Source organism: Gavia stellata, chromosome 8, assembly GCF_030936135.1.
Source record: "Gavia stellata isolate bGavSte3 chromosome 8, bGavSte3.hap2, whole genome shotgun sequence".
Taxonomy (NCBI): Eukaryota; Metazoa; Chordata; class Aves; order Gaviiformes; family Gaviidae; genus Gavia; species Gavia stellata.
In genome coordinates, this window is record NC_082601.1 from 35,376,580 (window position 1) to 35,431,768 (window position 55,189).

At 42.3% G+C, this 55,189-nt stretch overlaps 2 protein-coding genes across 2 annotated transcripts; one reads left to right on the forward strand and one right to left on the reverse strand.

The window, feature by feature from the left end:
• Positions 1–18,338: 18,338 nt before the first annotated feature.
• On the forward strand, positions 18,339–31,207 carry NEMP2 (nuclear envelope integral membrane protein 2). The gene is made up of 9 exons (XM_059820794.1): positions 18,339–18,354; positions 20,942–21,057; positions 22,646–22,874; positions 23,048–23,120; positions 24,140–24,233; positions 24,955–25,069; positions 25,724–25,949; positions 28,189–28,365; positions 30,511–31,207. The coding sequence occupies exons 2-9, from the start codon at positions 20,968–20,970 to the stop codon at positions 30,734–30,736; spliced, it is 1,230 nt and encodes a 409-aa protein (XP_059676777.1). The 5' UTR covers positions 18,339–18,354; positions 20,942–20,967; the 3' UTR covers positions 30,737–31,207.
• Positions 31,208–36,242: 5,035 nt separating this feature from the next.
• On the reverse strand, positions 36,243–54,818 carry MFSD6 (major facilitator superfamily domain containing 6). Its single transcript, XM_059820793.1, has 6 exons — positions 53,241–54,818; positions 47,794–47,891; positions 41,996–42,157; positions 41,309–41,407; positions 38,855–39,135; positions 36,243–36,986 (listed from the first exon to the last, which is right to left on the reverse strand). The coding sequence occupies exons 1-6, from the start codon at positions 54,782–54,784 to the stop codon at positions 36,804–36,806; spliced, it is 2,367 nt and encodes a 788-aa protein (XP_059676776.1). The 5' UTR covers positions 54,785–54,818; the 3' UTR covers positions 36,243–36,803.
• Positions 54,819–55,189: the final 371 nt, after the last annotated feature.

Below are 55,189 nucleotides of genomic sequence, written 5' to 3' on the forward strand. Positions count from 1 at the left end.
TTTAATCTGGCTCTCTCCTCTCGTGCGTAGGCGAGGAGAACATGGTGGTGGGTTAATCCTCCGACGCCTCTCCCTTGCTTGGTGCTCGCCATGCAGCGGACCCACGGTTAGGACACAGGATTAAAACCAAGACCGTGAGGCGGCAACGGGCTGAGGGATCATCCCAAGGAAAGGGTTTTCAACAAACAAGGAGACACGGCACCCCAAATTTCCTGAAGACAAGGCAAGTCAGGGTCAGCAACAGAGGCCTCCATTATGTGGAGGTGGAGACATGAGCAGCAGCCAGTAATTAAAAAAATTGTAACGTGGCAATAGAAATACATGACTGCAAACGGCGGTGCGTGCTCGCAGTTGAGACCAGGACGGTCCTGCCTATGCAGGTGGCCAGCAGTGTCCTCCAAAAACCACCCCCGAGAGCAATATCCCAAACTGCTCACAGGAGAGCCCCGCGCGTGCTCGCTCTGCAGCTTGGCACAAGCCTCTCGCCACAAGCATTTAAAGCCAGAGGGCAAAATCTTGACCTCGCGGAGATCAAGGAGTTATTCATCCACCACTTATTTTGCCGTGGTTGAGCAGACATCTGAATCCATGCTGAAGTCCTTTAAAAAAGTAAGCTGGCTTTCAAATGTGCCGTGCGCTTGCATCTCCTGAGCTCCCAGTGCCTTTATACGGACCCGAGTGCCTAAATGTTAGACGCATTAATTTAAATACTCGATGCCTCGGTTTATCCACGTCTCAGTGACGGCTGAGGGTTATTTACATCATAGCATTTTGGGAAGCCAAGTGCTTGCAAAGAAGCCCGAAGCCTACAGGTGAAAGCGTGCAGGCGTGGGGAGCGATGATCATCCTCCGGGCCCTTTTTCCAAGTAAGGAGAAGGCTTCTGTGCCTTCCAGCTCCTCTCTTGGCAATGATCTGCGTGTAGGCAGTGGTCATAATCAGGAAGTGCCTCCTCCAATTTACAGCTGGTGGTACCACCTGTGCCTCTCCAATTCCAGCCAAAACAACCACCTCCTCAAACCCACTTGTAAGGAAGGGCAGAGGATCCAGCAATGACAACTCAGAGGGAAAAGCAAGACTCGGGTTTAAGTGCTGACATTTTCCCTAGACATACACTGCTGTTTATCAGTAGAGTATTTTCTTTCCTCTTGTAAAAACAATCGCGGTGTCTGCTGAGAGAAGACAACCCTGCCATACCTAGCTGAAGGGTGCACGCACCACAAGTGAGCAACTGATTAGTGATAGGGCAGACATGGGACAACAAGAAAAGGTTCAGACGTTCAAATTTGCTGGGCCAACGAGGGACCAGCCTACATGCCTGGGTGGCAGCTGGAATGGGAGAAAGCGGAGTCGTTACTCATCACTTCAAGTCTGTCAAGAATTTTCTTTCTGGAAGGAAAACAGCATGTTAGTAACTGCTGGCGAGGCAGGGAACATTTCTGTACAGCTGAGATACAGCTGTGTATATGGCAGTATGTATACACACACACCCCTTATTGGTATTATCCTTTTGTCCCCTGCACTGGTTTTCGATTGCCAGGTCCTCCCTGGACTTTCACTTCATCGTGGTTGAAGCCACCTCCCTACTTGGGGAGCATCTCAAGAACCAACTCTGGATAAGCAGTCACTGCTTTAATCTACTCCAGACCTTGAACAGAGCTCTTACTTTGGGAACTAGAATCCTGAGGTGATTTTAAATTACAGAAATTGGTAAGAATTACATCTCTCATCAGCCAAAACTAATACCAGAAAGGGAAGTCTTGCTGTTCCCATTGGTGCAACCAACAACAGGGCTTCCCTGACTTCCACAGGTGAGATAGTCTGGACAAAAAGAACAGAGGCCCCCACCTTATCAGCTGGCATTCATTCTGGGTGACTTAATTTTTCCGGATATATGTCCCTTGTGTGGCACATACTGAGTTCCTGCTCAGGTCCTACTCACAAAGCTTAGGTTGGCTTCTCTGGAGCATGCAGGACTGAGAGGCATTGATTTTCAGATTTACTAAATGCCTGCATTTCCAGTTAATCGGGAGCTGTGGGTGCCAAAACCTCAAGAGAGTCACTTACCCTCATTGCAAATATCATTTCAGCCTTTCTAATGCCACTGGAAAAGTAACAACCTTTTGAGAAGACTTAAGTGCACTCTAAAAGCTGTATACAGAAAAAACAACAGGATCAGAATGAAAGCCAACAGTTTCTGATATCAGATAAAACACTTCCTTTCATCAGCATTTTCCCCTTTTCATTAGCTATTTCTTTTCACCCACTTTCCATAGCCTCAAAAAGTTATTTTTGAATGACCTGTTTGCTGCAGCTTTCCTGAAGTGGCCCAACCATCTTTGAGAAAGTACCTTGCTGTTGCCTGGTCCTATAATTACTTGCATCTGAACCTAAAGTGGGCAGGTTCTCATCTTCCATTTAGATTTTTTTTTTTAATGGACGATGAAAGCAGAAACATTTCAGCCATACAGCTCCAAAAAGCTTTTGATCTGCAGCTTTCCCAGTCCAGTGCCATGGTGACAAGCCAGCACAGGGAAAATCCACTGCGCAATAACCAAGAAAGATGCACTTTGCATTTCAGAGAGAGTGCTCTTCACGTGGCAAAACATCTGTTCAAAAGTATAAAGCGGGCATCTTGCTGTCTTCTAAGACAGTCCTGCCACAATGCCTACAAGTCACTTTCCTTAGGAAAGAGGGATTTTATTTTTTCTGCTAAAGTCTGTATCTGTTCATCAAACTGATCCCCACCATCTGTACCTGCTGAATCCACACAGCATACTCCCATCTCCTAAAACTGGGGTTGTCTTGTCAATGGGATCCAGCACAAGGGGATTCTGACAGACAGACGAGAGCAAAGCCTGCAGCTTGCTTTCCTCTGTGCAAGTTTGACATCAGTGAGAAAGGTCACGTACAGGTATTGAACACAACTAAAACACATGCAGAACCTCTTCCAAGGGGCTTGCTAAGAAACACAGCAGAAAAGACGTGGTCACCTTTGAGTATATGGGGATAGCTGCACCCCAATAATCGCTGTACAGGCCTTTTTGTTTTCAAAATTAGCTGCCAGCTTTTCAAAGACAGAACAATATCAGATCCTCTTAAGACGCTGATCCATCTTAAGGTGATGATTACTAGCAGGGCTGAGAGCTTCATCTCTTACCTAACATTTCCTGTCATGAAACCCTGTTTTGAGATGCTTTGGTCTTACTAAACTTCAATCATCTTTATTAAAATTTTCCATGCCAGGTATTTACCTCAAGTTGATTTTTTTTAAATCAATACGTCTTTGTACCTGTTTTCAGAAATCTTACATCAGCATCCTCACTATACAAGACATTAAAATTGCTCACTAGACCCACTACCTGCAGGAGCAGGGGTAAGTAGGTAGGACAGCTAGAGGTGTTACGTGATCAGATGTTTTTGAAAGCAGATGAAATTTTTGTGGGAATGAGCAATTTTGCTCATTCTATAAGCCTTTTCTACATTGAGACTTATTTTTAACATTGGCAAGACCTAGCTCATTAAGTTATCATACACGAAAGATATTTTACAATAAATTAGTATGGCAGTTCATTACAATGTGTGGAATTTTGCAACCATCTCAAAGCAGGACACATTAAATTTTACATGGAAGGATGTTTCAAGGGTGTTATTGCTAAAGGGAGGATCAGATCCTACACAGCGGTGGGGAATAAGGAAGAAGCTGAATGGCCAAAGGTTGCTGCCGACCGTCTCCCCTTACATTGCACAGCGAAGCGGGTTAGGCTCTAGATCAACCGCTACAAGACGCGAGAAGGGGACTCCGTCAGCCAAGCTTGGTGAGCCCTGCTTTCTCCCCACCACGTCAACTGAGGACCAGGGTTTGGGGTTGCCTGCTGTCCATTGTATGACTGGTGGCAATGATCTAGCTCCGAGGGATGTCGCCGAAAACATTGTGTGCAATTCTAACTTCGTGACTTACAGCGATTTGGGTTTCTTTTCTCTTTTTCCCATTGTCTTTTCTCCAGCAGGAACTGGTTAGAGAGAGGATGAAGTGACTGTGGGAAAGAAAAAAATGTGTGAAAACAGGAACCTGAAAAAAGTAGCAGCGAGAAGTCACTGGAAATCTCTTTAATAGTGAGAACATTTCAGGTATGTTGAGAAGCAGAACTATTCTTCTCTGTGCCGCAAGCAAAGTTGCTGAACTACACTGTTTTCCCCTCAGCTAAAAGCCAGTTTAGTCATATAGATTTCAACCATGTAGGCAATGAAAAATAATTGTTTCCCCGCAATTTTTTCACAAAATACTGGCAAAAATGGCACATGTTTTCCCTATTATTTGAATTTGCCTTTATTTGTGCCAAAAGTAATTTCTGACCTCCAATACATGCTCCAAAAACAGTGACTGAGTAGAAAGTGGGACTTTCCCTCTGATTAAATGTTCTTATGGTTTATGGTCACATAAGACCCCCTGCCTTGTGCTTTCCTTCAATTCCTTCTCGGTCTTTAGAAGTTCCTGGACAACAAGGAACACAACATCTGGGAAATCTGACCACAGCGTTTCAGGGAAAAGAAACTAAAAGGAGAAGGACTTCAACAATTACAGTGGCATAAGAAAGAAATATGGGGAAAAAAAAAAGTTGAAAGGCAGCCTAGCACTTACCCACAGATCCCAGCAGTAGTTCCAGGCGGGATTTATTCTAGTGATGAAAATACCGCAAGGATACAGGTGCCCTAACATTGCAGAAGTAGCAGCACTGGTAGAGCCAAGTATACGGACACGCTGTCACCCCTTACCTGCCTGCCCAGAGCGATCCGGGCACGGAGCAGGTTCTGTGGGATCACAAATGAGCAATTTTGTTAGCCGAAGACTTGGGAGCAGATGAAAGCTTGGGCCACCATCCCCCAACATACCTGCCAGAGAAGTTGAGCTGGTACAGGGTGGGGAAATTAACTGTGCTAGATAAAGGAGTGGTATTAAAATCTCCGTTTGCCTGGAGCGGTAAAGAAACCAAGAGAAGGAATAGCGACTCTCCAAGGGATACAGCTGCATGCCACTCCTTTTTGAGGGTGAGCTGCCGTACTTCGCTCTTACCTGTTGAATTCACGCCCAGGGAATTAGAAGCTAGAGGAAAACTAGGGGGCTTTATTTATGTATTTTCACCAACCCATTGTGCGGCATTCTTTATCTGTGATTTAATAGCTCATTTACCATTCGTAACTTCGGTGATTTCAACCAGAGGGAAAAATGTGATAGGATTTTGCATGACTCATGAGCCTTGTGAAATACTTAAAAATGGCTCATCTTTCAGGCTTTTTAACCAGATTGAAGCAGAGTAAAAACATGAATTCTGTAAAATGGCCCGGACACTGAGCTTCTGTAAAGTCTACTTTGTGTTTTTAATGATGATTTTCCTCTGAAGATACAAACTGTTCTGGAAAATGTGGCAAATATCTAACTGATTAAGCCCACAAAGGTGTGTTCCTACATTCTTGGGTACATTCTTACATACCTGCACAGAGCTTCAGGCTTTTTTCTTTTTTTTTTTTTAATTTTTTTTTTTTTTTTTTAAATCAAGGCCAATTTTTCAATCAGCAATGTAGATCTGCAGATCTAGGTTTAGTAAGCCAACGAGAAATATTACCTGAAGATTGCATACACAGTTACTCTGCTCTCAGCTGAGCCCCACTCTCAGTTTCTGGGGCCAGACTCTCAGGTGGCGTGAATCCGCACAGGGCCACCAGAAATCTGATTGCCAGAGATCCCTCACCTTTATTTTTAGTGAGCAATCGCCATATGGATTTTGCCTTCTACTTAGCTTCCATCTCCTTGTGTCCCGCTCCCTTACCTCATTAGCACTTATGATAGAAAGGCAGGTAATTGCCAGGACCTCCTCAATGAGGGGCAGACTAAGCACAGCTGCAAGCTCCTCACGCCTTTCTACACACATTTTTGCAGCGCAGATATCCTATCTCTTGCAACAGCGATGCTCTGCGCATCACAGGCACTGAGCCCATCTTCTGTTCGCTTCCCAAGACGTTAGAGCCCACTACGCCCTCTCGAGTTGTGTGTCCTCTTCTTTGATCTTTCCATCCATCCCTCTGGTCACAGGAACACCAGTTTTGAGCTTTCTAGTTTTCAAACGCCTGCATTGTTCACTGCATAGCCAACCTCAGCCAAGGGCTCGGCAGCTTCCCCTTGGACAGAGAGGCATTGTAAGGAGGGGACGGACTAAAGAGGCAGCAAGAGAGAGCAGAGGCATGTCCCTGGAGATCGTCCTTCACTGCGACTTTGAGAAAGAAAACCTGCGACCAACACGCAGAGTAATGGGTTGCAGGCTCAAATGGTGGCATCTGACCTTTCCCACGGCGGGGAGAATTGTGCTGCTGTTCCAAGTAACTCCTCTACAAGACTTACTAACAACAATTAGTAATAATAGTAATAATAATGGGTTACAGAACAAATTTTGGTTTCTGACTATCATTCAGCTGGGAATGAAACATATCACAACTGTCTCTTTTAGAAGTGCTGGGAAAACGTGTCATAGTTAAGAATGAAAGTATTAGGCAGATGTGACATTTAATATCTGAACTGCCATCAGGCAGTAAATTGCATTGTTGAATTGCATTGTTACCCAAGTTAATAAGAAAAAAAGGAAAAATTTGAGAGTGAGCACTAGGGGCCAGCTTCACCTCTGGGGCAGCACTGTTTGCCGGAGCCCCCGACATCTGACGGCAGTTCCCGTACCACGGCATCCCTTTCGGCAGCAGCCCCGCCGCTGGGAAGGTGAGTGGGCTTCATGCGGGGTTCCTGTACAACTGCATCAAACACGCTGCAAGTTTCTAGGCCAAACTATACAGGTTGACAAACCAAACAGCAACTAAGAAACTTTCCAAACCAAATGAAAGTCATCTCTTGCTTTTTTTTCCCCTAGACTCTTGTTTCTGAAATGTCTCGCTGTGCTTGCTTCAACCTTTCAGCGCTGAAAAGGCGGCAGCACAGAAGTAGCAAGCTGCAGATGGATGGACTTAGTTCTGGCAGGGTTGGATGGAGCAGGAAGGAAGTTAACAGGGAAAAAGTTTCACGTTTCAGTAGACAGGGACAAGCATTTCCCTATAATAAGGCAAGAGGATTTGACAGAATTTCTTGTGTTTTAAGCTTTGCATGCCTTTCTTAATAAAAGACTAAGCTCCCTTTCTCCTTCCAACAGGGTGCATCGTGCCTTAGATAAAATCCTTTTGAAGAAAAACGTACACACAGAGTATAATCTGACATTATTCCAGTGCTACAGGGAACATCTTGAACATAATTGCACCACATGGAAGTTGACTTGCTATGAGAAAAACACACAAAAAAGCTTTCACAACAAATCTGTAAACACATTTATGCTCCCAATAGCCATAGTAAATCCAATTAAACAGCCAGGATTTGTGCTACAAACTGTCACTAAAGGAGTTAATGCAGTTTCTGTGGCAGGGAATATACCAGCTTTAAGCAAGAAATCACAGTTCCAAGCTGCCTGAGGTTCACAATTTTGTAGGCAAGCCTCACTTGAGAGGACTGGCAGCCAAACCAAGACTCTTCAGGCCCAGCTCACTCCTCTCCCATGCACGGTGGTACGGCATTGCCTCGCCCTCACTCTGCCTCGTCCTGGCATCCCCTTCCCTCTGCCCCAGCTACCTCCTTCGAGATGCTCTAATGCCTCTTCCAGCAGTGCTGGTAGTGGGACTAAGGACATCAGAACGAGGTTTGCCTGGCTTTGTTACAAGCATCGTTTCGTTTCAGGTACGACGCTGACACTTGCAATAACAAAAAGTACCAAAAGTCAAACAGGGTCCTGCAGATCCGCATGCCGTGCCCCACACGATACCAGTAATCCCAATCTCAGGATGCGACACCACACAGAACCAGTTGTAAAAGCACAGGTCTTAAGTGTGAAATAACTCATTAGCCAAGGTGTTCAACTTCCCCATGGCTGTTAAAAAAAATGTAGTTAGTGCTAATAAGCACACTTCTAAAGCCAGTTTAGCAGAAGGCCTTGTTCTGGTCTGATGTTCTGCTCCCAATACACCGAAAGCATACAGCTACCACACAAGAAGAATTATCTCAGCCTGGAACTGAAGATTTTCTTTCCTGCAGATGCCAGTAGAGAACACAGGAGGAATGCTGCCTTTGCACTGGAAAGAGCACGGTGTATTGCAGCATCAGGGAGCAAGAAACTCTGTCCGGAGAACACCCGCTTCTGAGGAGCACCAAGCAATGCACGGTGAGGTTTGCGCTGGCTACCTGTTAGCCATGCTGAAAACTAATACTACTAAATCAATAACAGCACAGTGTCTATAATACCATCGCTCTGCCTCAAAATCACCAAAACAATTTAAATCTCATCAGTATTTCCCACGAGGGAGGAAATTCTATCTATGAGTGCCGAGAGCAAAAGCGGCAGCAGCTGGTGCAGATGCCCGGTGAAAGCTGGTCCCAGCTGCAGCACAACAGCCGAAACCCTGAGTGGTGGGGGGCATCTCGGCACCGGGCTCCGGTTCTGAGCATCCTAACTGCACGTTAGCCATGCAGGTAAGACTTCAAAACTCAACAGTTAGTTATCCTTCAAATAAAGGGAGTGCAGTTCCACCCTTCTGCTAGAAGACGCTGAGGAACACTCCAGCATTGCTCCTGTGCAGTCTCCCTGTTGCTATTTGCCCCCAACTGCTAGTTTTTATGCATACAACAGGTAACCCCTTCACAACCTTCTGATTTCTGCTATTCTTCAAAGGTTTGAAGCCTCCATTTTCAGTGGATGTAGCAATGGTCTCTCTCAAGGCTGCGGTGCTGTGACTCACAGCAAAAGAAACTAATATAACACCCGTCTTGAATGCACAGCTAGGAAGTAAAACCAACGATGGGAAATGTTTACAGAGCAATATATGCCCACATAACATTGGCCAACAATTTTGAGCACTGCAAGTTTTGGTCACTTAGAGATGTTTTCGAAGTGTCTAATTCTCAGTAAATGGCAGTACCATATCTTTCTCCAAAATTAACATTCTTCTAAATGTGTTCCATAGCCACTCAGGATCAGTTCAGAGAACATGAGCATCTCGGGCTGGAAGATGCTGTTGCTGGTGGCGGGCAGGGTGGATGGCAAGGGCAGGAGCAGGGCTGTGCCACAGGCAGCCGTCACCCTCCTGCGGAGTAGGATGTTTCCGAGCCTCTCCCAGCCTGATGCCAGCGGGCACTGCTTTCCCCCCCTGCTCTTTGAACACAACCACAGATGTTTTTATTCCTGTCCTTTCTGCATCCAGGTAGCTGGAAAAGCTGGGATCTTCTCTCCCTACACAAGGGCTACAGAGACATAGATATGAACAAATGAAGAAACGGACAAGTGTCAGCTGCGTGGTTTTAGCCTGCTGAGTGTTTTCCGGGCATCCAAGCTGCAGAAGCCGCACCTGCCTGGCTCAGACATCATTCGAATGTTGGCAGAGCTGCTGGACACCTTGAGCAACAGTGATGAGGCTCAAGTGCTTTATGAGTATTTCCAGGTGTGTCTGAGTTGTCTCTGACCTCCTTAGACTGCAGTCTGTTTGGCTTACAGAGCTGGCAGGATCCCCTGGTGTGTTTGGTACCTGTAACTTCTTTGAAGCAGGGAATGGTGTTTGCTGGCTTACCAGTTCTGCAGCGCGTCTCCACGCTGAGGAGGCTTGCTCGGACCTAGGAGCTGCCAAAGGTCCGAATCAGCTGCCAAATAACACCTGCCTATGGATGCTTTCCTTTGGAAAAACAGTTCTGGGAATTCAGACTTGAGGTTTAATGATGACACAGAAGAAAAGCTGATGCTTCCAGACCATGCTGCTTTTGAGATTAAAAGCTTAAAAAGGTTTTTTTCAGGAGTGAAAGAAAACATCCAAGTCAGCAGCTCACTCTGCAGTTAACTTTAACCCTTTGACATCAAAATGGACAGACAGACGTATAAAACACCCCTTTGCTTTAACACCTGTGTTATACAACTGGAAAGGCTAGAAGAGCGCTGTGCAGTTAAAAAACCTGGCATCTCATGGGAACAGAGTTTTGGCTTTCAACCTGGAGTCACTCTTCTGCCTCCATCTCTTGCGTGTTTTCTGCGGCAAACATATACTTAGTTCAGCAGCCCTAATCCTGAGGTGGGACTGTCCAGGCACCAGTGCCTCAGAGGAGCGTGGTACTGATGCCACTACCTTTAGTGGATTTATAACCAGACCGAACGTGGCTCCGCACATCGAGGAAACAGGAGTACAATACAAGGTTGGTCATGAGTAGACAGTAGGAACCACAGGGACCAGCCCAGCATCTACCCTAGCTTTCAGAAGGCGCTCTCAATCCACGTGTCGCTGCGATAAACGACACAGTACTGTGAAACAGGCTATCTCCAGCATAGATGTTCTTCCCCAGTCTCACCTCGCTGAAAAGAAACTACAGCTCTCACTGACGGTTTGCCCTGCTAACAGCGTCGACAGGGCTCTCCCGGTGTTTTACGATGCGGAGACGTGCCCTACAGTCAGGAGCGGCAGGATTTTTGCACAGGCGGGGCAGCAGCCTCGGCATCAGAGGAGCCCCGCCAACTCCAGCGGAAGCAGAACAGCAGGGCGCAGGCAGCGAGGTGCAATGCTGTAAAGCCCCAGGACAAGTCCCATCGCAAGGGCATTTGGCAAGTACCTCTGTTGCGTTTGGCACCAGATCAGAAAACGAAACCCTGCTAGTACTTTGAAGAGAACGCCTCTCCCCTCGCCTTGCCACCCCGTTTCTTTAAGTTATTCTTTCTTATCTTAGAACAGATGCCAGAGCTGGAAACACTCACTTTGCGAGGAGGATGGATTGGGAAAAGGATTACTTTATGCTTGTTTTGTTCTTCGACTCTCTTGAAGCTTCACTGGCCACTGCCAAAGACAGGAGCCTGGGCTTGTCCAACCTTTCATCTGAGTCAGTATAGCGAGTCTTTACCTCCACTTTCCTGCTGGCATGAAAGGGGGGAAAAAAAAGCATTTGTACTCTACTGCAGTCACCATCACGAAAATCCTGTTGTTGTCAGCGAGAGCTAGTATGAATGCCGGGAAAGGCTGAAATGACTGCAGCGGGGAATATTTGTAAAGACCTATTTGGGGCACATCCTGCATTCCTCAAGTGCTGGCAGGAGTGGCTGTGACTAGCAGGGGCAAAATGACTGTACATCCTGGCTCTCCCTACCTAGACGTTCACACATGCACCAAGTATCTCTTGCTTATCAGTATTTTACAAAAGATAAACCTTGAAGCAAATTACCTTGTTTTAGGGAAAGACACTGGAAAGCTGCCTATGGGTAATGTACAATGTAAATCCATTAATCAAGCAAAGCCACTGGCGTATCTCTACCTAATCATTCAATAGCACTTATTTCCTAGTCTCTCCCATGTTTATATTTAGATAGGAAAAATGCAGCAGTCAAGAAATTCTGAGTTGATAAGGAAAAAAAGTCATTAAGCAGCCTGTCTGGAGACACATAGAAACTTTATAATGAAGGAGGACTGCGATACCAAGCTGGCATACTTCGCTGGTAAGAGGAACTGCCCACCAGTGGATTTCACATGGGTGTGGGGTGAAGGGCTACGGCGGTGCATGGGTAAGCAACGGCCGGCTGCGAAAAGAAAGGGTCAGCAAGCCAGACTGGACAGGCTCCGAGAGAGCAAGGAGAAGTTTTAGGTAGTTTGGAAGTGCTTGGTTATGGGTGTGCTAACAGCCACCAGCCTGAGCTGGACCGGCCAGAGCACGCACATAGAGGAAAACGGGATGCAGCAACACACCCAAAAACTTCCTGGGTCCAACGGCAGCAGAGAGCCGCAGGCCACCTCTCTGTTGTACCCGAGAGCCCTAAGAGGGACTGTCCCTCCCGGGCCGTCACGCCGATAGGGTGGCTTAGGCTGCCCTGTCTTTCTCGCTGGTCACTTGGTTAAACCAGCGACAATAATTTCAAACACGAGCAGGGCTGGCCCTGCCGCGGCTCTCCTTGGCACCGTGCCGGGCAATGCCTGCACCCTGCGGGGGTAAGGCAGGGGGGTCCCTTGAATTCCCCTGTCCTCTATCCCTTTGTTAAGGCAGGCTACCACCTCTCCAAAATTTCTGGGGAGCATTTTCTCGCATGAAGCCTCACAAAAAGGTTTCCATAAAACAACTGGCTATTAACAAATTACTCTACTCAAGCTGAGAGCATCAACATAAAGGACTAGGTTTTGAGCCAGTTTAACCCTGTTACTGGCTTATGGGCAGGCTTGGTTGAGAAGAGGTGCCTACCAAACACACGCCTGGATGATCTAAAGCCCTCAATTTCCCCCGACTGGCGTAATGGCATACCAGCAGCTGCAACTGCGTTCACGCAGAAGTGTGATTACAAAGTAATTGGAAGATATTATCAGAATCTTCTTAATACAAAACAGCATCCCTTGATCTAAAAGAGCTTGACAGGCTCCTCTGACAATACAGAGATTAATCATGAAGGTAGTTGAGCACATCAGGGCTAAAATTTCATTTCAAGAACCATTGAAAAGAGAATAATTCTTTTCACATTCATTTAACACTGCTAGAAATTCATTTTTCCAAGAGTGATTCGTCAAATCCCAGAACAATTACTGGAGGCTACTGTATAAATGTAGTAACAAGCAATAATAGTTAACATGAAGGTAAAGCTGAAAGCACAAGACTGACACACATGCACGTATCCATAAACAAGATATTGTTCCCGAGGCCGCTTCACAAACCTGTACCACCTCCTGTGACTTCCTATAGCAGACACAGGGGCTGACTTTATCCATTACTTCTCTTTCCTTCCCAGGCTCACAACATTAGTCTTTTAAAATCAAATATGGCATGATGTTTTAAAGTTCTCGACAGTGGGCAAGTCCTCTCTTCCTCCACAGGAGGGATGCAGCAAGACAACTGGTCCTGCAAGGTGATGACCTGCCTGTCTCAGTGGTGAGGGCTGCTCAGCTGCCAGCGAAGTCCTGGGTACGTGTCTGAGACTATCAGTCGAGATGTCAGCATTAGTGGTAGGGCTTGGCTTTTGTGATGTGGTTATTTGCCAACTAAAGACCAGGCTGGGATCACCGATCTATTTACCACAGACCATCCATAATCAAAAGAATGTAATAGATTTTGGTAACTACTAAGCTGAGCCACACATAAACTAGTGGCCTAAGAGACAAAAGCGCTCATTTCTGAGCCAGCACGAACAACCACACGCTCTCCACCCACCAGCCTAGTTCACCCTGAACGCCTCTTTTCAGAGGGAGTGTCCTTCCCCCCCACTGGCATAGATACGGGCTCGCTCGCAGCAGCACCCCATCTGCCTCTCCTACAGCCAGCAAAAGCCTCTCATAGCAGAATATATTTTATTCTAGGATTTTATTAGTAAGCAAATAACCAACCGTAAACGTGCTTTTTCTTTTTGCTGTACGAGATGTTATTAGAGTACCGGCTCCTTTCACATCGTTTGCTTCACCGTGGAGCCCCATCACAATTTCGGGACCTTTCCCCACAAATATACCCATGTAAGGTATCAGTGCCTGCACAGCACCGCAGGGCAATCTCACAGCTGCTCTTAGGCTGCAACAATGCTCCTTTAGATAAGTAACAAGATCCCTTATGCTTAGAAGTGGAGGTTAAAAGGCCCTTGAAAAATTAAGTCTATAACATATTAATCAGAGCAAATTTAACATAATAAATAAGAGCTCATGGTAAAAAAAAAATACTGCCTCTCTATTGCGGATTCAAAGCAAAGGAGGAATCCAGTCAGATTTGTATCACTGTTTCCTTGCTATATAAATAGCTGCAATTGGCACACTAAAAATAAACCAGATAAGTATTTAAGGCCCGCGTCTTCTTAACTTACTGTTGTGCTTGCTTACTTAGTGCTTACTGGTGTGTAAATCAGGAATAATATCAACGAGATCTATGAATTTACACTAGAACACTTTGCTGAAGTCAGAGAGGAGGACTGCGTTTCCAGCAATTGCAGACAAGTCCTCCCGTGAACACTTCACCATCAGCTGACTGAGCTTTCCTTCCTCCTGACCTACAGGTCCCTTTGACAGCAATGGGAAAAGGAGCGTAGGGTTAAATGCCAAGAAAGCTGTGTAAATCAGAAGCCATACAAGAAGGAAAAAGCTGCTTTACTCAGAGGGGTTTATCTAAAAACATTCAGACTGTCTCAGACATGCTTGACCCCCACCAGTGATACAACGGGAAAACGTGTTACAGCACATAGATTTTTCAAAAGCACAGACAGCTAGAGCAAGCATCTTGCACTTAGATTAAATAGGCAAAGGTTTGAGAAAAAACAGCATAATGAAAACACATGGTCCTTTTGCCTAATCCATAAGATAGGACACAGGTAGCCTTTAAAAAAATAATTTCTCTTGTTAATCTTTACGCTTAGCCTGAACAAGGACTGCAAAAGATACCTACTACCTAGAGCAGTTTAGGAGAAAAAAATATTCCTAGTAAAGCAGCATCTAGCTCAGTACCTATACATGTCAAATAAAACAGCAATTACCATAAAACTACTGTAAAAATAAGTAGCTATATTTTTCTTTTGTAGACCATTTTTCTCCTCCAAAAATAACTCAGTATTTTGCCCGTGAAATACTTCAGACTAATGCACTCCTGAAAAAACAGTTGGAGATGAACAAAATAGTTTCAAATGGTTCTTCTGTCTAATTTTAACTCTAAGAGACCATTTTACATCAAATAAAAAGACAACATAATGTACCTGATAATAAATTGCATTATTTGCAAGGGCACTTACAGAACATGAATTATTTGTGTTATTGGAATAAACATTCAACAGAATCCACCAAAACACGTGAAACTATTTAAAGGAAAATACAGTAGTTCTCCACCCTGAATAAATCAAGGCAGAAAAACCCCACCAGAAAACCCAAACTGTTGCTTAAGCATGTATCGGCATTGTGTTGTTCTGATTGCATGGGAAAACTAAAGACACAAAGGCTGCCTGTTTTGCTATTTTTTCCTTGCTTTTCCAGGAAACCAAATATTAAGTACCTGGCTTACAAACCTCCTCCAGCAGTCGATCCCACTTCCTTTGACGTTCACCTCCTACGAATGACACAATCCAACACCCACGTGCCAGCTCCAAGAAAGCAACAATGCCATTGCTTCAACAAACCCCCATCCACTTGGGGCTGGCCAAAGAAAGATAAAACACCCTGTGACTTGGCAAACAAATTATACCCATTGCTGATGTAAGGAGGGGGAAGGGAGAGCAAAGGGGCAAAAAAATTTAAATAAATCAAAGGAAGCATCCTTAGTCATCGGGAGCATGTGTTGAAATTTTAACAGCACACCTGGAAATTAAACGCCTCTACTAGCTCTAGTCAGAAAGTAAACAATAGACTGCAACTGGGTAATGAGCATCACCTTGCGGGGTGGGTGCTGGGACCCCAAGCACCTTATCCCCGGCTTGGGCTTGCAGATGCCATAGGGGAGAGGGGCTGACTCCAACAGCACCAGGGCCCCAGGTAGGCGAAGCTTTGAGGAGCACAGAGAACCTCCCCACCAGTGCCTTTCACAGCTGTAGCCTATTTCTGTGGCTGCAGAGGCCAAATAAGTCATCATCAGCAAGTAGCTGGGGTCTTTGTGGAAGAAAAAGGGTTTGGCAGCACAAAGAGGATTTGGTATTACATCTAACATTGCAGTCAGCTTTTAAGCAGCTAGACAAGGACATTGCGGATGATATTAAGGAGCGTTTCAGGGGCGCAAGTGCATTGGGTGGTGTAACCCAGAGCTCCAAAAGCCTGAGGGGAAAGTGCACGATGGGGACATGGCTCTGCACTGCTCACCGGCTGCCTTCCCGGTTACTGAAGTGGCAATGTGTTGAAAGCATGGAGCTTGAGAGCCCTGCATGCTGCATCCCGGGAATGTGACCCATTCCCAGGACTGCCAGCATTGCTGCCTGCCACAGCCAGGTCTTCCCCTGAGCTCTCCCAGCCAAAAGCTGGTCACACGCAACTCTCCCCAGCTTATGAGACCTGGGAAGGGCAGAGCTGCTGCAAGCTGAGCTGTGCCCGTTAGCGACCTTCTCCCTTCTCCTCCATTTTGGATCATATTTGTGAGCAAACAGTTAAAAATACCGCCTTTAAGCTCAGAACCCGAGCTTTGGCTTGAGCAACACCACCATTTAGGAAGTCAAACAAACAGGAAGCAAGGAAAACGCCACATCATTACTCAGAGCCACCCTGAAAGGAAGGCTGGAGCAAAAGCACCGAGTCTCTTTTATTAAGGATTTCTTACTGCAGCAGAACGCTGCCTAATAGCTGCTTTATACTGCTTGAGCGAGTACGTTCTCCTCGGAAATCAAGCAAAGGTTTCTAATCGTTTTTGACAGAGTGAGGTCCTCTAAAGCTACATTTTCTGTCTGATTCATGCTGACTGACTGTAACCCTGCGACAGTTATTGAAAGTTAATTAGCGGTGAAGTGCAAAGAACTCTAGGAATGAAAATACAAGCGAGAACTGAACGTGGAGCATCTCCTTTCCCAGAAAAAATACTGTCAAGAAGGTTAACATAACCGAAAAATACTGCAAATTGAAAATGTGAAAGGGATTCCTCTAATAACTTGGCTGTGATTGTCCCTTGCTGTTTAGACATGCAACAGAGGTAACATGTTTCTAAAGGTTTATTAGGGAAGCAGGTAAGCACAAAATCCAGCATTTCTTTGTTCACCACATTTGCTAGAGAAAGCGCCTGAAAAGTTATATAAAGACAACACCCAAATTACATAAAGACAAAGCTATACATCAATCGCTGCTTCCTTTGGAGACTGAAGTTTGTCAGATGTTAAACACGCTATCAAATCCCAACTATTTTTGCCCTTGTTCTCCACTTCCTCAGTACTTGCAAGGAATAATCCACAGTTACATGCAAGCCCAGCCAGTGCCGAGCGGCTGTAGGAGGCAAGGCGAGGAGATCCGCAGCCCCGCACCACCCACTCCCCGCAGATGTAAGCGCTGAGACAGGGTGCGAGGCAGTGGGCAGCCCCCTTCAGGTGTTAAAAAAGCCCATCCTGGCACCCCCGGGAATTGGATCCAGCCCTTAACAATCAAAAATAAACCCCAAAGCAATCTTCATGCAGAGAAACGGCGTAGTTTTAAGAGTGAGGAAGGGAATGCGTCGTAGCAAAGCAAGTAGGTTGGAAAGGCCAAATGTAGGGCTTGGTATAAAAATAGATGTTGGAGATGCTAGAATGCCTTGGCAAAATCGTGTTTATTGATTTTCATAGAATAGGAAAAAAACTCCAGCCCTTTCCCCCCCTGACTGCTGACTGTGACTCACAAGCGATCTAAAACGACTGCAATGAGCAAGCGGGGACTGGGCTGAGTTGGACCTCGCTGGTGTCTTCGCAGCGCTGACAGGGGAACTGCGTGTCCTCCTCCAGGCTCTTCTTGTGGCCGCCTGGGGAACACAGAAAAGCTGTGGACGTTCACCTCCATCACAGCATCTAATAGCGCTTCACTCGGGGAACTCCTCTGGGTGGGCAGAGGGACTGATTAACCCGTGTCGCTCAACGGCTGACCCAGCCGCGCCAGCTGCGGGCACGCTGCGGACCTCCTGCCTTGGCCTTTCCCCGGGGCGGGGTGGGGAAGGGGGCATGGGGAACAGGGTGCGTAAGGAGGCAAACGTTAACCCTCCTCTGTTCCGCCGGGGTGGCTGCCTTGGTTGAGGTTTGGGACGTGTCTCAAGCTCTTCACGCGAGCCTTTGTTTCGGGACCACTTTGTGATCCCGACGCCTCAGCCAACATTCTTGGGACCACAATCCAAGGAAACGCTTGTGCTGAGCTGTTACATTCATAGGATTTTTCTTCTTCTTTCCAAGCGCACACCTGAACTCCGCTGAAGCCCTAAAGCACACGTAAGACAAACCAAAGGTACCGCCGGACGCCAGAAGAGGAGCCCCCCGCCATCAGCGGTGCGAGGGGCCGCCTCTGCCTCCGGACAGGCCGCTGCCCGAGGCCGGGGCTCCCGCCTGCTGCCCGCGCAAGTATTTAGGATACAGCGGGGTGACCCCCCCGCACCGCACCGCCCCGCCCCGGCCCGCCGCCAGCCGAGCGCGGCCCTGAGGGGGGAGAAGGGCGGCGGGGGAGCGCGGGGCCGCACCGCCCCTTCCCCGCGCCGGGGCCCGCCCTCGCCGCGACCGTTAGGGGCGAGGCCGGAGCCGGCGGCCGCCACATGAGTACGGCGAGGCCGGCCCGCCGCTGGCGGCACCCCCGGGCCCGGCCGGGGCCGGGGCCGGGGCCGCTCCTCCTCCTCCTGGCGCTGTGCGGGGCGGCCGGGGGCAGCGGGCAGGCGCCGTCAGCAGGTACCGGCCTTCCCCTCCCGCCCCCCGGGGCCTGCGCGGGGCGGCAGAGCGCCGCTGGCGGCGGCGGGGCAGAGCGGGCCGCGGTCTTGGGGTGGGGGGTGTCCCTTTCCTCTGCCCGGGCGGTCGCAGGTCGGCGCGGGGTTTCCTCGCTCCCAGCCTCCGTGAGAACAGGGAGCGGGGAGACACGCTCTCCTCCCCCCGGCTCCCCCCGCTCGCCGTCGCCCCCGAGGCAGCGCGACCTGCTGCCTCCGGCGTCTGCCCAAGATGGCGCTGCCCCAGGGGAAGGCCGGGGCCGCCGCCTGCCTCCGTCTCCGCCCGCTTCGGCCAAGGGCTCAAGTCGTCTCAGGGGCCAGACGCGTCCCTGCGGTGCTTTGCCGGTTTCTCCTGCTTGTCCCACCTCAGTTCGGTTTCCGCAAGAATGTTCTGCCTTGTGGGACAGGAGACGCAGGCGGCGGGGACTGGCCTGGGAGAGCTGCCGTGAATAAAGCGCACAGAGAGCGAGTGCCTCCCTCATCCCTTTCACTGGCAGAGGTTGGAAGGCTGAGTGCCGCTGGCGTGGGAAACTGACCCGCAGCGTACGTGACCCCCTCTGGATTTCTCCTTAGCTAGGTTCGGGAGAATTGGCTGCAGAACAGATCTTTTATTAACGAGGGCAATGAGAACCCTAAAGGTTCTTCTCGGTTGTAGCAGTGGTACGTAACCCAAGAAACTGCTTCCACCCTTGCCTTGATGTTCCCGAGTCTTGGGCACCCTCCAGATTCCGCAGCAGATGCTGATTCTCTCCACTGCCTGCAGTCTCAAAACTTGAGAGTTGCCCACCTTGCGTGCCCTCACGGTAGCTACAGTCCTCCTCCATGTCAATTACCTGTTCGGGAGCATGGTTGGACTCCATGATCTTGCAGGTCTTTTCCAACCTTAATGATTCTGTGATCTTTCCTCTTGGAACATGATTGTTTCACTCTGTGGAGCTGATGTCATGTTTAAAGCAAATTATTTAAAATTAAGGGGGGTAAGAAAGTATTTTCTAGCATTGTACATGGAGGGCATTACTTCTAACATGGACAGATAGTTTACCCGTAGCGGCAGAAAATCTTACCCCACCCTGCAGGAAAGGTGTGGCCACTCCCAGCTGTGGTTTGGTCCTACAAGGGTATTGCCATTTCCTATCACCGGGTGACCTCGGTCTCAGCCCTGGATGTGCCCAGCCTCACCTGCTTGCTGCCTTAGTTGGCAGCGCTTTTCAGAGACAAATGAATCCTTCTGCAGCTTCCTCTGATGACCTGTATGGAAGTGCCTGTCGAGAGGTACAGCCAGCCCTTGTCTGAAGGGTTGTGCTCCCTCCTGCTGGATTTGCCGTGGATGAAAATTAATCAGACGGTTATTTTTTCACAATAAAAATGCCCAAATTTTAAGTTTAAACCAGTTTACTTAGGAGGATCATCTGTGGACACTTTCATTCTGGAATGACTTAATAAGCTTATGTAAGAACATCCACACAGGTATTTTTCATTGGCTTAATTAAATTGGTTAAAAAATAATTTAGCCTAATTTCACCTTCCTGATAGAGACCAGGCAGGCTTTTACCTGCAAACAGTGTCTCCTTGTCCAGATTGAGACTGTTTTGCACATACTCATTTTGCTGTTCTGAGCGTATGACAGTGTTTTAGCAGTTATTACTGAGCTTGGCTTAGACCTACATTTTCTATTCAGTGAGCCAGATGATTCCCTCTGTTCAGATCTGTAATTATTTCCTTTATTCTTCTCTTTTAATTATGTTCCTGGAACACTGCGGTAATGCACTGTGGGGTCTATTTTACACATGTATATAGATCGGAATGTATGTTATTCTTCAGAGTTTGCTCCGTAAATCTTTTAGGCGCATTTCTGCTCAAAAGCGCGACATAATTCTGAAGATCATAGGGGGTCACTAACATTTCAGGAGAGTTAGACCAATTAGCATCCCTCATTAAATGACTTACAGCAAGCTACCAGTGTAGTTGCCTTATTACATATCATGGCCGGACTATGTCAGGAAAATTTGTTTTAAAAAAAGACTTGTGTTATTTAATGTTAGAAACATTTCTGAGGGAGAGGAGTGTGATTTCTGCGATCAGCAGCCGTGTCATGCGCTAAATGACTATCTGACTATTTTAATATGTAAGCCTGTTTACCTGCTCAGACTCCCACAGTTGCATTCGCCATTGGTATAAGCATCAACTCCGGTGGAGTTACACCCACTCGTGACAGCAGTGAATTTGGCCCGGAGGCCCTATCCCAGTGCCATCAAAACACTGATACCGAAGCCAAGCTTTTATGGGTTACATTTTTTAAAAATAACACCCTAGATTAATTTTTTTTTTCCAAAGGTGTTGCAGTTTACTCTGGAGCCTAAGGGACTTGATGAGAAGTCTAATTTGAATTTTCATCTAAATGATATTGAACGTGCTACCCTGCGGCATAGTTTTTATGTTTGATTATCTGAAAATTGCTTGTGATTCTCTCAGCACATACAATAATGACATGAAGGAAAATTATACATTTGTATTTGACACATGCTTAAAATTAACTTTTCTCCCCTCCCCTACAGGTAGAAACTGTAGCTTTTTGCAGGAAATGGATGTCATCCAGAAACGGGATGAAAACTGTTATTGCTATGTGCAAAACAGAACCATTCACTTCCAGTACGTTTGGTCGACTCTTCAGGTAAGAAGCCGTTTTGGGGATCATTCAGAGATGCAGTACATTTCACGTGAACTTTTGCCAGCAAAGTGTGTGATCAGTTAGGAAGATCAAAGCAGTTATCTCTGTGTAATTAGTAGTTTGAACGGTGTATAGGTAGGACCATGATAAAAATGCCGCATTGTGATCCTCCACTTCGGATGCAGTGAGGTTTGGTCTCTCTTTATTAGAAGGATGTCAACCAGGCTTACAGTATGACGCCACACAAACTTTAACTTAGCGTTGCATTTTGTTTTGTTGCACACCTTTTCTACTGATGGACCACTGCTAACCTCTGCAACAAATGTTCTTGTTTATCACCAAATGCCTTTATAAAACTTCTAAATTTGAGGATAAAATGCAGTTCTGTGACTCACTCGCTGTAGCATACCATACACCTTTGGTTGTATTAGATTGTAACTAATGAAAAAAAGAGCAGTAGCAGTGCATTTCTGTTTTTCTGAGTAACAGAGGGTCATCTTACAAGAAACATGTTTAGAGATTAGCTCGAAACAATATAAAAACCTCTTAACAGCAGAAGCAGTAATAGCTAAAGGAACAAGCTGACTATCTGTGTAGTTCCTTTTTTTCTCCGGGAAGTATGTCTCTGGATGAGGGAAGGAAACAATTTCACTTCATCTCTGTTGGAGAAATTTGCTCCCAGATATAAAGTGGAACATCTCTTTGGCTGTTCCCAGGAGTATTTTCCTGAGGAACCTGCTGCAGATGTTTCTATGAATGGTAGCAGACTTCAGGTGGTGAAACCCTCCAGCAGTCACACAAGCTTTCCTGGAGTAAATGTTTAAAAGCAGGAAGTTCAGATTTTTCCCACAACAAATTGCTTGCTGACGTGTTGTCTCTTCTCCTAGTAGAAGCCTGTTTTATTACCTATTGCATCACTTTTTTGTAGATGGGTCTTTGTTGTCTAATAGGCCCTAATCAACAACTCACAACGAATCACAATCTTCAGGAAGATCATCCTGTCTCAGAAGACTGACAATATCTTTTATCAGTTTGGTGGGGGAGGGTGCTAGGAACTAGCAAGAAACCCCAAAATAGCCAACAGGAACATGCTTATATTGAAATCTGTGGTTATGGTATCTTTAATTTTCCTTATCCCTCTTCTGTCCCTAACATGAAGATTGCATTATTAACTACAAGAAAAGCAAGTCCAGTTTCCTATGGTTCAGGAGGGGAATGGGGAAGTGTATGAACATCCACAAAAGAAACTGTGGTCAGTCAAATATTACTGGTTTTGTTAGAAATTTGTGTGTGGGCAAGTGTCATGGTAAAACCAAACCCACTGAGCATTTGGAGGGATTGAGGCCCCTCCATAGAACTTTGCTGGCGTTGAGTTCTCTGAATCAGCTTGTAAGGCCTAAATAATTAATCTTTGCGTAATAGTAATAACCAATATTAAACAACCAAGAATTGCATTAGCATTTTACTCTCGAGCTCTCTATACTGGTTTTCATTATCAGATGTATGGCTCATACGCTATATAGCTCAGAAAAACAAAAAGCCCCAGTCATTCTGAGCTACTTCTCTGTGTATTCTGTTGTTTGTTTTTTAGGTAAAAGTTAACAGCAGAGAAATGTTCAGGTTTGAGCCTATTTCAGAAAAAAGCAACTGTCGTAATTCAGAAACTGTTTTTGAGTTTGCTCTGTGTGCTGTTCAAGTCTTCTGGAAACCAGAGGCATCTACAGAAACTTTCATAAGCATAAAACAATATGGAGAGGATATTTGTTTCAAAATACAGCCCTTCAAAACTGAACCGTACACTGTGAGTGTGAAACGAGAAAGTAAGTAAAAAAGCTTTCAGTTTAGATTACAGATAGATTGGTATTGCCAGTGCTACTGAATGTACCGTCTCTTCTGTAAGAAGCTTGGCACTTTTCTGATGATATTTTATATAATCAACATTGCACACTGAATTAGTCTAAAGTCCATTTCTATTTTTTTCCCCCTTTTTTAGTGCTAGATGGAAAGCTCTTGTTTTTGTTTGTAGCTGGAATTTTTCTGTTCCATTTTGCAAACAGCCTGAGCAGGTGAGTACTAGCTGCTGGTTTTTTACCTTCTTTCCCAAAGCCTGTGCATCTTTGGTCTGTTTTCTAAGCTAAAGAGGCAGTTCTTTGGGAAGGTGAAATAAGGAAACTGAATATATATTTAAAACTTCTTCATACCATTTGTGTTGGGACAGATTGTGACATATCTTGGAGTTCTGCACTCTATTAATCGCTTAGCTGTGTTAGGGTTCTTGTATCCAAGCTTCCTGCACTGGGTGACACCAAGACAATCCTCAGCAAGCGTGTGGATTCAGAAAAATTCTCTCTCCCTTTTGTAGACCAGTGAGGTTAGCTGAATGCTAAATAATGCTGCATGTATTTATAAATGATGCCTTCCTGCAGCGAGAAAGGCTTGGGATGATATCATCTGGGCCCTCATCTGCCGCCACCTTTGTGCCACCCTTTCCCCATCCTCCTCTTAATGCACATTTTGCATAGCATGTAAGGGAGGATGTTTATTGTTATAGCAAAATGTGTTCCATGACTTCAAAGCAAAATGAGTCACAAATTAATTGTCAGGAGGCACCTCTAAAAAAAGCAGAGCAGCAATAGGTTTTATAGAGTTAACTCTGAACTTAGAAGTCAGGCTTTATAAATGCATAAACTTAGAAAAAAAACAACTTGTGGGTTTGTGGAGGTTTTTTTACATTTTAAATTTAAAAAGCTAAAACTTTTCTTGCAGCACAGAACCATATCAGTACATAGAAGAAAATGAAATTTCTAGAAATCAGAAGCTCAATGAAATCAGAAATAGTGTGAGCTTTAAAAAAACCAACACAATCTCCTAGCTTGTAACAACTCCAGTGATCTTAAGTATCTGTTGGGAATTTTTCCTTACACGCATTTAATGTCTAAACTGGGCCTGTTAACCGTGTAACTACAACTCTAACTTACAGCTATGTTAAGTTCTTATTGAAGATCACTGCTGTTTTTACAAATGTTGGCATCTTAACCAATTACAAATTATACTTCTCACTGTATTCTCTCTTGTTCTTTTACAGGAGTACCAAGTTCTTTTACCTTTCTGGAATAATACTGGGTGTTCTTGCTCTGCTAGTCTTTGTCCTGTTGACACTTAAAAGGTTTATTCCAAGGGTAAATCTACATTTATAAAACAAAATAATAATCACCATCAATATCATAATATAGGAAGTGAAGAGTACAGAGCCAGATTCTGATCTTGCTCTGTTTTTGTGGCCAGGTAACTCCACTGAAATGACTGCAGGATTGCTTGCGTCAAGTAAATATAATTAGGTCAGACTCGAGTTCTAGTTAGCTTGCTCCTGAGTTTAAAGTAAACAGGGGATTGTTGATGTACAAGAAGAGTTTATTCTGAAACATAAATCATTTTTATTGGATTGGAGCTAAGCTTACTTTTGAATCTATGAATCAATTTAAATCAAAATATAATTTTAATGGCAACTGGGACAGATTATCTTCTGTTGACCAGAGACAATTCATTGCAAGGCAGATGTGAATTTTTCCTTTACTTTTACAAAGTACATGCATTCCTGCAGTATTGCTGAGATCTGTTAATTGGAAATACACTGCAATAGGCTTATACCATGACATTGGGACATGATACACAAATACAGAGATGCAGTTGCTCCACTTAAAATTGATACTGTTTACTTGTAGCATGCAGAGCACTGTACAGCGGAAGTCTAACACAAATCATAAGCCCTGTAGGTCTACCAAATATTACATCTGGGTTTGCCTGCGAGTTCCCTTGCACACAGTGGTCCTGATTCTGACTTGAATTTTTTTTTTTAAGGTTTTTAAATTTTTTTTTAATTTTTATTTTTTTACTTTCCAGCGCAGTACCTTCTGGATCTTAATGAGTGGCTGCTGGATGTCCTCTCTCTATTTTATTTACTGCTTCAAAGAGAATATGCAGTGGTTGTGGTCTGAGCACAGAAACTACTTGTTGGGTAAGAAAATTACAAAAATACATGCTGCAGATTTTGGTTTAATTTAGTGGTTAGATGAATACCTGCCCATAGAAACCAAAATCAAGTGACTCATTTATGGAGTACTTTTTTCTCGCCGCCCTAGTCATTGGAATATTCCAAAGGTTCCTAATCCACTCAAATGAGCATGTAGTTACATTGTATCATTAAATAAGGGCTTTGATACAGTGGGCCAGTAGCAGCTTTAAGAGCAGATTTTGCCTGTATTATTTGTTCATTGATTTGCCATTACATGATTTCCCTGCAACAGCAAAAGGGCAGCTATGCTGGTTTGTGTTTTGCTGGATCTGGGAACTGGATGCATAAATTGCTAACTGGATGTGGCTGAAGGGGCTGACAAATCTATTGATCTGGCACCTGCCTCTGACATTGTTGCATGGAGAGAATTCATGTGCAGCTCATAGCATTAGCTAAAGGCTGTTCACAGATCACCTCCTGAGCTCTTTGCATGCTTTTGAAATGTAAAGCACATACAAGGTAACGCAGGTATCTAGAAGACAACACAAGAAACGGCAGGCTATACTTCACAGCAATTACAAGCTTTGTGAACCAAACTAATGAAGCTTACATGGGTGCTTTGTATCTTTTTCTCCATGTCCTTTTCTGTTTCTACAGGGTATGTTCTGGCTGTTGGAATTGCCAGCTTTGCCACTTGCTATCAGCATGGACCGCTTACCACTGAACTGAGCATAACCTTGTTCACGTGGACGCTACAATTAACAGCCTTTGTCTTGATTTATTGTGGTGTCACCATACCTCAAGTTGCGTATGCAGTAATAGCAGTCAGCCTCTGTTCAAAAGGCCTGTGTTACCCCCTTGATGCTGCTTGCCACATAGGCAGGTTTGTATGTATTTGTCAAGGTCCAAGTCCCTGTATCGCCAGGAAATCCTGGAGGCTGATAATGAAAAACCCCTTACGCTTCGATAATGATTTATGAATTTCTAATACTAGTTCATATTTTTACCAAATGTAAAGCTGCAATAGAAAAGGTTTAAATCCCTGAGACACAGGAATTTAATTATTTTCCATTTGGTAGTTTTAAGCATGAATTTTGTTCTGTGGAGAATGGATAAATGTGACTGTGCTCATAAGTACAAACGTAGCACCTTCTACTCTGCAGCATATAGTAACCAAAGCATTTCTGTTTGGTTGATTGATAAGGCTGCAGCAATACTGCCTTGGTTTCATGTGTAGTGAGAGAATCTGCAGGTAATTTCTACTGAATCTTATGGGATAAACCAGTGTCCTATCCCCTAGGAAGCAGATGTTAAAAAGTGGCAGTCCTTGTAGGTTAGTGTAGAGTTCAGAGACTAAAGACCCATGGTCCACAAAAATAATGGTTTCCACTGATTTTAGTTTTCCAAGGTTATTATCCTAGATGTACATGTCTACCATTAATTCGTGGAAACAGTCTGTTACCACTGTGGAGATACTGCCCCGTTTTCCCAGAGCCCCGTTTATATTGTGGCATTTGGAATGGGAACTGCTTGCACTATGTAGACCTTGGGAACAACGTGTTTGCTCATCCTTGAAGTTGAAGCATGTTTCATCACAAATAGAACACTCAAGTGAAGATTCTAAAAAGTCCTGCCAATTTACATCTGTTTACCTTCAGTGATGGCACCCAGATTAAGAGACTTTAGGGCAGACTGTTCCATAGCTGTGGACTTCTGCTGAACTGCAGAGAACCAGGAAGAGGCAAAGGCTAGAACTGGCACGACCAAAAGAATAATAAACAAATAATTGCTTTTTTAGTCTTTTACACATTGTTTAGTTTTGAAGAACATACTGCTTTGCTCTTGTGGTCTTTTTAGATGTTGAAGTGTGGACTGGGTTGAAGCTTTTTTATTTTAGGTAGAATTTATCATTTGTTGAAGACTAATTTTTTGCCTGCAGCTGAGAAGCACCAGCTGTTTCAAAAGCAACATACAGGATCAATACTTCCCTCATGTAAGCAGGTTGAGCTCACTCTGAAATCAGTAAGATTTGGCTACGAGTTCACAGAAGTCAGAACATGCCTGTTTTACCCTGAAATACTGTCATTTGTTCTCTACCTGTTCCTCTTTGTTTTTCATGAACTGATGCTTCTATAAAGCCAAAAAGCACTGAAACGTAGCGCTACAACTTCCTCTTGGGAGGATGATAAGGGTTTTTTTTTTCTGTTTCAAAACACTGAGCAGTAGCACCAAACTGTGAGGCCATGATGCCAGATACACAGTTCAGAGCAGCAGATACATCAAAATAACTTAAGAATCTTGCATTATTTGTTGTTAAGATCAGTATTGATCCCACTGAGCCAGCAAGACCTTTATGATTTGACCTGAATAAGGGCTACAGTTCATTCTTGCTTTACAGGGAAATAAGGAGGAAAGTGAATGCTGCTGGTTGGAGCAGGTGTTTTTATACAGAGCTGAAAGTTTTATGGGCATCCAGCCCTTGCTTATCTTAACTCATCACAACATTTAAATTGAAAACAGTCGACAGAAGGGAACAGAACATGGCACACTTTCTAATTGATATCTAATTATATTATACATTGCTACGCAGCAGCTAAAAAAACATCAGATTGTAAACAGTTTGGCCTCAGACTACTCAGTTTTGTAATTTAAAGCAAGATTTAAGAGAAGCGATCTAGTAAACAACATGAACAACTCATAACAGACTTAGAGCAGTGCTTATCTTTGAAGTTACATATGCAGACTGGGTTTTGATTCAGCCCATGTCTCTGCACAGACACATTTTGCATATTGCACCTAAAAATGGCTGAGCAAGCAGCCATCTATTTAATTCTATGAGATTTCAGTCCGTGCATACACAATAAGGACCTGATCCAAAGCTCATTTGAAGCTCATTAGATACCATTGTGGGGAATTCTACAACTTTGGTTAAGACCTAGGGTAAACAGGCTAGCAAACATTAGACACCTTGTCCTAAAATTTTAATGCAAGAATGTAGCTTGTCCTCTTAAAAGGATAAAAGTGATTAATGCATGCTAATAGCAGGTAGTAGAGAAAAAAAGACCACAATAATCATGTCCCAGAACACTTTAGAAATACTAATTGTTTACATTTCATTCTAGAAAAATGAAGAACCACTTTAAATCAAAAAAGTTAGTGTTTAAATGCCTTACTGAAGAGGAGTATCGAGAACAAGGTGAAACAGAAACTATCAGAGCTCTGGAGGAGTTACGCTCATTCTGCAGGAACCCTGACTTTCCATCATGGTTAGCTGTATCCAAACTCCAGTCCCCACATAGGTAAGAAAATCTGGCCTCTCTAGAACAAGAGACGCATTGCATGGACGCTGTTACACAGCAGACCCAAATGCTACTTCAGGCACTGTTCCAGGTACATTTACCTTGCAGGCAGTCAGACGGGCAGGTGGCTTTATCTACTTGAGTAATCCCACTAAAGATCACAGCCACACCTCTCAAGGGTATTACTTACTGGTGGTATTAAACCCCCTGTTTGTTCCCCTCTGACCATAAATTACTCTGAGAGTTTGCAGATGTTCACAGCTAATTGATGGTAATGGCAGCTTTCCCTAAAATGTATGGGTTTCCTACAATGCCTCTGCAAGCTCCTACACAGTGACTCAGGTGGCCGTCTAACCAGTGAAATGCCCCTTTCTTCAGTTTTTACAGCAGTACACTTTTGCATTGTGTAAAATTGGGGCAGGCTGAAGATACATGCTCAAATATTACCTGCATTAAGCTCTCTAACTGCAAGCCTGCAGAGCCAAGAAATGCTATTACTTGAAGTATCAGAAAATACCTAAGACTAAGAATACAGAGGGAAAAAAAATCAGTGCCTGCACCTAGGAAGTATAACAGGTAGAAGAGCTACTCCAGATATAGCTTGAGACAAGACAAATATGGGTTAGGAAGGGAAGGGTCATAAACGCAGACAGAAGATATTGCACAATATAAAATTAATCATAATAGCAGTGTATTTCTGTCAAAACCTAAACTTGGAGATATCAGAAGCAGAGTTTCACATGTTACCCAGCCACAAAGACTTGGCCCTTGCCACAGAACCCAGTATCACAATTTCAAAGGAGCCCCAGTCAGCTTAGAATTCAATCAATAGTTTCAGCTTCTTCATTTTTCTTGGATGGGCACACAGACAGCCTCTCTGCCAGGTTTTATAGATTTACTGTATTATTTTCTAAGATATTTGCATTCTATAGCATGATTGAAAGATACAAAAAGTGAAAACTCTCTGCAGTATTGCAAAACAAAGTACTGCCAAATGCACAGAACAAACTATTGGGACACATATATTTTCTAGCCATCACTTAGTTAATATAGTTGTTACTAATTGTTCACTATGAAAATACAAAAATAAAAAGGAGAACCAACAGAAGTCTCATTTAAAGTTGAGTACCCCTTCAAGCTTCCATTAAGCATCAGAAGAGAGCTCAGCACAAGGCAAACCTGTAAAACACAGCCAGTCCAACTCTGTTCCCCATTTAGACTAACAGTGCTTCCAAGAAGAGTGAGGTGACAATATTCCTCTCACAGAAATGTTAAGTCTAAAATGTAAATTATTGATCAGTTTACCAGAACTCCAGAATGTAGCTGCATTTCCTTTTTCTTACATTTCTCTGATGCTGTCGACACTTACCCAGGTGTCAGAACTGCCGTCTGTTTCCACATGCTTGCCAGAAACCTCCAGCTCCATTCTATCTCTTCAGTGTAGCTGTCCGCTGAAAGTAAGATTTGTGGCGAATTGAAATGTAGGGACAGTGCTAAGTTCATGCATTGTTTGCCAGACCTCCAGTTTGGCTTTTACTTGGAGCAGCTGCAGAATTCCCAGTCTGCAGCTCTGAGTTCACCCAAAGCAGGAATTCTTTGGCAAGACTTCAGCTTAGCTTGCCCAGAGTGTGGATGCAGCACCAGAAGCAAGGTGATAGCACAGCAATGTAGGAATGTGAAGTTCTCAGCATTTTGCCTTTCATTAGCGATGTCAGCTTACCTGAATTCTTACAGCCTGTCTCAAATGTGCTACAGCTTTATTTTTAGAAGCTAAAGTACCATTTATCCAACTGTACAAATGCTTGCTCTGGATTACCCCACGAGTACTGACAAGATGTGAAAATGAAGTTAGATCTCCTTGCTTAGTCATAAGACCTTGCAGATGGCCTCTGGAAGAGCAAAAGTTGCTTATACAGAAAAGACTGAAGACCGAAAAGAAGATGAGGCAAATCTTCAGGGTTGTTGCCATCCGTTGCGATTTACTCTGTTGTTCAGAACTCCCTAGCTCATGCTTTAGCTTCCCCTCATCTGCACCGCCAGCAGGCATGTCCTTACGACATCCCTGCTTAATTGGCAGCATCCCCTGCATTTACAGTATTTTTTTCATTTCTCAGCTGATAGCTTCTCCCTTTAAAAATTCGGCAGGTTTGCAGGTTTTGTTCTGGGATCTCCCCACGTCTCACCTGCAGAAACAAAGGCGCATGATGAGGAATACGGCATTGGGAGCTTCTTCCTGGAAGAGCAGCTCTTTGAGACAAGGGCAGAATCTGAGCAAGATGATCCAGCCAATTCCATCCATGAAGGAGATGAGGAGGATGAAGATGAAATGCATAAACGAATTTCATTTCCATATGCTACTGAGTTGCTCTGAGCTTTGGGAAATAACCAAAAAAAAGGAGAGTGGGAAAACACATTCATCCTAGAAAGGAAGGATACAGACTGAGAACTCATGCTTGGTGATTTCTTGTGGTTGCTGGTGGACAAACAAGGATTTTTGAAAAAACTGTTTCCTGCATCACTGATGTTGCCTGATTAGAGCAACAGAAGGAAACCATAAGGACTGTTCAAGTGAAGAGGATTCTCATGCTATTGGTACTTTAACTGGGGAAGTAAACATTGCTTACTTCCAAAGCAAGTACTGGCAGCAGACTGTCCCACCAGGATGCCTTGTTTTTCCAAGGATACTACCTCTAGAGAACAAAGAATCTGTTTTGGCCCTTTCGATTGTGAAGTCCTCTGTGCTGAGCACTAGAGAGAAGAGAAGCCGTTATTAATACTCTACTTTTACTAAGTGCCCATGTGTCGACAATTTTAATAATGCTGTTAGTGTGCTGATAAACTATTTTTATTGTTTGTGAGACTTTTCAGTGCTTAAGATCAATAGAGAGTTAACACAGGTTTGCTATTCTGGCTAGGCTTGCTGTCTGTTAGCTTCATTTTGCTTCTCCACATTTGTTTTACTTTTAACTCTTCAGAACCCTGCCTGACTTTTCACCCTCTGCTTGTATTATTCTGTTCTTAGTCTCTGCTCTAGTTACACTGCACTTCATTCTTTCCGTGTCTTTGCTTCTTCACATACTCTTCTTCCCTCTTCTGCAGGTCCCTCTCTGCTGAACCTTTCCTCAGTCCTCTGCTTCTCCACCTCTGACAACTGCAGATGATTTAGGAGAGGATTTCCATCCCCAAATGTATTTTTACTATTGCTTTCCATTTCACTGTCACCTTACCTCAGACGGGTACTGCCCTCCATTCCAGGCCTCTCAACAGCCCAGAAAAGGCAACAAAGACTGAGACTGTTTCAGCTGCTTGGGGGAACTGCTGTCAGCAGAGCCAGAATGATGCTGTAACCATGTAATTGGGAATACAGATAAGCCACATATAGCTCCACTGCCCCCAGAGTACTCAATAGTTCACTCATTCAATAAAAAGTGGAAAATAATTCAGTGGAAAATAATTCCTGGCAAAACAAGGAAGGAGGGATACCTGGCTCCTACATCCCCTTCTCCAGCCCTCTTTGGGACTTGCCATAGGAAGTGTGTAGGGAGGAAAAGAACAGGGAGAGAAATTTAGACATTGAAATGCCTTTCAGCTTATGTAAAACACAATCCTAGGCTAGGGAGCAGATCATGTCCCCTCAGTTTATCCACCTGCAGAGGTCATTTCCTTCTTTTGTTCTTTAGACTATCCCTATATTCTTCTATCCTCACCTTCCTTTACTGTCTCCAAACTGTAGAAAACAAAAAACCATTAATTCTGTCACTGTCTGATCTTACAAACCCACCAGTGTGGGTAGTGGGAAGTAGTTAACACTCCAGAAGGGGATTTCAGACCAGGATATATTTGTTCCAAAAGGGGTATCTTTTCTTTGTAACATGCCCAGTGATGCAGCGTGACTTGAGCATCTGTCGTGGTTTCTCATTGTCCATCGCTGGATAGGAGAGAAAAACCTGTTACCTCTAACAGTGCTAAAAAGTGCTGCCCTACCACATTCCAAGAGCTCCTCTGTATAAAAGAGGACTCAAGAGTTAGTACTTGAAAGCTGTATTTACATGGTCCTTCCTCCTTTATATTGCTTCAACTTTGCTTCATTTTAAAAGGAACTCTTCCATTTTAAAGTGAAGAGACACTTAACACCCTTTTGTGCCATAAATTTATAAATACAAATGCAGAATCTATAGCATGTTCAGCAGAGAGAAGCCCTGTCAAGCAGGTGATCCAAAATACACTCATACACTCACTGGTAAGTCCACAACATTCAAAAACAGAACACAAGAGTTCTGTTCAGGAAAGCCACTAGTAGCAAGAGTCACCTCTACAAGAGGCTGCTACTACCAAATTCACAGTTAAATTGCCACCCACACTCTGGAACTCAGGTTGGCTTGGGGGGTTCTGTCACTAGCAAGAAGCTGGAAGCATTAGCTGTTGTGAAAATGGAGGAAAGCCTCACTATCTTTGATGGTTTGGGAGAAGGATGGAAAGCCCTCTGAACAATGATCTTAGTCTACTAAAGATTTGTTTTACCTTTGCCTGTGTTGCCATCATGACAATGAAATACTCAAAATCATTACAGATTAGTCAAAAAAGGATACTTGAAGAGATGTCTTAAATGTTTTTTGTATGTTTTAAAGCACACAGGTTTTTTCAGTGTACTTCATAGTTAGCTAAGAACTCCCATCCGTGTGATTTGAGGCCAAGGGGGAAAAAAATCAGATATATCCTAGCTTAAACCCACAGTTTTTCTGGATTTCCTCTCTTTACTGAGGTAGTGATGATTATTCTTCTCTAAGTACATAATATGTATTTATATACAATAGCCCAGATAATACATCAAGATAATATTTTACCTATGCAACATTAAATGGAAAAGCCCCCCAAAAAATAGGCAATTACATTTTTTTCAGACAATGCCCCTTTTTCTAAATTATGTACAATAATACCAAGTACACCTACTCACACAAGGAAAAAAACCCAACCAACCTACGTTTTATGTAGTTATGAAGTCCACCATTTGCCAGGGATGGGTAAATACTATCCAAAATAGAGCAGGAAACTCCTAAGTACATCCAGGACAGAAATGCAGCAACATACGAGAAAGATGACAACTGCTTTAGTGGATAGCTGATGCTGACCTTAAAAATCCCACCAAGCCTGTTCCAACATTGGAAGCATTTGATAAACAAACCCCACCACAACTGACGGCTGTCATTTGAGCCCTTTGCCAACAGTGAGTTTACTTGCACAGTGCTCCTGTGGTACATGGAGATTACATAGGTTTACTGAAACACAATTGTTAAGTACTATCCAGGGTTCAGGCAGAAAATCTGAGAACAGAATCTAGATGTTAATCCATTGCCTTAACCATTATAAAAGCCCTTCTTCCTTAACAAAGGATGAGTTACAGTTATCTCCTGTTTTATGGTGTTAAAAAAAAAATGTTAGAATTTCATATTTATTTTGTATTCATGGTACAGCATACTCAATATACTATCTTGTACTTTCAAGGTTTTTTTAAATAAAAGTATTTTTCAACTATGTGGTTCTCCTCCCTTATGCATTTAGTCTCTTCAGAACAGCAGGACATATGCCAAGGAGGAGCCAAGCAAATTGAGTGTGTTTACGTCCCGAGGTTTTTTTCCCTTCTTGCAGATTTAAGAAATGGTAACTGTGCATTAGCTGTGGTTGCTCCAAAATGGAGTGTCCCCTCTACCTTAAATGCATCTCCCTGAAGGAACTAGCCGTTCCCATTCTCCACACATGACAGACCCAAACCACCACAAAGCCAAATTCGTAAGGTGACAAGTGACATCTGGCAGTTACACACATGCAAATAACACAACAGAATTAAGATCTCTCCCTGTCATTGCTTTTGTACGCATACCAATTAAGCATCTGAAGTAGTAAAAATTTAACTGTCCTACACCTAAGATAAAAATAAATTCCAGACAAATGTGCCACTGTGTAGGGCAGCTGCAACAGTGCAGATATAATCAGAAATAGAAATTGGAAGTATTTCCATACAAGCTGACATGACCTGCACTTAGCAGCCTCTCTCTCAAAGCTGCTATGTAACAAACTTAATCCAATTTTGACTTTCATTCATGAAGTCCTGCACACTTCCGTATCCACCTGTTTTATGATGCACATTGGTGTGCATCCCTTACATCCTTCTTGCCCCACACAAGGAAATTTGTGCCTGCAGTCAGATTTTATTGTGAAACAGATTTTAACGCTGCGCAAGAGTAGTTCCCAGGCTCTAGGTTCACTCTCCTCCAGGCAGTGAACCTAGCAAAAGGTAAATATCATTGAATTATTTTCAATTCAAGTGATTATGTTCACTGCTAGCACTGTAATATGAGCAAATGTAATAAAAGTTCAGATTGATACTATTAAATACATTATGGATATTTTATATTTCTTAGCACAGTTTTTACAGGTTCACAAATATCAAAACCCAGGTCTACATGTCCATTTTGCAACATAGAACGACTATACAATTCCAAAAAGAGCAGGCATTTCAAATACACAATTCTGAAGTGTAAACACAGTGTACAAGCTCTTCACCTCACAATCCAGGTGCTATGCAGTAGCAGCTGAGGTAACACCGTACAGCATGAACTCAACAAATGGTTGTTTTGCCTCAAGATGGTTTTTAGCATCCTTCTGTCTTGTCACCTGTTCAGTCTTTAGTTCTCCTCCAAGTTATACAAACATACAATAAATACATTTCTGATTTTAAAGGACACTTAGACAAGTCATGAGGATTTACGTGAGTACAGTACATTTAAGTTCAAGTGCAAAAAAAGTAACTAGTGGCTAGTCATCAATGTTTCTTGTTATTGTCTATGGTGTTGGTCCCAGGCACCACCAGAACATGGGTTGTTCTAAACGCACAGCTAAAGCACAGCTACGGGACACCCCTTCGGTCAAGCTAACTGGATGGCAAGGTGGGTAAAACTGCGCACCCCCTTTCCTACCTAGCTGCTGCCACCTTTCTCTCCCCTAACCTCGTGCTCCTGTTAATCTTGCCTCTGGATCACTGTACAGTCCCACAGCACGCACCTTCCCCATGGAAGGCTGGACACATCACATACACGATTCCAAGGAGGGCTGAGCAATACTCACTCAGTCCCGTAGAAGCTGAGCACTCACAATCTCCCAGGAACAAGCTGTTAATATCAGCAAATGGGCCAAAACACTATCCTGATTAACCCCACCCCCCCACCCCGACTCCTCCGTGAGCCCAAGGCTTTCCTTCCAGCAGCAATTTTCACTATGCACCAGCAAGTGAGCTGGCTGCGGTTAGTATTGAAAAGCATAACAAAACATATTCCAAAGTCTTCCAGTGTCTTGACATTGGGCAAAGTAATTTCCTAAACATATTGCAATTTAGTTACGTTTGCTTCCTCCTGAGAATCTCTCACTCTACTTGATTTCTGCGTCAACAGCTTTGCCCCTATAATCCTAATCATTAAGATTTTTAGGTGATTCCTCCCTACCCCGCACCTTCCCTAGGCACTTAAGCTTACTGTTTTCTTAATAAATAACCACAGTAACTACACTGCATTAAATAAACCATTGTATAGATGATGAAATAAAAAACCAAAAAGACAGTGTGTCCATTGAAAACCTTGATCAATCTCAGGTTGTGCAATCTTGATCAAAGATTCTTGTCTCAATACAACATCAAACCTCAAATTACCCAAATGCACACGACCTATGCCCAACTGAAGGGCTGCAAGCGCAGAGGTTAACTTCTTCAGAAGCCTTCCTCCAGCTCTTTTGTTTCACTAAAACACCAGTTCAAAATCTTCGCTTTGCAGAACTAAACCTTTATCTCAAACAAGATAACATTAGCTTCAAAAACATATTCTTTGAATATGTGTGTGTTTTACTTAATCCATCACCATAATATGAAGATACGCTTGCTAAAGCTACTCTGTTTCTGAGAAATCTTTACAGAGATGGTTTCATGCTGTTCCTATGTTTATTGGATCTGATACTTTCTAATAGACTATGCAGGGAAACTCAGTTTCTCTCCTAAAAAGTCTTTTCATTTTGTCTTGGGAACAAATTCAAAGAAGAAAATTATCCAATCACATCAGACACTCTGTGCCTCAACAAGTGAAGAGTGAACTCCCTTTTTCTACAGATTGCAAAGAAATCTCATAGCACTTGACTCAGCTTTGGCAAAGCAGCCAAGATTTCTTCCTACCGTTAGATCCGGCCACATCACTTCCCTCAAGAATTCCGAACTTTTGGCTTCCCTGCTCATATTGCTCTGTGTAGTCATATGAATATTCTTTATATAGTTAAAAGCTTGCACGGCATCACATTATGATCGTTAAGATGAAGGAAGTCCTACTTTTGAGCTCCTACTGCAGCATTTCCCAGGTGAGAAGCAGAATTCCATGCACTGGATTGGAGAAGATGAGCGCATCTCAGGGCCCTGCAGCAGCAGGCTGAGCATCATGATCCGACACAACGCGGTCGCCATCTATTTGGGAATCTGATGTTGCTGTAGGTGTTGGTGCTGAACAATTTCTGGACTGCCCAGAATGTGTCGGATTTTGGGGTTGTCTTGCTGAGCTGGCTGATGAAGCACTGCAATTCTCACTGATTTTCTAAAGAGAGGGGAAAGGATTGCATGCAAAAAGTAAGCATAAACACTCATGACACTATCCCCAGTAGTATACCCCCAGATGCATTCAGGCACTGCTGGAAATTCACAAAGCGCTTACTTTGAACGCTCGCAACATAACAAATCAAACTTAAAGAAGCAAAGCAAAAGTAGTACATTTAAATCCAGATGACACTAACAGCAAGCAGACAGCAGCTTACCTTCCATCTCTTTTCCTAACTGCACTTTCCCAAGAAGCATGCAAAAAACAAACTTGTTGTGTTTCAAGGGAAAAAAAAAATAATTAACTGGACTTCAAAGTGTTGGACAAGATCATTATTTTGACCAAACCATTCCATAAAATTCTTCCATGCTCCTTAAATATAGCTTTCCTCAGTAGTTCCCTCCCTCCCCAAAATACTGCTCAGACAACAAGAGCTACTTTTATATCAGCACAGTATTTTTACAGGAAGGAAAGAATAATGAAGAGATCATGTGCCACAGAGATGCCGACAGGCACGAAAGCCTTTCTGGCCTCTTCACAATTCTCAGTGAAGCAGCTGGGTGGTGTCCAGCAGTGCTGGACAAGTCCCTCTCAGACACCACACAACTGCAAAGACATTCTTTTCTTGCCATGTTCATTGCGTAAGTTCTGTGCAACTGCTTTTCTCTGATTTCTCTTTTTAAAAGGGGACAGCTTATACAAACCAAGACCGTGAGGACATTTACCAATGGGAAACAGAGCAGTCTGTCTGGACAAATTACTTTGATGTCGGAGACCCAGTGATATCACTATAAAAAAACCCACATTCTTTAACTTGGGGAGGTTCAAAAACAAACAAACAAAAAACCAACCAACCTAAAGCAGACATGCCTGTAAATATATTTTCAAGAATAAAAACAAATACGAAAGGCAAGAGACCACTGACCAGGTGAAATTCCTACACACTCTGCTCTGCTGATTCACATTCATATCCCAAATTACCCATTTCTAAAGACAACAGTTGTGGAAAAAGCATTTCTGTGTTTACACCTACAGGGTGCATAAGAAGGAACCCCACCCACTCCTTCCAGACAGGTAAACACAGTGGTTTTAACATCAACCATGCTGTTCTAAAACTTGCATTGACAGCATTTCCCTACTTTGCTTAAACAGTATGCTTCAGCTCCATTCTGAAAGGCATGTCCAAAGCATTAGATGATAGTTCAAGATCCAAGCCCATCCAATCACTGATGAAGCTAAAGGTATTAACAGGTATTTTGGGGGGAGACTGGACAGAAGGGAAATGGTGTGAAGTAAGCACCAGCAATCAGACATTTTAAGTCATGGGACGGCTCTCATCTGGTGTAACTCTAGATAAAAAAAAGAGTTGAACTTTATTTGAACAGAAGGCTCTGTATCCCATCAGTAGTTGTCTGGAACGCCTATTTCTGCAACAATGTAGATGTTTGATAGCATCACCCAAGGAAGCAAAACTAAATAAAAATCATTTTACACTCTGTTAAGCAGCTGTGCATCTTCATGTTCAATTATCACCTTGCAAATTTTGGTAAATGCATAACCGGCAGATTCCAACTAATATGAAAACAAATGTAAACTTAAAGGGAATTCAAGTATATCCAAGCCTGTAAAACAGAGTGTCTATGTCTCTCCCTCTCCTCCTATCTTCAGGAAGACAATACTTGCAAAAATAGTTATTCCTGCTGTACTATACACAGAAAACAACTCTATTTCATGCAGTATTTCAACTACTGTTTCACAACTCTGAATTTATTACAAGCTGACAGAGAATACCTGCCAGGTACTAACAGATTTACACAGCTGTAAAGGTTTTCAAATACGTAAGAACTTCCTGTACATTAGAGGATTACCTGCAAAGGCTGATTCTCAGGAGTTGGATTGGTTTTGGATAGTTTAACCATCTCTTTTATCTGGTAGACAGCATAAGCTAAGGTGACCCAAGGAGAAGAGCTGACACCCCAGGCAGGCTTGTTCACATCCTCTTGCTCCTCTTGGTGTTTAGTTTTCTTTAGAGGGAGTCTGGGCTCAGTCCGAGGCATGATATCTTCTGACTGCTGTTGTACAAGGTCAATAGTTGCTATGGGAACAGGACTGGAAGGCACTGGGATCCTTTCCGCCAGCATTGTCTTTTCTGAAGTTTAAAACAAAATAATCACTGGCAAAAGCCAACAAGCTTAAAAAAATGTGAAGCAGACAATGAACACTAAGTGTTTCTTGCTCTCATAATATGGTTATCACTGTACTGAAAGCAGAACACTGGGACAAACAGCCAGGAGCGAGACACGCCACAATCTAGTTAGGGAAAACACGATGTGGACGTTGTCCTTACAAGCAAGGCTGTTCTGCAACTGCAGCGAGGTATTTTAGATGGCTGCATAAACAGGAGGGGCTAATGAGTATGAAGTGGTCCATTTGTTCCTAGCTAGCTATTAGAAATACGTATTTTCATGTTACATGGAAATTTAAGTCATTTTTATGTTACATGCAAATTGAAAATAAGTCTTTTAGACCTGTAGCAAACTTATTCCTCGGCATAAAGCCTGCATCTTACAACTCACTTGTACTCCTAACTAAACACTGGCTTCAAATAGGAACCATTTGGTGAAGTCCCATGGCCTACATCATCAGAACAGCCATTTCTGATCTTAGAACTAAGTTTCTAAACCTACTGATTTGACTTAAAGAAGTTGTTACACACCTTCACCACTTTTTTATTTAAGAAACAAACCATCTCTCCATAGTTACTGAGATGAAGTTTTGCAGTTAGTGAGAAAAGAACAAGGTTAGCGACACCCTGGAGAAGACAAAATATCTGTCGCGGAGTTTCAGGTAAAGGAAGAAATCCTCCCAACAGATCTTTACATCTAAGGTCTTCTGATAATCTGAAATAGTTTTCAGAACTATCTTGAAATGTCATCCATAAAATGACTGTCATGACCCAACACAATGTGCTTTACAATCCTGAAGAGCCTGAGTATTTATATACAAAAAGTAATTAAAAAGATCACTAGAAACTGTTGGATATTTTAAGTAATAGCTGTATGTTCTCTTTGAGTCTGTAAATAACACAAATAACTGTAAATTTTGAGAAAATATTTTTTCTGAGTAGAAATATTTTACTGATTAAAAATATCTTTTTTTCAAAATTATAAAATCATATTTTGTTTACAGACTCTTAGATAGCACTGGATATTTTAAGCAATGGCTGCATGTTCTCTAGCAGTGAAGAAATGAAGAGACTAATCCTGCACACACTTGACCACATGCTTAGTTTTACTCGTCCAGCTGGTCTTGTTGAAAGTAACCTAATTACTGCCATGCTTAAAATTAAGATACACACTCTTAAGATGGATACTGTGTATTAAAGGAAAACCAAAGACTGAAACAAACTAAATAGAGTAAGACCACTAGGAACAAACTATTCTTTTGTAGGTACACATGTAATTAACCAAAAGTTGATGGGAACCTGAAACAGCAAATATCCTTTTCACCTTTCCATTTTTTGCCATTATTGGTTGAACACAGGTGAAGAAAACTCCAGCAAAATAACTATTTGAACACTTCAGTACAGGCAACTTGATGACTAGTCAAGGACAATTTATTTAATATTCCAGCTAAAGAAAACTAAACTTTCATTTCGTACTCAAAGCTCATATTGGAAAGTAACATTTGGGTAAAAATCAGATCAAAAATTCATGACTTCTCAGAATTTGCCACAGTTTTATTGTCTTTGTAAGAATCAGATTTATGCTAAATGCTTAACTTTGCACTAAGAATTTCATTTCTCCTTAGCCTTTATATTAATAAAGGCAGAGATGGAAAAGTTCAAGTTCCACCTGAGGGGAGATTTCTTCAGTGCCAGAACAGAACTGAGGCAGTTATAAAAGCTTCTGTCCTCTGAAGCCATCTCTGCAGTTTCTGGCAGAGGTGGCTTGAACTGGTAGAGTGTGAGAACATGCAGTGGTCACGGTGACCTTAAAGAACTGATGCAACTGAAATGACTCACTACAGCTGTTAAGACTAACCTAAGGGGTTCCCAGAGCTGAGAGGACATACTGGTAGTAAAGTATGTTATGGTTTCCTCCCCTCGACCTCCAAGAACTCAATGCCGCCCTTCTTACAGCAGCAGCACACCAATTTCTACCATTGCTCAGGAAAACACTTCTCGCTTGAAAACAAACTCTTTTGTCAAAATCTGAGTAAAGACAACAAACGTAAAAAATTAAAGCTGCAGGGAACAAATTCAGAGATAGCTTTTTTCACCAGCTCTAATTTTCTAGAGTCTCAGTGACATGAATATTTACCTTCTTCTTCATCAGGAACCAACAGCCACTGGATCAATGCAAACAGAAGAAGAATCACTAAACAAGCCATGCCTATTCCTCTGAATGTGGCAGCAGGACCTGTAATGAGATTTTTTTTTTTTTTCCAAATTGAGAACCTACTTAATAAAATCATACAAGATGAGTCAACATTATGTGCTCCTTGGGTATGTATTGTCCCATGTAGACTCTTATTAGCTTGTTTTATTACATTTTCCTCCCCCAACACTTCTTCTACAGGCTTTGCAAAGAATTTTTAACCAAGTAATTAGATTCTCCTTTGTTCATCAAGAGGCTGCATAGTATCAACCTATTCTCTCACAAAGGATTCATTCATCTTACTTAAGGACCAGGTTGGAGATTTGCTCACACAATACTAAAAATACCTAGGCATAACACATTTAATCAGCCTGTAACACTGAGAGGACAAAGCCGTAAGTAACCTGGTCTGAATTCAGTGCTAACCTTGCTTTGATCAGGGGCCTGGACTGCAGATCTCCTGAGGTCCCTCCTAGCCTAAGCAGTTCTACGATTCCATTATTTATATGAAGTGTATTACTCTTTAAAACATAACAATACCTTAAGCATTAATAAGTTTAAAGCTGGTAGTTCAGTAAAACCAGAACATCAATAAATAAAATTAAATTCTTCAATACAATTTTTGCTTACCGAAGTAATTGACCAAAACCCCTCCAACCATAGCCCCGCATCCTCTGCCCAGACCCAAGTGGAGACCTTGGAGGATTCCCTGGGCTGATGTTCTCAGCTCTGGAGGCACTGCCGCGCTAAGGTATGAAATACAAGCTGCCCATATAGCCGCATGTGTGACTCCTAGAGAGATGAAACATTGTGAAGAGTACAGGGTCACAAGTATACTAACACAACATCAGAGCAAACGCACTTAGCAGTTTGAGCATGCGTCAGAAAAAACCAACAATATCCTTTCACTGACAAATGCCTGTGAAGTACTAATTAGCTTTTGGTAATGTGATACTGGCAACCAAGCCACAGGGAGACATGATGACTGCTTCTTCTGCAGTCTGTCAATAGCTCTTTCTCCCTCTAAGATGACCTCACTTCCCTTCTTGAGACACAGTCCCTAGGAAGACTAAATAAAGCACCTTAAAAGTCTCTCTGTCAGATTCCTCGTCCCTTTGAGAGTGACCTGGGGCCTTTGAAACACAGTTCTGATTTCATAAGCTGCAGGCAATTAAAGCACTGATGCCTCTCAGCAGCCTCTTTACTGCCACAGTGAAGGCAGTGCAAAGGTCATAAAAGCCAAACAGTATCAGAAGATATCCATGTCATTTCAGAGGCAAGAGTTAATCCCCTCCTGCCCTTCTCACTCTCCCCAAAACCAACCCCCCAACAAACTCTTTCTGAACTCAACACCAACACGCTCTGCATTCAGCACTGAATGGTCTGGACAGAAAAAGCACGCAGGGTAGGCCAAAGATGCCGATTTTCACGCCTGCTGTTCAGAGGCAGAGTCAGCACGCCCTTCCTCCCGCTATGACTGCATCCTGCGTAGGCGCTGCCGCACGCTGCTGCTACCGCCTCGCATTTCACCCGCTCCCGCCCCGAGGACTGCGCGCAGCAGAGGTCCTCGCTGCTGTAAACAACAGCCACGTATCCGAGACAGCCCCAGCTCCCCAGCAGAGATTCTGGAAGTCTCCTTCTGGCACGTGCCTTGTAGGTTCGGGGTTATGAACATTTTTTTCCTACCGCAGAAGGTGGTCAGCTATGGGGAAAGACAGTGAATGACCGTCAGCATGCGGAAAGAGGCTGCAGGTGGAGCACCTGCTTGGTGGGTTTTTCGTGGAGTGCAGAAGAACAGGACAGGAAAAGGAAGGGTTGTGGAGAAGTTGGAAAAACAAAGCAGTTTTGTAGCTCATCACACATCAAGTAAGCCTGAACTATTTTGCCACCCCCAGATTGAGTGGGAATATTTTTTCTTATCTGAGTGGTATTAAAAATAGTCATCACAGCTTACCAATGGCTAAGCTCTACTGCCTCAGTTTAAAAAAAAAAAAATGTTGGCACAACTGATGATTCAGTCAGCATGTTTCTGTCCTCTACACTTACTAATGAACAGTTGGACACTCAATAATTACTTAGGCATTTAGGCTGAAGACTCATAAGAGCAAGAAAACACACAATTTTGTAACATACGCACAGAATAGCTTAGATTTTGCTTAGTTGTAAAATGATAAATAGCACTGTACGGAATTGATACAGTTCAGATATAGACACGTTAGATGTCCACAAGGTTGTACCGTTCATTTTCATTCCAAATCTAAATAAAAATTTCTCAAGCTTTGGGTTTGTAAAGGCCACCCTTATACATTGCAGAGCTAGTTTTAGTAATAGTACATCATCTTGTTGAAAAATAAAAGGCTTGCATTAGGATGAGTGTATTTTACCTTACCATTTACAGTTTAAGGCTTTAAAACTCTCAGATTTTCCATCCAAAAAGCTCAGAGTTTTAAAACTCACTGAATACCTACTTTTTTTTAATGCAGACCCACGTATGCATTGAAAATAGCAACCAAGAACTGTCCCAATAACAAAGCAAAGCTAATCTAATACAGATAATATGTTTTTTGTTTTAGAAAGGATATCAATTAATATAAAACATTCAGTTTTATCAGCTACTTAAGTCAAGTTTTAAAGCCAGGCAAATCAGAAACACATCAGAAATTATTTGGACCATGAAGCACAATACCACTGTATTTGTTTGAAAACAAAAGGCTGTAACTTAACCAACAGGTTCTTGGATGTTTTCACCTTCACTAGGCAATCCAGACAGAACACAGTGTTCCCAGTTCCTCTGAAAACAAATCCATACCTTTAAACCAGCTTATTTCACTTGCCTTTAAAGGTATGGGGTTTTGTTTGTTTTTTTTTTTTTATAGTATGTGTACATTACTAATGTGATTTTAATTGTAATTCTTTCTACAGCAGTGACTACTTGGAACACTTGTTACAACAACTTTTACAAGAAGTCTCGCCTGGATTACCGCTAACCACAATTCTTTCAAAAAGAAGTTTTTCACTATATATATATATATATATATAGTGAGATTATTTGCTAAAATCACTAACCACCATTCCACCATCTGGACTACAGTTCCAACAAGTGTAACAACCCTAGTGTTATGCTTAGAATAATAATGTTTCGCAAAGGTAGGTTAATTTACATACAGACCAGGAGCTGAAGATTTGGGGAGCCAAATTTATTTCAAGAGAGATCTATCCTAATTATTGCCAGTTAAAGACCCAAGCTTTGTGCTCTCTAGATAGAACGGTGTGGCCGGAGCATCAGGAGTCACTCCTCAGAACAGTACTTGTTTTGGAGTTTGTTGGATAACTGCCAAGTGAAAATAGCTAATTTTCAGGTTATCAATATAGTTTTGTAATTCAGAAAATTTCTGCTATGCAAATTGGTGAGCTAGCACAGCTGTTACCAGATAATTTGGACCACTGCTTTGGAACAATAAGTTGCAGCTAACTAGCATATCAAAACTTAATCTGTTAAGTGCGAAATGAACAAGATCGCTTGCGTGTCTGCAGACTGATGACATATATATACACTTTACACATTTGCCTTATGAGGATGTCTTGACGTTTTCAGTTATTAAAGATTCAGACTAAGCTCTTATTTTCATACATTGCACGTGCAAGTCAATATAGCATACAGATTCAAAATTCTAAAATTAAGAAGTGAGTTTAAATCTCCTCATTTATTCCTTTGAGTGTACAATGCACTTAAAGAGTCCTCCCCGTGCCAGTTACAGACAGCAACTGAAATACAGCATGGTTCTTATTACAATCAATAGATGCAGTTTGCAGAGTCATCTTCCACAAATCTCTCCATGCCCTTCAGCAAAGCACATGGGGATAATCCTTCTTGTCTTGCAGAAATGTATTAAAAAGAAAAATAAATTCTTTACAAAAGTCAGCTGAAACTGTTGTTGACCTTAAAACCCCTCCAGCTGATGGAACTAGAATTTACATAGAATTTGATAATTTCCTAGAAAAAGAGTTATGTAGAATTATAACAAGGACTTCACCAAGGGATTTTAAAGACCTATCAACTTGATGCAGTCACGTGGCCCACATGGTACCCACATGTTCTGCACGATCTACTCTTTTTTTTTGTTTTTAAATACTCCTAATCCTTACATATGCAAAGTAGCTACAACTCTTACCTCCCTACGTGAACAAACTCACTTAACAAAAATAAGAGCTTCCACCTCACCAAATTTCAATAAGATGTCACCCCTTATCCCTACCGACAGATTCAGTGGATGTGTAGGAAAGAAAGCAGAGCTGCAAGAAACAGGATTTGCTAACTGCTGCAAAAGAAATAATGAATCAAGAAGAGATTAAAACCGGAAAGAGTGAGGAGAGAAAAAGAATAAAGGAGCTGGGGGGGCGGGAAGTCAACAGTACTTCTAAAAAGATAAACTTGATCTCCCATTCAGCAACACTGATTACTGGAATGTAACAAAGGCAGTGGCAGTAATTAGACACACATATAGTGCACCTATGGACTTCATGGACGCTAACACCCATGTTAGATACAGGCTGAAAAGTGCATGTAGAACATGAAGAGGCTTTTTGGGGGGGGGGGGGGGCTGGTGGTGGTGTATGTCTTTGTTTTGGTTTTAACTTTCTCATTTGCTGACTATAAATAACTGCAAATAGATAGATTAACCCAAGCGTACACGATTCAGCAGTGGCTAGATATAGAGAAAGTCCGCAGATAAATTTATGAGAAAGTATTATTTTGAAGGTCCTTAGTTTTTTCTTTACTTGATTACTCAAGGTTACACCACACAAAAACCCCCACCAAAACAGCTCCCTCACAGCCTTGCTGCAAAACCAAACCTACATATTAAGCAACTCATATTGAAATTTCAGCAGAATAAAAACAAGATTCAAAGTAAAAGAAACTTCTTTCTCAGCTGTGACTATAGGATGTTCCCAGGCATGAACTTATGGCTGTATTGTTGAGACACAAGTTTTTTCCCTGTATTTTGAGTTGAGGTGTCTTCGAAACAAGATTACCTAGAAGGTAATACCCAAAGCTTTATATTCATCACTTGTTCCCCCTAGATGTTTAAGCAGGCAAGAGTATAACGCATATGTATTCTTCAGGTTCTTTGCAACATTTTCGTATTTTAACACTTGGTATGAATGATGAAGTATCAATTCAATAGTTGTGGTTTGGGGTTTTTTTAGTAACAAAATTCCGAACCTTGCTGTTTTGGCAGTTTTAGTACAATAAACTGTTTTTATTAGCAGGGAGGGAAGGAGCCAGGACACAAACAGATTTCTTTCTGTGTATATCTAGAGATCTACACAGTACTCTCCAATGGCATTTCATAACTCAAGTTAAAATCTACCTTACAAACATTTCTGTAAATATAGTAGAAAAAGTTAATGCAAATTCAAATTATGCTGGACATAGAAGAATAAAACTTCTAAGTATAATCTGTGGAAAATTTTCTAAGTAGTATTGTATAAAGCCAAAATACCGGCTTTAACAAAGACAGTACAATTATTTTTAAAGGCATGGAAAACATTTTCTGCCTTTAAATTAACTATTCTCTTGCATCCTTGCAAACACAAATACTTCAGTATTCTTCAAATACTGAAGAAACAGAAAGTAAAATAGTTTATATTTTTCCTGGTTTTGAGAAGTGGTACCCACTACAAAGACAGGAATGTTGTAAAATTTAAGTTAGAACAATTTATACTTTCACATTGCAACGAAGAACTTACAGACGACTTTGACAACAGGACTTGAAAACAGGGCTCAAATTACTTTTCATAGACCACATCTCTGTCCTTCTAGTTAAATTAGTTAAAGGACAAGTATCTTAAAGAAGCTCTATTAGCATAGACAATGCTATTGAAAGAAATTCCTCTCTAGCTATTAAAAAAAGAAAATTCTATAGTCTAAAGGTATTGAGTGAACAATACCACTGAAAAACTACAAAATATTTTAACAGAGACAGAATGACCCAGACTGTGGGGGTTTTTTGTTGGTGTTTTGTTGTGTTTTGTTTTGTTTTGGTGTTGGGTTTTTTCACAGCATCCTTTCAAGAACCACGACCTTTTCCATTTAATGAAGTTCACATTTATCACCAAACAGGATTTGCAGTAGGTGTGTAGCCAGCTTGTGCTTCTGTCTCTTTGTTTAGTTAAAGGGTGTGTTGGTCTCCCACAGTTCTGTTTGAATAAACAGAACTGTGCACAATCAAATGCAAACCCACCCTTCTGACGTCAAGTATTTCCCAAGATAAACAGTAAGGTTTTATGAACCTGGGTATTCTGGGATATTTGTCGTCAAAAAAACAGAGAAATACTAGATTTTTACTTAATCATAGTTCACTTGAAAACAACATAAATGTAAGCATCTGATCTTATATTGAAAAGGCATTACTGCACTGTCTTACCTTGAAGTACTTCCATCGGAAGAACAGTCCAGGCGTTTTCCAGATACGAGATGTAAATGTATCTAGCTGTATTACAGGCAAGACCAATATAAAGCACTCTAAAGGAAGTAAGGAAAAGAGAAGTGAGGATAGTTTGCACTTTCCTTTTTTGGTATAATATACCTAACCGTTTCAGAAATCATTTGCATGTGTACAGTTTGTCAGTCTAATGCATTTGCTCAACACGTAATACATTCTTTAAGTCCTGTACCCAAACATAAACTCTCCTCTTGCCCACTCCAAACACATATTCAAACCAAGGCTAAAGTTAAGACTTTCTTCAAAATCCTAATGGAAAAAAAAAATTCAAAGGGACAGCAGATCCACTGAGCTTTTAACTAAGCTCTGCAGTTCCATGCCACGCTCTACACAGCATTGTATTTCAGAGAGACCATTTCTAAGCACATTCAACATCCCTTCCAATCAATCTTCTTTCCTCATCATTCAGAGACTCATTCTTCCATTTTAATGTAAGCCTGGTGCAGGTTTGTATTAGATGAATTCATTTTACCCCAATTAATATAAGTTTGTAGTCCCAGTATCTGCAAACTGCTCACAACTACTCTAAAAACACATCCCACAGAAGCAATATGGTTTGTAACAACATGCCTCAGGATAAAACTTAACCATCCTGTTGAAAAGCAGCAGATGCTGCAGCTCAGAATGAAGAGAAAAAAGCTCTTACACAGTTTTTAAACAATGAAGCAGAAAGACTATTTGTGTAGTGCATTTCCCATTGCACATTTAACCTGATGACTTTTCCCTTCCAGTTTTCAGATTTAGCTTAACATACCTCTGGAGTGCTTATTCATCCAGCTTTCTCTTATTTTTAGATGGATCTTAGGAAACAAAGACTTAATTCAAAACATGTTTTTAGCTTGAGAAAATATGCTATTGCAACCTTTAGAGATTTTTTCAGGGACAAGGATTATTTATTGTCCAAACATGGCTTCTTGGTTGACCCCTGGTTTGGCACAAGTGAAATAAATGCAATTGATAATTAAGGTGTAAACACAGACACTGTGAAAGGGCTTGCTATTCTTTGTGCTGCTTTTTTAGTTAGTTATTCTACAAAAGCACACCTAGATTTAATTAAATGGTACATAGCACTGAAAAATCTAGAGTGAGATGCAATCATAAAAATGCAGCATCTTGTTAACATTTGAGATCTCCAAATATACATGTTGACAGCTAAAATACCAGTACCATAGTTTTCATCATGTCAGTGATATCAAAAAACATTGAAAATTATGAAGATAGGTCTGTGTGTTTCACAACAACATGGATTCACAGAAGACAATATATTTTACTCTCAGCAAATTGGGTAAGCTTGCAGGAAGTTTCCCCCCCCCCCCCCAACCCACACATCAGACCAAGTCGTGTTGCTTCCAGATACATGTAAGGTCCACAAATAGCTGGTTTAAGCTGCCTTTAGGCAACACAAGCCCAAGCATTCATTGACGAAAACATGGGAAGCCATGAAAGAGTTTGGTATTATACAATAAAGAGAACAAACTTGTTCTTTGTGCCATGCATCATAAATTTAATACTCCCCCTTTAATTAATGCCTTCTGTTCAAGACAAGTAACTTAGTGCCTTTCATAGCCACAACTTAATGTATTTCTTATGTACAATCACATTTCTGAAGCGTATTAGGACACATTTGCCACAAAAGCTAAACAAACATACAAGGTCTGCGGGCTCCTTTCTTCATTCCCCTACTAGTAAGGCCCATGGTGATGCACCCTCTTGGGGATACAAAGGAACCACCTCACCATATCCTTGTTTTTCCTCATCAGCAGTACAGATGCACCCAGCTCTCTGTTTAGGACCAGCTCTTGCCAGCTTAATTTCACTTTTGTCTAGCAAAAACTTTGCCTGTGCACCAAGAACTTTCTTCCCATCTCAGCTCTTCCTTATCACAGCCAGACCAGACATTGGAAGAGGTTTCCTCCTGGTTCATAGTTTTTCCATCATCACTAACACACTCGGCTACCTGTGCTTTCCCGCCATTTACACTTGCAGAAAGATTTGGATTCAGAGTTTAAGAGCAGCAATTTAGTCTGGTTCTACCTTTTAATTTGTTAGAATATGTACAGAGTTTTAGGTAAATTACAGTTTATGAAGATTTCTATAATTATGCTTTTGGAGGGGTACGTCACACAAGCACTTTTGTGTATTTACAAAGGCTTTTCAAAAATGTAATTTATAATAATCACTTAGGCTCTTTATCAGACCTAAACGGATAATGTAAACATGTTCCTTATGAACCCTATATGCAGTATCCACAGAGACACCATATTCAACTTACAGGTTAAACATTTAAAGCACTGAATCTATATTTATGTTATGGAGACTAAGCTGTTTACAGCCATGACTACCAGTTTCTGCTTCCTATAAAAACTGACATGCTGGAATTATGGTCAGACAAACACACTCAAGCTTAACCTCAAGTAGGAAGTTATTTTCAGAGATTAACATCATCTTCCTAAACTCAATGGCAGTTATGAGTGCTTCTACACAGGATACCATTCAACAATGGCATCTAAATATTTGACAGCCAGCTTTGTACGCTTTTCCATCACAATATTCTCTCAAAGAACCTGTGGCCTTCACCACACTTTCTGATGACTTATTTCTTTTTAACTCTTTAGTTTACTTTTAAATGAAAATCTACTCTGTCATCTCTCAGAAAGTGGCTGGAGGAGGCAAGGCAAAAAAATACCCTTCTAACATCTGCAATATTCCCTCCCCTGGTAAATCTGTACAATCACAGAACAGCTTTCTAGCTGACCAGATCACTGCCATTACTCCAGATTCATCTAGTGACCTGCTAATATACAATGTTAGAAACACTGGCAGCATGTATAACATATGCACACATGCAGTGCACATAGGTATGAACAGTAAAGCTAATGAAGTCAGAAGTCAGGCATTTTAATCAGCACGTGTTTAGTATGCTCATGCTTAAAATGCCTGGACAATAATTTGAATATTAGTTAAAAAAACCCTGTGAAAACAGAATAGGTTTCAAAATGTTGTAAGGATCTTATATGCCAACACATCCAATGGTAGAAACAGCAAGCTTTACAAGGCTAGAAAAGGAAAACTGAGCTTCTATCTGACAAGGGTGTAAAGCCTGTTTTCTTGTAGTTCTACAAAGGACAGTCAATAGCATTTTTTCCTGCTACTGTGACAGTGCATGCAATTCTGGTACTCATGCCTGTCTTCAAAGAATTAGGACAGGAAGGAAAGATTGAATTATAATGTTCAAATAAATACTGCAGAAAGACTGTCTACAACTAGGAATCTAACAACACAGAAGAAAGAGTGCAAATACCCTTTTTAATTTTTCTTTTAAACATTAGTGACAGAAGTTAATGGAAGGTGCGACAACCTCAGCACTGAAGTCATCTTACCAAACGAAATGTCAAGCCATCTTCCCTCTAACTGTGAAATACCCTGTGAAATATTCACAGATAGAAGTACCTCTTAATCCACAGCTACCTTATTTCATACAAGACCTTACACCAGAATTCCTATAAACATGTAACTACTTTTATGTCAAAACAGTAAACAAGGAATTTTCAGCTATTTAAAAAAAAAAAAAAAGGATACAAAACACCAATTCCAAATGCTTCTGGCTAAGACAGTTCCAAGAAGCATATACAGTTGGAGGTTAGTTTGCCTCCTCTTGAACAAACCATACATTATAAAAATTTCAAAAAGTACAAGAAAGGCAACCAGAAGGAGACATCTCATGAACTGTGATGACTAAATACAAGTAAGCATTAGATAACATTAAAATATGACTAACACGCATTTCCCAGGTGTAAGTATAAAGAATGTTGTTTCATGGCAAATAGGAGCTAGTGTTTTAACAACTTAATCTTGATCCAACCTTGGCTTCGTAGTCTTAACAGTGCAAAGAAAAAAAAAAAAGAGGAGTTAATCCTGTACATAGTCATTCTTTTTACTGGCCAATGCTCCTATCCCCTTCTACTTCATCTTATTCACAAGCCTACCATTATTTGTTTTTCGTTCTTTCTCTATTTCAATTCTAAGCCTGAATTTTGTCCTGTAACAATATACATTGAAAGAACATACCCAAGCTATCTTTAGCTATCAAGATTGTGATGTGTTCTCACCACTCCTCCATCATCATATCCTTCCTCTAGTCTTTGCATGCAAGGTGTCATATTTTCTCACGCTAATTATTGTCAAATTCAGAGATTAAGAGACTGACTCAGAGTAAAGAGATCCTCTTCAGTTTAAAGGAAGATAAAACCCCATCTTTTAAGTAATCTCTCAAATTACCGTGCTAAGCATCTCAAACATTTTTAGTAGAGGTCAGATGAATCAAAACATTCATCCCAATAAAAGCAAAACAAAAAAACAAAGAGCAAAACCACAAAACAGAATGCACAAAAAGAATAGCGCAGACAGCTTAAAAAATACTTATGTCTCAATGACTGTATGACTATAATCAGGGCATTTGGAAAAGACATGATGCTAACAGCACACAGAGCTCTGTGCTCAATTGCACAGGGTACCTGAGTAAATGTAAAAAACCCTTTACAACTTCATTAACTCAGACCCCCCCCATCTTTTCTCTCCTAAGCTTTTTTAAAGAAGAGAGAAGGGATTTAGAATATGCAGAAATTAAGTCAATTGTGAATTTAGAGGAAAACAATGTTCACTAACATGCTGGAAGTAATCAGTTTCACTTACATAAGGCAAAAACTACGGGAGAAGCCCTGCACGGCCATCTCACTTCAGTAGCTAACACATGCAGTTGCAACTAAAGGAAGAGAGCAAGGAACTGAACTGGTAAGCGACATACCAGGCTGCAACCTCATTCTGCCAACACCCAGACTCTGATTATGAGGGCATGTGCATAGGAGGTGCTCACCTCACTTCATCTCCTCCTCCTCCCCTCTCAGCGTGCAACTGACACCTTTCCAGGCTACTGTGGGGGCAAAGAACTGCCCTGCAAGGAGAAGCAGGCTAAAGCAGGTTTCCAGAATGCTGCTACTCATCAGGAAGAAAACTGTAAAATTAATGGTATTTATATGTCAAAACAGACAATCCTTGTGTGGGTGGCAATTTGTAAAGATCTCTAACAGAGCATTGCATCAGGGAACTAGGATGTCTTCTGGAACCGTCTGCAAAAGGTATGCCAGGCATAATGCACATACTAACATGCAACTAAAATGCAAAAGAAGCATTTCAGAGCATTTTCAACTCCTAAAATAATAATAAAAAACTCCATCAGGCTAGCTACATAACTGAGCAGGACTCAGAGTTTTAAAATAAAAGGATTAACTTGAATCTCATTTTGTAACACAAGGGTAGGCCTGAAATTCAACATTTTTTGTACAGCACTCTAATGATTGCTAACATCTTACCTGATATGACCAACCAATTCGATTAATTTGTGGCTGAAGAAGTAGGCAGTCAGCTCAGACACGTGACTGAGCACAGAACAAACTCCAAACAGAGTGGTGGTGCCATTCAGGTCTTCCAAGTGCCAGTAAAGAAAGGTGAACACAAAGCCATATCCAAACCCCATGAACCACGCCACGAAGAGCACTGAGCCATACTGGATACTACATAGCAGTTTTATTAGGTCCCAAAAACTGAAAGACTGCGACTGGCTCGTACTGGTAGGAGTGTTATCGGAGGATTCGTTGGAGGTACTTCTGTCCACCTGTGAGATTTCTACCTCTTTTCTCTTATTTTCGTCTTGCTTGAAATGTGCATAATGAAACCGAAACTGGGTGGCCACAATTAATGCCATTGTCATCAGAACACCAAAAACTATGAAAACTATCCTGTAGTTCTTGTACTCAGGAGCTTTACACCCTTGACCTTCAATGCCAACTTCTGTATGGGTATAGTCAATGCCAATTCCCACGGAGAGCATGGCCAGCCCCCAGCCCAGAGACCCCCACATACGCTGCAATCCATACCGGTCCCTGTGTTTGCCCAGGTATTGCAGTGTTACAGTGTCCACAATAGTAACAGAGGAAGCACTGAAAAATTCTCCTATTATGACAACCAGCAGAATGAGTAGAAAGATGGCTTCTACTTCTTGTTGATCATAAACAAGCACAGCTTGGTCAGAAGGCATCGGCTTTGTGGTGATGGCAGCTGGGGTGGTACTCGAAGTCGCATTCCCTGGTGAGCCTGGGCTAGTGGTGGTGTTTTTCAAAATAAAATGGGTATAGTTTTCCAAGACAAAGTCCACATCACTGCTTTGTGTAGTTAACAGGAATGTTATTTCAGGATTAGCTGTCCCTGTTGTTTCCAAAGTGACTGGACTGGAAGCGAGCAGGTCTCTCTTCCCACGAACTTTCGGGGATGCAGTACTCACTGTGGTTAGCAGAGAAGACATCGAGGCGTTTTGCGAAACTGTTGTTAAAAGGCTGCTTGCGTTGGTGGGATGTGCTGGGGGAAGGCCTTTTGGTATGCATCTTAAGGTGGCTGGTCTAACAAATCCGATCCCCAGGTTAAATAAAACCCAGCATAAAAGCGAAAAGAGGAGGACGATCTTCCCTTTCTTGAAGCGATCTGCCACCACTCCCCAGAAGGGAGCACTGCAAAACTCAATAAAGTACCTGATGCCCACCAGAAGTCCACTCTGACTGGGTGACATACCCAGCTGCTTGTAATACACAGGCAGCAAGGGGTAGAGAGAGCCATATGCAGAATAGAAGAAAAAATAAAAGACCTTTGAGATCAGAAGATCATTGTTTATTTTGACGCAGTGCTTCTCTAACCAATCTAGCTCTTCATCTGGGACAGTGGTTGTCTCCGTCGAAGGGGATTCATTCTGGGGTGGCAAGTCTTGATCCTTGGAAATGCCGTTGAAAGGATCAGCAAGCACATACTTTCTCTTCTGTTCTTCTTCATCATCAGTTAGAATGGCAACCTTATCATCAGCTGCCATGGTTTATCACAAGCATCCAATATCTGGTGCGCTCTCAAGGAACTAGGGCTACCCTACAAACAAATAAAACATAACATGGTTAAGGTACCACACAGGAACAGACCTGCAATACCAGTCATCAAGGACAAAGACAGCTTCTTTTTTATAAGTGATATTCCTCAGCAATAAATACAGTATCAGGGTGGGGAAGGCCATTTGTCTAGACTACTGGTACATGGTAGCATCAATAAAAATGTGTTTTATGACCAATTCTGTGAAGTTCTCCCAAGAGCAGTTTTAATATTGTGCAATAAAACATATTTCATGTTTAGGACAGAGAATAATTTATATATTCAAAGTTACTGTGGCAATTAAGTGCAAGTCTTTTCTTTCAAGTTGCCTTTTTTCCCCCAAAGCTAACTGCTT

Excerpts from the sequence above, each read along its gene's own strand:
- MFSD6 (XM_059820793.1), bottom strand. The coding sequence starts at position 54,784 with ATGGCAGCTGATGATAAGGTTGCCATTCTAACTGATGATGAAGAAGAA. Across the intron at positions 47,892-53,240 it reads GAATTGGTTGGTCATATCAG|AGTGCTTTATATTGGTCTTG; the intron begins GTAAGATGTTAG and ends TACTTCCTTTAG. Across the intron at positions 36,987-38,854 it reads CTGAGAATCAGCCTTTGCAG|AAAATCAGTGAGAATTGCAG; the intron begins GTAATCCTCTAA and ends CCCTCTCTTTAG.
- NEMP2 (XM_059820794.1), top strand. The coding sequence starts at position 20,968 with ATGGATGTCATCCAGAAACGGGATGAAAACTGTTATTGCTATGTGCAA. Across the intron at positions 24,234-24,954 it reads TTAAAAGGTTTATTCCAAGG|CGCAGTACCTTCTGGATCTT; the intron begins GTAAATCTACAT and ends TTTACTTTCCAG. Across the intron at positions 25,950-28,188 it reads GCTGCTTGCCACATAGGCAG|AAAAATGAAGAACCACTTTA; the intron begins GTTTGTATGTAT and ends ATTTCATTCTAG.